The sequence below is a fragment of the Bufo gargarizans genome, chromosome 11 (genome assembly GCF_014858855.1).
Source record: "Bufo gargarizans isolate SCDJY-AF-19 chromosome 11, ASM1485885v1, whole genome shotgun sequence".
Classification (NCBI taxonomy): domain Eukaryota; kingdom Metazoa; phylum Chordata; class Amphibia; order Anura; family Bufonidae; genus Bufo; species Bufo gargarizans.
Genome location: NC_058090.1, coordinates 25012887 through 25084975, shown reverse-complemented (window position 1 = coordinate 25084975; position 72089 = coordinate 25012887). Strand labels below are relative to the sequence as shown.

General features: G+C 45.9%; 1 protein-coding gene across 1 annotated transcript; it reads right to left on the bottom strand.

Moving 5' to 3' along the window:
- Window positions 1–17024: 17024 nt before the first annotated feature.
- PTGDR (prostaglandin D2 receptor) lies at window positions 17025–38580 on the bottom strand. Its single transcript, XM_044272512.1, is given in 4 exon segments — window positions 17025–19413; window positions 37653–38077; window positions 38080–38297; window positions 38299–38580. Coding segments are annotated over 4 exon segments (1011 nt in total). The 5' UTR covers window positions 38445–38580; the 3' UTR covers window positions 17025–19191.
- Between the last annotated feature and the right edge of the window lie 33509 nt (window positions 38581–72089).

Here is a 72089-nt window from a genome sequence, read left to right as displayed (position 1 = left end):
TTTGCACATTTTATTGAGTATTGGGTCTACTCACCACCGGCAGCCTCCCGCTCTATCCACTCCCTGTATCACCTCTCCCTCCTTCCCCCCCCCCCCCCCCCCCCCGATGCCCCCTTTGGCGCCCTGCCTGGTATTCTGAGATTCCTTTTGGTATTTTCTCCAAAAGATTCTTCTGGTTAACACTTTTTTCTTTCTTCATCTTCTCACATAGGGCAGGGATGCCCAGTATGCCTGTACAGCCTACAGCTATTAGCGCATGCTGGGAGTTGTAGTTTTGCAACAGCTGGGATAATTCTCTCAGTTGAGTTGTTCTCAGACGGCTTCTATCTCAGGAATGGTGTTTCCTTGATGAGGCTTCACTTCGGGCCTACGTGGTTTGTAGCACACACACCTCTTGCCTCTAGCTCTGAAGACGAGACACTCCCCAAGAGGCAAAACTAGCCCATCTCCTAAGCAAATTAGCCATTGTTAACTATATTGCCCATACATTGCTATTTGGTGTACATAGTGCATAGAGACATAAGTGTTTTTACATTGAATTATAGCATTTAACTTGGTAACATTAAATGAACCCTTTGCATTGGTCCATTGGGGCACTGGGCTTTAGGGCCTGACTGCTGGGATTTGTAGTCTTGTAGCTGCTGGGGCACCATAGGTTGAAGAAGGATGTTACCTCCTAGTATGGAGTACTACATTTAAATATGACAGTTTCCACTCAACTTCCCTTACTGGGGACCGTGACGCTCAGTATGAACAGTGCTTAGATAGTTAAATGAATATCCACACTCTCTAATGGGTTTTCAATCTTCTGGGGCCTCCTGGAACAGCAGTTACACATTTCACAAGGTTACACTGACCTCCAGTGGTCAGCCAGCTATGTGACTATGCATCGGTACAGTCCATTCTCTGGTAGAGTTTATGTAGGATATGAATGAAAATAAAGGTCATTTTAATATAGAAAATATTAATAATCCTATATGCTGAAGGCTGCACCATATTCCTTTGCACCAATTCTTTTAAATCTTCTTCATTCCCTTCATTATACGGCCAAAAGGGTTGACTGGGTTAAAGGCTCAATAATCAAATATCCTGTTAGGGAAATCTAGATAATATAGCAAACTAAATCCTGCTATCTTCTCCACCTAGTGGTAATGCTTGGTGCTGCAGTCTCTTGTACAGTAAGGTTGTCAGGCAGGCATATTTTGCCTGTAAAACACCCATGAAAGCAGCTAACTAAAAATGTTTTGGATGGTGCAGAAATTGAAACATTTACAAACATTCCCTGTTGAAGAGTAGACACAAAGATATCCTTACTTAGCATCATTTAGCTCATGATCTAATCGTAAATCGTGCAATTTGGAGAGGTGGCCGTGTGTCCCATGGGTGTTCAGATGGAATGACCTCTTTAATGCTATTTACTTAATCCTCTCTTTCCTACAATCGGCTTCTCCACGCACGGTAAACTGCATTTTTGTTTGCTGAGGAAATTATACTTTATACCTCCAAATGTTTCTCAGAGCTGGAAATGATCTTTTAGATCTGTTCACGATCGCAGTCATAAAGTCCACCCACAATAAACCTAATCTACCTTGTCATCTGTTCTTTTACTTAATTAAAGATTAATCAGAAACTTCTTTAAAAAGAAATAACTGTATGATGAGGTCAGGCGGCACTGCGTGCTGGTCGGTGGGTGCTCGGTTTATGCGGATGTAATCCCGGGATCAACAAAATAGAAAAGAACCGCCACTCCAGTAATCTTTGCTTTTAAGACATTTATTGGTCACTCATATTTAGAGTCACTCACAGGTGCCTTTTTCAAACAGAGAGTGAGCAGCTGGTGTGAGTTTCTTTTCTAAAAAGAAATAACTGTCTAAATCCAGGCTTTGGGTCAGATTTACATATTAAAGTCACAAGACAGGGACTTCATAGAACCCCATGGTGATTTAAGTTTTGGTTCAATAACTCCATGGGGGTCTTAGTTGAAGATCTGTCATCTCTCCTGTGTGGTGTAGTATAGAGGATCTGTCAGCTCTGCTGTGGTGTAGTATAGAGGATCTGTCATCTCTCCTGTGTGGTGTAGGATAGAGGATCTGTCAGCTCTGCTGTGTGGTGTAGTATAGAGGATCTGTCATCTCTCCTGTGTGGTGTAGTATAGAGGATCTGTCTGCTCTGCTGTGCGGTGTAGTATAGAGGATCTGTCATCTCTCCTGTGTGGTGTAGTATAGAGGATCTGTCAGCTCTCCTGTGCGGTGTAGTATAGAGGATCTGTCAGCGCTCCTGTGTGGTGTAGTATAGAGGATCTGTCGGCTCTCCTGTGTGGTGTAGTACAGAGGATCTGTCGGCGCTCCTGTGCGGTGTAGTATAGAGGATCTGTCAGCTCTGCTGTGCGGTGTAGTATAGAGGATCTGTCAGCTCTCCTGTGCGGTGTAGTATAGAGGATCTCTCAGCTCTCCTGTGTGGTGTAGTATAGAGGATCTGTCGGCTCTCCTGTGTGGTGTAGTATAGAGGATCTGTCAGCTCTCCTGTGCGGTGTAGTATAGAGGATCTTCAGTCAGCTCTCCTGTGTGGTGTCGTATAGAGGATCTGTCGGCTCTCCTGTGTGGTGTAGTATAGAGGATCTGTCAGCTCTCCTGTGTGGTGTAGTATAGAGGATCTGTCAGCTCTCCTGTGCGGTGTAGTATAGAGGATCTGTCAGCTCTCCTGTGCTGGTGTAGTATAGAGGATCTGTCAGGCCTCTCCTGTGTGGTGTAGTATAGAGGATCTGTCGGCTCTCCTGTGTGGTGTAGTATAGAGGATCTGTCAGCTCTGCTGTGTGGTGTAGTATAGAGGATCTGTCGGCTCTGCTGTGTGGTGTAGTATAGAGGATCTATCAGCTCTGCTGTGTGGTAGTATAGAGGATCTATCCTTGTATAGGGTCTGTCAGCTTTCCTGTGTGGTGTAGTATAGAGGATCTGTTACCTCTCCTGTGTGGTGTAGTATAGAGGATCTGTCAGCTCTCCTGTGTGGTGTAGTATAGAGGATCTGTCAGCTCTCCTGTGTGGTGTAGTATAGAGGATCTGTCAGCTCTCCTGTGCGGTGTAGTATAGAGGATCTGTCAGCTCTGCTGTGTGGTGTAGTATAGAGGATCTGTCAGCTCTGCTGTGTGGTGTAGTATAGAGGATCTGTCAGCTCTGCTGTGTGGTGTAGGATAGAGGGTCTGTCAGCTTTCCTGTGTGGTGTAGTATAGAGGATCTGTTACCTCTCCTGTGTGGTGTAGTATAGAGGATCTGTCAGCTCTCCTGTGTGGTGTAGTATAGAGGATCTGTCAGCTCTGCTGTGTGGTGTAGTATAGAGGATCTGTCAGCTCTCCTGTGCGGTGTAGTATAGAGGATCTCTCAGCTCTCCTGTGTGGTGTAGTATAGAGGATCTGTCGGCTCTCCTGTGTGGTGTAGTATAGAGGATCTGTCGGCTCTCCTGTGTGGTGTAGTATAGAGGATCTGTCGGCTCTGCTGTGCGGTGTAGTATAGAGGATCTGTCGGCTCTCCTGTGTGGTGTAGTATAGAGGATCTGTCAGCTCTGCTGTGTGGTGTAGTATAGAGGATCTGTCGGCTCTCCTGTGCGGTATAGTAGTGACTCCACCAGCAGAACAGTGAGTGCAGCTCTTGAGTATAGTACAAGATATAACAGAATGTGATTATTGAAATGACATTTTATTACATCAGAGAATCTACAGTCTAGAGATTTTTTTGTACATCTCCAAGCAGTTACAGGAATATATTTGAGGCCTGTGTTCTCTGACGTATGTTTTTGAGTATAATAGGAACTTATCCCATTGATGAGGAAGAAGGAAATTCATTGATGTGGAGAATATGCTTCCTTCTACTTTCCTATGAGAATGGGCTTCTGAATATGAAACTATGCACACAGCCATATTTCTACATTTCTAAACATTAAATTTGCATGTATTTCTCTAGGTCCCAGTCGTGCTGCGCTACATTGAATGTTTTATGACGGCACAGAATCAATGCAGCTTATATTTTACTTCCTTATGACAGAGGGATCTGCGATGCTGTTAGTTCCAGTAGAACCACAGGGGTTTGTCAGCATTTAGTTCTGTATGAAGTGTGAATGAAGCCTTTGTAGCACTTGAAGAGGTTGTAAACTGATCCTAAATTCTTAAAGGGGTATTCCAATGTTAGACAAGTATTACATAGTGTTCATTTCTAAAGGGGGTGGGCTCAATTGAGACCCTCACCAGCTTGGAAAATGGGCTCCTGTTGCTGGTTATAACTTGTCAGCAAAGGGACAGAGAAGTGGGGAGGAGCTGGCCATGCATGGATCTGGTGTTCACCATTATAGTCTATGGTGAATTATGGAATGTGTGGGGCGGCTATGGGGGGGGGGGGGTGCAAAAGGTCCCATGCCAGATGTGACCCAATGGTCCACTCTGCCATATAAGAAGGACCCAGTGTAATAAATGCCACTTGATAGGTGAGGGAGCTTGTTACAGATTTTGCATTGGGACACAGCAGCCTTATATAGGACTTGGCCCCCACCCATTGTCTCAGTCACTGAGGGTCCCAGTAGTGCTCCTTATTGTACAATTGCCCATTGATAAAATACCCCTGTATACCACCTGCAGTGTTCATACGTCCATACTTTGTAATATACATACAGCTAAAATCATGCTGCTACCTGTAGCCTTGGGATATTAGTAATTGACAGAAGGCGTGTTCACACGCACAATTTTACCCGTTCAGTCACTGCAGGTTTTTTCACCGCTGTGACCAGATGATACTTCTTGGTCAGCAAGATTTACAAGGGTTTTCCGAGACTTATATACTCATGACCTTAGGTATAGAGGATCTGTCAGCTCTGCTGTGTGGTGTAGTATAAAGGATCTGTTACCTCTCCTGTGTGGTGTAGTATAGAGGATCTGTCAGCTCTCCTGTGCGGTGTAGTATAGAGGATCTGTCAGCTCTGCTGTGTGGTGTAGTATAGAGGATCTGTCGGCTCTCCTGTGCGGTATAGTATAGAGGATCTGTCAGCTCTCCTGTGTGGTGTAGTATAGAGGATCTGTTAGCTCTCCTGTGCGGTGTAGTATAGAGGATCTGTTAGCTCTCCTGTGCGGTGTAGTATAGAGGATCTGTCAGCTCTGCTGTGTGGTGTAGTATAGAGGATCTGTCAGCTCTGCTGTGTGGTGTAGTATAGAGGATCTGTCAGCTCTCCTGTGTGGTGTAGTATAGAGGATCTGTCAGCTCTCCTGTGCGGTGTAGTATAGAGGATCTGTCAGCTCTGCTGTGTGGTGTAGTATAGAGGATCTGTCAGCTCTGCTGTGTGGTTTAGTATAGAGGATCTGTCAGCTCTGCTGTGTGGTGTAGTATAGAGGATCTGTCGGCTCTGCTGTGTGGTGTAGTATAGAGGATCTGTCAGCTCTCCTGTGTGGTGTAGTATAGAGGATCTGTCAGCTCTCCTGTGTGGTGTAGTATAGAGGATCTGTCAGCTCTCCTGTGCGGTGTAGTATAGAGGATCTGTCATCTCTCCTGTGCGGTGTAGTATAGAGGATCTGTCAGCTCTCCTGTGCGGTGTAGTATAGAGGATCTGTCAGCTCTCCTGTGCGGTGTAGTATAGAGGATCTGTCAGCTCTGCTGTGTGGTGTAGTATAGAGGATCTGTCAGCTCTCCTGTGTGGTGTAGTATAGAGGATCTGTCAGCTCTCCTGTGTGGTGTAGTATAGAGGATCTGTCAGCTCTCCTGTGTGGTGTAGTATAGAGGATCTGTCAGCTCTCCTGTGTGGTGTAGTATAGAGGATCTGTCAGCTCTCCTGTGCGGTGTAGTATAGAGGATCTGTCAGCTCTCCTGTGTGGTGTAGTATAGAGGATCTGTCGGCTCTGCTGTGTAGTGTAGTATAGAGGATCTGTCAGCTCTCCTGTGCGGTGTAGTATAGAGGATCTGTTAGCTCTCCTGTGCGGTGTAGTATAGAGCAGTGTTTCCCAACCAGTGTGCCTCCAGCTGTTGCAAAACTACAACTCCCAGCATGCCCGGACAGCATTTGGCTGTGCAGGCATGCTGGGAGTTGTAGTTTTGTAACAGCTGGAGGCACACTGGTTGGGAAACACTGGTATAGAGGATCTGTCGGCTCTCCTGTGCGGTATAGTAGTGACTCCACCAGCAGAACAGTAAGTGCAGCTCTTGAGTATAGTACAAGATATAACAGAATGTGATTATTGAAATGACATTTTATTGCATCAGAGAATCTACAGTCTAGAGATTTTTTGGTACATCTCCAAGCAGTTACAGGAATATATTTGAGGCCTGTGTTCTCTGACGTATGTTTTTGAGTATAATAGGAACTTATCCCTTTGATGAGGAAGAAGGAAATTCATTGATGTGGAGAATATGCTTCCTTCTACTTTCCAATGAGAATGGGCTTCTGAATATGAAACTATGCACACAGCCATATTTCTACATTTCTAAACATAAAATTTGCATGTATTTCTCTAGGTCCCAGTCGTGCTGCGCTGCATTGAATGTTTTATGATGGCACAGAATCAATGCAGCTTATATTTTACTTCCTTATGACAGAGGGATCTGCGATGAATTCAACACCAGCAAGAAACAAACCAGCTGCTGTTACCACACGTGATGGCTTTACAGACGGCAGGAGCGTCCCAGAGTGTCCATGATGTCCGGAAAGCGGTCCGTGCGGCGATCCCCAAGATTACACCATCAGATGACGTCAAAACTTATCTGGCGATGTATGAGAAGGTAGCATCTACTCCGAGATCAGTGGGCTGAGGTCATCGCTCCGTTCCTGACATCCAATTCCCAGCGGGTGCACACTCATCTAGAGAATTATTAGGAACACCTGTTCTATTTCTCATTCATGCGATTATCTAGTCAACCAATCACATGGCAGTTGCTTCAATGCATGTAGGGTTGTGGTCCTGGTCAAGACAATCTCCTGAACTCCAAACTGAATGTCAGAATGGGAAAGAAAGGTGGGCTACAACAGCAGAAGACCCCACCGGGTACCACTCATCTCCACTACAAATAGGAAAAAGAGGCTACAATTTGCACGAGCTCATCAAAATTGGACTGTTGAAGACTGGAAAAATGTTGCCTGGTCTGATGAGTCTCGATTTCTGTTGAGTAGAGTAGAGTCCGAATTTGTCCGAATTTGGCGTAAACAGAATGAGAACATGTATCCATCATGCCTTGTTACCACTGTGCAGGCTGGTGGTGGTGGTGGTGGTGTGGGGGATGTTTTCTGGGCACACTTTAGGCCCCTTAGTGCCAATTGGCCATCGTTTAAATGCCACAGGCTACCTGAGCATTGTTTCTGACCATGTCCATCCCTTTATGACCACCATGTACCCATCCTCTGATGGCTACTTCCAGCAGGATAATGCACCATGTCACAAAGCTCGAATCATTTCAAATTGGTTTCTTGAACATGACAATGAGTTCACTAAAATGGCCCCACAGTCACCAGATCTCAACCGAATAGAGCATCTTTGGGATGTAGTGGAAAGGGAGCTTCGTGCCCTGGATGTGCATCCCTCAAATCTCCATCAACTGCAAGATGCTATCCTATCAATATGGGCCAACATTTCTAAAGAATGCTATCAGCACCTTGTTGAATCAATGCCACGTAGAATTAAGGCAGTTCTGAAGGCAAAAGGGGGTCCAACACCGTATTAGTATGGTGTTCCTAATAATTCTTTAGGTGAGTGTATTTCGACTTGCCGGATGACCAAGTGGCCGACTACCAGAGAGTCAAGGGTGAGATTCTGGCAAGACTGGGGGTGAATGTGTTGGTCCGGGCCCAGCGGGTGCATCAGTGGGGGTTTAAGCCGGCTGAACCCTTAAGACCCCAGTATTATAACTTGCTTAATCTCTCTGGTAATGCTCTTGAGATGGTAGACCTGGTGGAGCGCTATAAGGCTACCCGGAATCTCCGGGGGGGCTCTTTTGGGAGGGGGGTAGTCAAAACCCGTAACTCTCTACCCCAGACCCTGTGATTTGAACCCACCTGGGATGTGCCCCCTGTGGACCCAGCTCTGATAGTCTTCTGGCGGTGTCGTAAGCCTTGCCATGTACGAGCTGTCTGTCCACATCAGGTGGAACCTATGAACACGAACTATTGCTTCAGCCAGTTGTTATATGCTAGGAACCTGTGTGCAGGGGGTACCCCAGAAACTCTAAATCACCTGTGCCAGGTGGAGGTGGAAGACACTCCAGCAGAGGCTTTGTTGGACTCAGGGAGTCTGGTGACCCTGGTAAGGGCTCCCTTGGTACAGACCCCTGAGTATACTGGCCGAAAAGATGGGGTCATGTGTATTCATGGTGACTTAAAAGACTACCCCACTGCTATGGTGTCTCTATCCACGGTTGCCGGCAGGTGGACCAACGAGGTGGCTGCCAACGAATGGCGTTTTTTTGGGTCGTTGTCATGCTGAAAAATGAAGTTCCTCTTCATGTTCAGCTTTCTAGCAGCAGCCTGAAGGTTTTGTGCCAATATTGACTGGTATTTGGAACTGTTCATAATTCCCTCTCACTTAAGACCTCAGTTCCAGCTGAAATAAAACAGACCCTTAGCATGATGCTGCCACCACCATGCTTCACTGTGGGCAGTGGCGTACCTACCATATAGGCAGACCACGCAGCTGCTAGGGGGCCCGTGAGAAAGAGGGGCCCGAATTTGATGAGCGGCCCCTAATTGCTGCTGTCTATCTAAAGCTAAAGGACCTTTGATGATGTTATCACAGGTCCTGTAAGGGAATTTGCACAGTGTAAAGTGTAGTTCCCAGGCTAGAACAGAGCATCAGCCAGGACCTGTGATGACCTCATCTTCAACATCACAGTTCTTGCAGAATCTAGCAAAGGAACTACGCCAAAAATTGTGTAGTTCCTATGTTTGAAAGGTACATCTAGCAGGACCTGTGATTACATCATCACAGGTCCTTCAACCCCTAACAGCAAGTATTAGAAGTTCACAATCAGGCTTTTGGGAGACTTCAGATGTGTTTTTGCAAAATGTAGCCTGGCTTGGATGTTTTTCTTCGTAAGAAAAGGCTTTCGTCTTGCCACTCTACCCCATAGCCCAGACATATGAAGAATACGGGAGATTGTTGTCACATGTACCACACAGCCAGGACTTGACAGATATTCCTGCAGCTCCTTTAATGTTGCTGTAGGCCTCTTGGTCGCCTCCCAGACCAGTTTTCTTCTCGTCTTTTCATCAGTTTTGGTGGACGTCCAGTTCTTGGTAATATCACTGTTGTGCCATATTTTCTCCACTTGATGATGACGTTCTACACTGTGTTCCATGGTATATCTAATGCCTTGGAAATTATTTTGTCCCCTTCTCCTGACTGATACCTTCTAACAATGAGATCCCTCTGATGCTTTGGAAGCTCTCTGTGGACCATGGCTTTTGCTGTGGGATGCGACTAAGGAAATTTCAGGAAAGACCAACTAGAGCATCTGAACTTTATTTGGGGTTAATCAGAGGCATTTTAAATGATGGCCAGGGTATGCTGACCCCTATTTAACATGATTGTGAATGTGATTGCTTAATAATTCTAAACACAGCTACACCCCCAGTTATAAGAGGGTGTGCACACCTATGCAACCACATTATTTTTTATTTTTTTTTTTCTTCCCTCCACCTAAAAGATTTCAGTTTGTTTTTCAATTGAGTGGTACAGTTTACAGGTGACATTAAAGGTGGAAAAAGTTCTGAAATTATTTATCTTTGTCTCATCTTTTTACAGCACAGAAACCTGACATTTTAACAGGGGTGTGTAGAGTTTTTGTATCCACTGTACATCGGTCAAACTCATAGGAAAAGAGTTAATGGAGATGTTTCCCGAGTGGGGATACCCAAAGAGGTTCTGACTGACCAGGGGACCCCTTTTATGTCCAAGGTCAAACAGATACGTACATCCGTCTATCACATGCAAACTGACGGCCTAGTTGAAAGGTTTAATCAAACCTTAAAAACCATGTAAAAACGAGTAGTTGCTAAGGATGGGAAGGACTGGGACCTCCTTTGCCCTATCTTATGTTCGCAGTGCGAGAAGTGCCCCAGGCCAAAGAGGCGTGGGAGCAACAACCCACACCATATAAAAGTGTTGTTGAATACGTCACCCAGATGCAAGTACTTTTGGAAACTGTGTTGCCGCTGGTAAAGGAACATATGGAGGCAGCTCAGCGAGCTCAAAGTCGGGTGTATAATCGGCAGGCTCGGGTCTGGATCTCTAACCCTGGAGATCGGGTTTTGGTTCTAGTACCGACAGTGGACAGTAAGTTACTGGCTAGGTTGCAGGGACCCTACGAGCTGCTCGAAAAGATTGGAGAAGTAATCTACAAGGTACACCAGCCAGGGTGGCGGAAGCCAGAGCAGGTGTACCATGTGAATTTAATCAAACCATGGAAGGATAGGGAGACCAGTACTGACGATGGCCCTCGGCCGTGTTTTATAGGGGGAGAGGTTCCGACCCCTAAGTCTGATGTAAGGGAAGCGGTTGCCAGAGTGAATATTGCTGACAGCCTCTCCTCTAAACAAACTCAGGAGGCCAGGGAGTTCATCAGCAGGAACACGGATGTGTTCTCAGATCTCCCTGGACACACTTCCATAATCCAGCTCGACATTGTCACTGAGTCTCAGGCCAAAATCCGGTTGAAACCATACTGGGTACCCAAGGCTCGGCAACAGGCCATTTCTGAGGAATTGCAGATGATGCTGAGACTAGATGTCATCGGGGAGTCTAGAAGTGAGTGGGCCTGCCTTATAGTACTGATACCCAAACCGGACGGGATGTTGCGGTTTTGTAACGATTTTCGAAAATTAAATGAGGTATCTAAGTTCGACGCGTATCCCATGCCCCGGGTAGATGAGTTGATTGAGAAGTTAGGACAAGCGCGGTATTTCTCTGTTTTGGACCTCACCAAAGGGTACTGGCAGGTACCCTTAACGGAGGCTGCCAAAGAGAAAACTGCCTTCATCACACCGGAGGGGCTGTACCAGTATAAGGTGTTACCCTTTGGTCTGCATGGCGCTCCGCCACTTTCCAAAGGCTAATGGACATTGTGCTGCGACCACATCATCGGTACTGTGGATATTGTCATCCACAGTACCGACTGGGAAAGTTACCTGCCCAAAGTTCAGGCTGTAGTAGACTCCCTTCGAAAAGCTGGACTAACCGCTAACCCAAAAAAATGCGCGATAAGGTTGGAAGAGACAAAATACCTGGAGTTTGTCATTGGGCGCGGAGTGATCAAACCCCAAGTAAACAAAATAGAGGCGATAATGAATTGGCCCATGACCTGTCACCACTAAACAGGTAAAGTCATTCCTAGGAATGATAGGCTATTACATGAGATTTGTTCCCCATTTTGCTACTGTAGCCATGCCATTGAGAGGGTTATTGAAGGTTCACTGGAATGACCGGGCGGAAGAGGCTTTCTCCGCTTTGAAGTCGGCCCTGTGTGTGTCCCCAGTTTGGTGACGCCCGACTTCAAGCGGGAATTCATAGTACAGACAGACGCCTCTGAAGTAGGCCTCGGTGCTGTACTGTCTCAGGAAGTCTCCCTAAGCTGCAAGCTCACCCCAGCCGAGACCAGGTACAGTATAGTGGAGAGAGAGTGCCTGGTGGGCACTCCAGTCTCTCCGCTATTATTTCTTGGGGAGAACATTCCGCCTGGTGACTGACCACTTCCCTCTCAAGTGGATGAGCCAGGCCAAAGAGAAAAATGCCTGAGTTACCAGGTGGTTCCTGTCCTTACAAAACTTTAAGTTCTCCGTAGAAGACAGGGCAGGCTGTTTGCAGGGAAACAGGGATGCCCTGTGCCGAGTATACTGTATGGCATGTGTTCACCCCCTCAGGGTTGAACAATTGAACAAAGGGGGGAGGTATGTAAGAAGGTACAAGGAATCATTGTGGATAATAGGTACGTATCACTGAGGTTCCTGGCCTCGGTGGAGTAAGAGCCGGTTTTTATGTGTCAGCAGCAGTTGCTGTTTGACACCTTGATACTTAGTATGGCTGTACTAGGTGATCTGGGACGGCTCTTACTGGGAGTAGTCTAAGTGCTGGGTGGGTGACTACTCCCCATGTTCCAGGCTGGGTTTTGCCAGGCATAAAAACCAGCCAGCACTGCCATGTGGGAAGGATTACCCCTGTCAGACAGTCGAGCTCAGGAGGTCTGTGTGCTGTGATCTAAGGGCTGTGTTGGGATCCGAGGCTTGAGCCGGGCGGGAGGTCTCAGACCCCTGTGAGGGCGAACAATGCCTGCCTGTGGACTTGACAGGGCAGAACTTCCAACAGGGTGTGAAGTAACACCCTGGAGAAAAGGTGACTGTTTTGTATATGAACTTTTCATGTGTTGTGAACGATCACCAAGCAAGTTACGTTTTTGTTTTGCTTTCACGTGTGAATAAACACTGATGTTTTGAACCAAGAACTTGTACTTTGCCTCTGTGCTGCACCTGCAAACTACCAGAGCGAATCCCCACTATATATATATAAATAATTGGTAGTGAACTGTATACTTGTTTTAATACGTATATTTTATTAATAAAATCCAAGTACATAGTCTTTTGTCGCCATAGCAGTCCAGTATAGTTCAGTGCACGCAGTTCAGGGAAAGTAGAAATAGGAAATAGTCGGAGTTATTAATATTCCCTTTAACAACAGGTTATTAAATTCAAGGGTTCACTTTGCCCGCCTAAACTTTGGATGCTTCCTCAGTGTGCTCAGCACAACCGGTTGTGTTATTAGTTTAGTTACATTGTGTTTGTCTATCGTTGTGACTTTGGACCACAATTTATTAGTCATCATCAATGCAGAAATCTAGGTCCGCCCAAAGGGTTCACTTACTTTTTCTTGCAACTGTGTACTACTTTGATAAGATTTATTTTTACTCTTTGTAGTACATCAAGCTTTTGTCCTACTGCCTGTTTCCTGTGAATTCGACTGGGATATCTGCCATGATTACCATGTCTTGATCACTAGTAGCCAGTACTTTTTATTATAATTTAACTATTTATGGTTTTATTATGAGAGAGGGTGGAGCTATGTATACCGAGGGACCGTGAACACGGAGCTACAAGAATCAACAGGGTTTATCGCTATTGATAAGGAAGGTTTTAAAGGATACACCTTTTTATTTGCCTTGCAGCGTCTGGGTGTAGGTTATAAACACATGCACCAACTGCACAAATAGAATTTACGGTCGACTACTTCTCATCATCCACTTCATCTATAACTGTTATCATTCTTCTCATTTTTTACCATTCTGTGAATGCTACCCGTTACGCTCCTATAAAATTACCTACCCTACCTCTCCATATTATTCAGCTTCTTCTGTATTATTAACTTCCCCCTCTTACTCCTCACTATTTTACTTTCCTTCTGTGCCATCATCAGCTGAAATCATTAAACAAAATCCACTACAATCGTAAGTTACATAGCAAAACTCAGAATGCACCCCACTTCTCCACCAAATGTACTATACCTTAGTTTTTAGGTACGAAATTCAATGCCCATCAAAGTCATAGTATATGTGTATATGAGAACTCTGGTTTTCGGACTCCGTAAATGAGAGAATTGTGGTTGTATGCAGCCACCACTAGGGGGAGCTCACTGAATATGAATTTATACAGCGAGCATTAAACTCAATAGTAGTGTAAAAAATCTTTGTGGTAAGCTCCCCTTACTGTCATCACCTTTTGAATGTAGATTAGAAGCCAGTAATGAGCCAAAATGCAACACAGAAGGTTAGAAAATGTATTTTTAAGTAGGAACTGGGTGACTGGATGTGGCATAAGAAAAAGCTGTTTCTCAAAAACACTTTTATCATCTCTTCCCAGTAGGTTAATGTGAAGAAAGAAAATAAAAAATTGACTTTGGGATGGGGGGGGGGGGGTCTGACCAATGGAACCCCCAGAGATGGCTAAAACAGATCACCCCGCCCCTACTCCATAGGACCGCCGCTGTGGTGAGGAGTTGTATTGAGTGGTGGACGTCTGTGCTGCAATTCTGTGGTAGGTATGAAAACTTCTCAGTATGCTCACTTTTCTAGTGAATGTGTGGATGGATGGGGGGAGTATGGCTCTGCCGGTGTGGATGGATGGGGGGAGTTTGGAGCCAATAGTCTAACATCTATCACCTATCCCATTGCCCCTTCTGATCGTGACAATCCCCAGAGTTGAGACCAGCCACTGATCACACAACGATGGTCTATTCTAAAGTTCCTTTTACACACGTGTTGATAACTGGGATTGAGCATTTGTAGGAACATTAGTTTGGCTCATCTGAACGCCCCGCCAATCAAGGGGACAGCCAAGCAAATGCTCATTTGTTGGCTGATCCAGTCTTTTATGCAACTGGAAACAGTACATTGTCCGCAGCACATCTCCAAACCAGATTGGGGGGGGGGGCGGGGGGGACCGTGTAAGGGCCTAATAAATGAGCGCCAGTTAACTGTTTGTTTATCATGGCCCCACATCAGGCTGTGCAAAAGGACCCTTAGAAAAAGTTATTTATATGAGCTCTTGGATAACCCCTTTGTTTTTACTGCTTGGCCACAAGTTTATCTTTTTCCCAATGTGATCTCTGTTTTCTTTCTCAGAACATAGCTGAAAGTTTCCAGGCCCTGAAAAAAATTACGCCTTTGGAAATTCAGAACAGATCTTTATAAATTAAATTCCAAAGAAACAATAAGAAAAATCTAATCTGGAGTTAATTTTCTGCTGGAGGAAATGGTGCAGATCTTGAGAAAACCTTTGGTCGATGATACTATTTATGTATTAGAATAACACTTGCATTTCGCATGAAATGTTCTCGATGGTTGGTCTACTTTCAGGCCGGCTTTACACGCTTCAGCTGCCAAATGTGGTCTAAACCCTGCTCACCCGTAGCAGCCAATGATGACACGATGATGTGGGTGAAACCAAGGTATTGCCTGCAAAATTGCGCTCTCCTGTTGGTTTGGTTTACATGTGGAACCCAGAGCGTGTAAACCCAACCTTTCAGAAGAGGATATCCATGGTGTTCATTCAGCCAGGAATACCACCAGATCCACGATAGTGCACTCTCTCCTGGACAATGCCACAAAGAGATTTCCTTCAGTGGAAGTCTCTGAAGCAGTACTTGTGATAGAGTAGACGTCAAGAGATGCATTAAGGTAATAATCCTCCCTTAGAGTAGCAAATCTGACAAGTATTTACCTACAAGAACCACGGCACAAATCCAAGGCTTGCTCTAGTGCTTCAGTGGGGTTAATTCTCAGCGCTTTCACCTAAAAATATGTTGCATGCTTAGATCTGCCCACAAAATGTATGTAGCATGTGAATGTGGTTGTAGAGACCCCATTCACACACAGCATGCAGATTGTTGTTGGATCTAGTATGTCAAAGGAGACGTGACCGTAGAATTCAAGGCCTCCACTGGAGCGTTAACATAGGACATAGTGACCTGTAAGGCTACAAACCTGTTGACTTTTGGAGTCAGTTATGATGCAACCCAGAATGGACTCGAAGCTTCTGGACATCTGGATCCTAACAATCAGCAGTTGGGTTATTAGGACATCTTTGGATTTCTTGGTGGATTTTACTAGAAGTCACAGAGCACCTCCACCTTGTCAGGACCACACAGTGTGATTAGAAGGTTCCTGACACGAGATCGCCCCTATCGGGGCGGCTATTCCGTTTTTGTAGGCAGGGTTATAGAGCAAGCTGGAGGGTCAGATATTTTTCCTTTCCCCAAAAATAGTCCATATACACCCAGTGGATAGAGATTTTAGGCACAAATTGGGGTATTTTTAACAAATACCATTAAAGGTTATGTTTTATACTGGTGAAGGTGCTCTGTGACTTCTTTGAATAAAACGACACCAGTAAAAAATGTAGACTTCTGATGTCCGTATTGATCAGAACTGTGATTTATTGTGGATTTTACTAGAAGACAGCTTCAGACACAGAAATATGAAACTAAAATACAGAACCCAGTCTTCTCTTCCCAGCAGCACCACAGTGTAGGGGACATAATTCAGGGTTACACCAGAAAGGAAGGACATCACAGTGGCTTATCTTTGCTGTAGTGCCTAGGGAGAAGGAAGACGTCAGGTGACTTATACTGGTCCCTCATTGGTCTGTGAGAGAGTATGGCCACTTGTTTTCGCCAGCTTGTCTTGGAGACCTCTACTTTTTCCAGGAGTCATTTGGACTTTCAGGGAGAATGACAAGTATGGGTTACAATGGCCATTAAGTATACCCATGGCGGCTGCTGTGGGGCTTGGTGCTTGATGAGGCCTGCTCAGATGCAATACCCTTAGGTGGCTTTCTACTGTCTAATATATGTTATTACTCTCCATCCCAAACTGACAGTTGCTGTTGTCCAGACTCGTTCTTCATGGTAAGGGACGGTCCTTGTCTTAGGTATGGGGCCCTAATCTCACCTCTAGAAGTCATCCAACCCTTCTAATATCCATGGTGTCGTAGACTGGATGAAGGGCACCATCTTTGTAGAAAAATGTGTGGCGATTGATGCACACTTAGCAACATTGTAGTTAGTAAATTTTAAGGGCATGCAAGCCCCGCTCTGTAAATGCCAAACACAACAAGACCACCTACTTATAGTTGGGGCTTAAATAAACCCCATCCAGTTTCATCCCTGGACAGCCTGAATTTCTTTGAACTGTCGTTGAAAATTAGGTTCAATCCTTGCAAAATCAGGACTTTCGGCCATAATGTGGAAGTGGTGGGATTTGTTAATATTCTTTAGTTCTCATACGTATTATTAGTCTTTGCTTCCAACGTGAGTACGACCTAAAATAATATAGGTTTATAGGTGGATGAACTGAATACTTGGATACTGCCTACGATCAATAGGTCTGGCCTTGGTGGATCTGACTTGCTCCTTGCCAATCTTGAGGGTCTCGATTGGTCATGTAGATATCTCTTTATATAATAATTACCTGTTTGGCGTCATCTTTGGTGAGTGCTTATATAGAAAATAAAGCTGCCACACAACACGATAGAGATTTATATGGTTTCTATATTGTGCATGGACACACATGCAATGTAGTTGGGCGGCATAGTCATACAGTATGTAGCCGTGTGCATGCATGTTACCTGTCATATAGTGACATAATATAGGTTCCCTGTATTACCTCACAAGGTCTAGGCTTTCTAAGGGCCTGTTTACATGGCTCTGAAGCTTGTCTTCTATTCGAAGATGGCATCTTGGCAGAGAGAAGAAAACAAACCACTCCCATGGGCATATGCTACAAGAAGAAATAAAGTGCAACTGAGTTATTTCAAGTGCTGGAACTATTTTCTTCTACACTCCCCATGGGATCTTTTCCTATTTTTGGCAAAACAAGTCTGTATGGAAAGCAATAGAGACATTGGCTATGGCTATGTAAACAGACCCTTACTAACTACAGCACTGGCGTAAATTAACCGCAAACACAAGTCAAACCTCATTCATTCACTTCCATTGTTTGTCTTAAAGGGTCCTGCCATATCGCACATGGTGTCTTATCTGCAGCGTTCATGCTATATCGCAGGAGGGAAAAGATTTAGTATTACTTCTATTTTTGTTCCTTTACATTCCTGCTTTTTCTTTACTTAGGAGTCCAGTGGGCGGTCCTAACATTGACTGGTAGTTATCTATGTATGCACAGTTATATAGGGAAGTCAAGGAGAGTGCAGCCCACTGGACTCCTAAGCAGAACAAGCAGAGATGTAAATGAACAAAAATACAAATTTTATTGAAATTTTCATAGGAATAATTATGGGTTCCCTGGGTATCCCTGAGGTTGGAGGACTAGCAGCTGCAAGTATTAAATCTAATGAGTCCCCTGCTTCAGTACATCGCCTGGCAGGAATATGTGATCCTAGGACTGGATTTTTTTTTTGTTTGTTTGTTTTTTAGCTAGGGCATCTTTAGGCTCAGGTCCATCAGGTGCCCCCCAAGTAGCTAACATGACTTGTCCTATTGACAGGATGATATTGACAGTGGCAGATTTGGTATTTCTGGGGCCCCAAGCAAAGTTATATTTGGGGGACCCTAGAGCACTGAGAAGCACCACTCCATCAGAGAGCAAAACCTGCCTCATCGGTCACGAAGCTCTGCCCCCGTCAGCCCAATAAGCCCCACACTTATCTTGGCAGTGCAGTCTGGACATTTTTACTACTGCTCTACAGCTGGGAAGGGTCCCACTCCCACCTGGGCCCCTGTGTAGCTGAACCTGCTGCATAGGCGGTATGTCCGCCCCTCTAGTCATTTTTTTCAGCCAACGGCTTGAGGCCCCCTGCCAGGTCTCCTCTGGTCTGTACTTTTTGGTCCCACCTCTACACAAGGAAATGCCCACTCAGCCAATCACTGGCACCAGTGGTGACCCGCCTCCGTCAGTGATTGGCTGAACAGACATTTCCTGTGTGCTGAAGGGATCAGGAAATAGAGACTAGTGGGGATCGGTAAGGCCAGTATTGTTTCTTTTATTTTATAACCCACTCTGTCCAACAATTTATGTATAGGGTCCTTCCTTACCTTTCCTCTTGGTTTGAGATATCCTGAGATGTGTGAAGTGAGATGAGCAGATTTAAAAAAAAATTGCATGGTTTACAATGTCAAACAGATTAATGCAAATAATCTCATGCTGCACATCTCGGGATATCTCCATTAAAGGTTAGGAAGAACATCCCTGCCTGTACACGGCCATTTGTGATAAAAAAAAAAAAAAAAAAAGGGCAGCTGCCATCATCTTGTCTCAAGATCATATGAACAGTCTAAAGTAGTAGTTAACAGGGATGGTCCCACTGGATTCCAGGGACTAGATTACTAAACCAATGGCCACCAGGGCCATAGTTTATGAAAAATAAGAGGTCCTCTGTTGTCCCTCATTCACAGTTCACCTCCTTCCCTCTTATCTTTCCTGATATCATAGTATCGAGCATAGAGTTCCATGACGTCACCAGACGGAGTTTCCAGGACAAACATCCACATTGTTTCTCATGTGTCAAGAATGCATGCACCCTGCTTGGAATATCTCTGCGGCCCTCGTCGCCTCTCAGTAGAGTTATACATTGTAAATACATTGAGTGCATCTTCTGCATGAAAGAGCGTCGGCCCATATTTCCATAGTCAACTTTCCAAAATCTTGGCTACTTCCTAGAAATCCCAACCAGGTCTTCAGCTTACAATTCACTCTTAAAGCTCTCATCCAGCAGCTGGCTCGGGGGATTGCTTATAGAGTGAATCCTGCTGCAGAGTCTATGCAAATGGTGGTGAAACCTTGATGTCCTACAGATGATAAAAATCCAAGGGTCCACTATGGAGTTCATAGAGAGAAACCTCAAGACTATAAGGTCGGCGTATTCGTTATTCTCTTTCATGAAGGCTCCAATGTAGACTCTGAACTGGGGGAGAGAAGAAGAAGATTGATTAATGGGGTTTATCAGTCAATCATTGGAAACATTTTACTTTAGAAAGATTTTTGAAAGAAGAATTACAATTTCCTATATTTTGGCTGGAATTTACCTCAAAGTTGTCATTTAATTACACATAGAGAGGTCGAAGGTAAAATTTTTCATGTTTCATTTTCCATCTAGTTCCATGAAATTCTATTTTACAGTTTCTTAGGTTTTATGGCTCAAATAAGAAAAGTCCACTAGACTGGTCCTCCACTGGTCCAGCAGCCCATGTCTCCAAACTGCTGCTCAACTAGTGAGGCTGGGAAGCACTGGTGCCTACCCATGTGAGAGAGGTCACTGTGATTTTTACACATCGGTCAGAAATTCACGCGACTTAGGGTACTTTCACACTTGCGTTGCTGGATTCCGGCATGCAGTTCAGTCGCCGGAACAGCCTGCCGGATCTGACAATCTGTATGCAAACGGAAACCATTTGTATGCGGATCCGTCTCACAAATGCATTGCAAATACCGGATCCGTCTCTCCGGTGTCATCCAGAAAAACTGATCCGGTATATTATTTTTTTTAAACCTTTTTAAAGGTCTGCGCATGCGCAGACCGTCAATGCGGCAATTTGGAAAAAATGCCAGATCCGGCATTCCGACAAGTGTTCAGGATTTTTGGCCAGAGAGAAAAATGCAGCATGCTGCTGTTTTTTCTCCGTCCAAATACCGTAAAAGGACTGAACTGAAAACATCCTGATGCATCCTGAACGGATTGCTTTCCATTCAGAATGCATTAGGATAAAACTGATCCGTTTTTTGCAGCATTGAGCCCCTAGGATGGAACTTAATACCGGAAAACTTTGACGCAAGTGTGAAAGTGCCCTAAAGTTACCCATACGTTTTCTATAATGGACAGATTTTCATCCTAACTTCCCCGTACACTTGCATGCTCAGCTTGGCTGAGCATGCACATGTGTACTCAATAGGGAGATGAGAATAAGCTCTGGCCAGACACGTATGGTGATAACTTAACTTTCTTGAGATCAAATGGATTGGGCATGTTGAGAGCCGAAATGCCATAGGCCTCTTGCACACGAACGATACAGATTCGGTCCGGATGCGTTCAGGAAAACTCGCATTATTTTGCAAGCAAGTTCAGTCAGTTTTGTTTGCAATTGACCTGGAGGACATAACATGTCCATGCATTACATGATCAGCCTGTGTGTAGTGCTTTATTACACCTGCGGGGGCACTGTACATAAATTGCCCACTTGCTGTCGTGTTCCTCTGCAGAACACAACTGATTGCCTGGGTTTCCAGCAACATAAGCGACGACCATAAAAAAAATGGCTGACCCAAAGTGGGTGGGGATGCATGCAATACTTAGACACTAGTCTGTGTGTGGGTGGATAGAGACCTAATTGTAGGGCCATTTAGGGGAAACCTAAGATGCTGTTTACGGATACCCTTTTACAAGAATCTTGCAGTCAATCATGATCAGTAAAACCTTTTAACATGATCTGTGAGTTCTCTGCTGTCAGTTCATTAGGACAGATGGATGGATTATATCACCCAGCATTAAATTATATAGTTAATGGGTTGCTTCTAGGAGGAAAAATAGATGGACAGCTGCCAACAAGTGACAGTGCCACATTCCTCCAAGGAAAACAAAATGGAACATGAGAATAACTTTATTCATCAAAAATGTAAACGGCTCGGGAAAACATGTTTTTGCATGAAATTCTATTTTGCTGTCTCTTAAGTTTTACGACTCCCACAAGAGAAGTCCCCTAGATTGGTCCTCCACTTGTTCGTCTGCCTCGTTATAGCCCATTCTCCAAACTGCTGGTGAGACTGGGAAGCAATGGTGAGAGCAGTCATCATGGTGTTCACACATCGGTCATAGAAATACATGCCATTAAAGCCAGCCATACATTTTATATAACTGACAGCAATTCATCCTAACTTCTCAATACTCATGCATGCTCAGCTTGGCTGAGCATGCACATGTACTCAATAGGGAGAGGAGAATAAGCTCCGGCCAGACACCTCTGGTGATGACTCAACTTCCTTGAGATTAAAGGGATTGGACATGTTGAGAGCTGACATGCCTTATGCTTCGTTCCTCTGACAGCTGCCATCAAGGGAAAAGTTGTAATACTCCCAGCCCTGTGAAATATAACAGAAGACAAATCCACAGCTTGGCGAGAAGTTGCTCCTTGTTCTGTTGATCCCCCATTTTGAAAAGACTGTCCGATTTCGAAAGCTCATTCAGAAAGCGGAGTTTATAGAGCAGGACCTGGAGGACCTAACGTGTCCAACCATTACCTGATGTGTAGTGCTTTATTACACCTGCGGGGGCACTGTAGGAAAATTGCACACATGCTGTCATATTCATCTACGGAACACAACTGATCGTCTGGGTTGCCATAAAAAAATCTGGCTGTCCCAAACTGGGTGGGGATGCATGAGAACAATATTTAAAGACGCTAGCGTGCTTATGGGTGGAGGGACACCCAGTTTAGGGAAAGATGCTGTTGACAGATAATCTTGCAGTCAATCATGATCAGTAAAACCTTTTGACATGCTCTGTGAGTTCTCTGCTGTCAGTTCAGTAGGACAGATGGACGGATTATATTACCCAGCATTTAACCATATAATGTATTGTTTGCTACTAGGAGGAAGAATAGATGGACAGCTGCCAAGCGATTGTGCAGCTTTCTTCCAACGAAATCAGAATGAAACACGTATATGTATTAATGTATTAATCAGAATTGTTGGAACGGGTTCCGACAACTTGTTTTTGCCAAATTGGAATTTGTCAAGATAATTACTTGCAGGTAAGAGAAAGGTGAATAAGACGGTAACAGGAGGTAATAATGAACGTAGGGACAGGCGATCAGGACTGCTGATCGGTAATTGATAGGGTTAAGTCAGGAGGGTGTCCTGCCAATGTCAATAAATCTCTTTAAATAATCCTGCATATTTGTCACAGCCTTTAACTGGGTTTCCCATGAATTTCTAATGTAGTTCTTCCTTGTTTGTACTGGATGGACTTTCCTTATATTGACTTGGTAATCATATCTTAATCAGGTTTTGCATATATTTCCATTACGATTTTTCAAGCGGGCCATGTCGTATCAGTAGGCCATGGATTGTAATGCTTATCTGTCACTTTTCTTCTATAAAGGATAACCCCTGTAACTGAGAACCCATTGGCGATCAGCTGATTGCCTCAGGTCCAGCTGCTGAAACTCCCCGTGATGACAGCTGACAGTGGCCACTGCAGGAGAAATGTGGTATTACATGGTGTCCATTCAATTAAATGGGTAACTGATTAATATATGGTTGCACAGAGTCCTCCAGAGCGGGCAGCTGTGGCTTTCAGTGACTATTCACTTTAATGGCACCAAACTTCTAGACTATTTTGGGTGAGAAACATTTCATTGCACTAAAAGTGGGTCTTGCGTTTAGAGGGTTTAGCATGATTACACTACATATTACATGTCTTTATTTTACCTGGTATCATGTAATAATACGTTTTCCCTGCTTGCAGCAGATGGATCTCAGAAGGCTTTCTTTGAGGAGTGGATGCCCAGGTTACAATCTATGTTCCTTAACACTGTATTACACAGCCCGATTCTGCAGGCGATTGACGGGAAGGAAGCTTTCTGTTACATACTGCAGCAATCTCCTCCTCAGTATGGGAAGGAGCGATCGTTATTCCATTGCTCATCTGTCACCAGAATTTTAAGCATGCTGAAAGATTCTGATTGCCTGATGAACAAGTGTTTGGTAGTTTATTGGGTAATCGGTGGCAGTATTGGACTGCCAGATCATTGCTAACGAGTGTTCCTGCAAGCGCTCGTAAACGATAAACCGTCCGACAATTGGTCAATGGTGTGCCTATGGTATTTGGCAACCCCCCCCCCCCTCCCCATACTTTAGAACACCTTTCCCCCTCACAGAAGTTAAGCCCCACTGTGCCCTCACACAGCAGTAATGCTCTCATTGTGCCCCTTCACAGCAGTTATATCCACATTGTGCCCTCCTCACTGTAGTTATGCCCACACTGTGCCTCCTCACAGTAGTTATGCCCACATTGTGCCCCCTCATATTTATTATGCCAACACTTTGCCCCCTCACAGTAGTTATAGTAGTTATGCCCACATTGTGCTCCTTCATAGTTATGCCCACATTGTGCCTCCTCATAGTAGTTATTCCCACATTGTGCCCCCTCATAGTAGTTATGCCCACATTGTGCCCCCTCACAGTAGTTATGCCCTCTGCACCCCTTCACAGTAGTTATGCCCACATTGTGCCCCTCACAGTAGTTATCCCTTCATTGTGTCCCCTTCACAGTAGTTATCCCTTCATTGTGCCCCCTCATAGTAGTTATCCCTTAATTGTGCCCCCTCATAGTAGTTATCCCTTAATTGTGTCCCCTTCACAGTAGTTATCCCTTCATTGTGCCCCCTCACAGTAGTTATGCCCTCATTGTGCCCCCTCATAGTAGTTATCCCTTAATTGTGTCCCCTTCACAGTAGTTATCCCTTCGTTGTGCCCCCTCACAGTAGTTATGCCCCCTCACAGTAGTTATGCCCTAATTGTGCCTCCCTCACAGTAGTTATGCCCTCTCTGCTCCCTTCAAAATAGTTATACCCACACTGTGCCCTCTCACGGTAGTTTTCACCTCATTGCCCCACCTTCACAGTAGTTATGCCCCCTCACCGTAGTTATGCCCTGTCTGTGCACCCTTTAGGGTAGTTATGTCCTCATTGTGCCCCCCCCCACAGCAGTAATGCCCTCTCTATGCCCCCTTCACAATAGTAATGCCCTCTCTGTTCCCCCTTCACAGCAGTAATGCCCTCTTTGTGCTCCCTTCACAATAGTAATGCCCCCTTCAAAATAGTAATGTCCTCTCTGTGCCGCCTTCACGGTAGTAATGCCCTCTCTGTGCCTCCTACACAGTAGTAATACCATCTCTATGCCCTTTTCACAGCAGTAATGCCCTTTCTGTGACCTCGACAGTAGTAATGTGCAGTGTTAATTAAAAAAAATATATAGTACCTACTCCCATTGTCCCTGATGATCACGTCCAGCGTTCCCCCACAGCCCGGCAGCACAACCTGTGTCTGCAAGAGGGAAGGAGCGCAGGGAGCTGAGCGGTCAGTAAGTGAAATGACCGCCAGCAGCCCGCCGCTCTAGCAATGAGCCCCTCCGTCTGTATTGATGCAATCGCTCATTGCTTCTGTGGCACCCCCCTGACAGCTAGCACCCGGGGTGAACTGGACCCCCTGCATCCCCCCTTGACATGCCACTGATACAGGCGTTAGTACTGAAAACAGAGACGTAACTTGAAGATCCTTGTCCAAGTGCAAAATCTTTTTGCTCGTTTGACCTCCGGCATATTTACCGTTTGGCCTAACGTTTGTTCCTAAGTCTTTAGTCCTTGTAAAGAGGCTCTTAAAAGGGTTATCCAAACCTGGAAAACCCACCCACAATGCCCGGCCCCTCATACAGAGAATACTTACCTGAGCCTGAGGAGGCGCACAAAGTATTATAGAAAGTGCATTCTGGTCAAGGTATACCTCTGGCTGGAGGGAAGGGGTTAGGTCAAGAGCATGGGGGAAAGTGCTGTTTCAATTTTAACCTCCGGCAGCACGAAGGCTTCCCTGCCCCTGGCCACAACGCAAGGGAAGGGGGGCCCAAGCCAAACTCTTCCACCAGGGTCCGTGAGGCTTTAGCTACACCCCTGCCTGCTCCCCTTGAGTCAAGTATGATGTCACACATCATGCAAGGGGGCAGGTCACCGTCTGCTATTGGCTGCACCCCCGTTGATGGATGTTGTGATCTACGCGCCAGGGAGATGCAGTGACGGCTGTGGATGGATCCGGAAGGACACAGGCTTTTTTTGTATGATTGGCCCGGGCATTGTGGCCGAGTTTTCCAGGTTTAGATTACCTCATTAAGGTCCCTGTGCACATTAGTGAATTGGTGGCCAAACCCACAAAGAATGGTGGGTTCAGCCGACAGTCTAATGTATGTGGGAAGGGGGCCTGAATCTCCTTGGGGGAGAGAAGGACCATGCAAAGCAAATATTTTTGACCGATTTTTTTATTTATTTATTTATTTATTTTTCTCATGGGAAATAAGTGGCCACCATAAGTGTCTGGCAGCGGCTTTCTCCCCTCTCCTCATCAGGGTTGCCAACCAGAATTTTTCATTTTTTCTCGACAACTAAAATCACAGGCAGCCAATATTCTTCACGGACAGTTTAGAAAACCATAACTAATGATAAAGATTATAAGTAATACATGTCTATAGCTCAGTATACTGATCGGAACTCATTACCAGCATTTACTGCGAGCTGTTTAATTATGATTTACAAAATAATCTAGTTAAGTACCGCCAATCTCAAAAAAATCACGGACATGTCTTTTTTTTTTTTTCACTGACACAGGAAAAAGTCACCTATTTCTGCAGACTGTCTAGAAATTTCTGGATGGTTGGCAACTCTTCTCCCAACTGAATACTTATACCGAACACTTATACTGGCCGAGCCGAATATGTATGTGCATGGGGGAGTCGGAAGAGATTTCAGCCAAACAATTGTTCGGTTGATACCTATTGGATGTGCATGGCTGCCCTTAGGCTCAAGCACTTTGGTTGATTCCTACTTCTGCGTCCTGTCTAGCTGCGCCCCTGGCTGGAGACCACAGAGCCATTTTTTTTCCCCTTTTAAGACGATGCAGAGTATCAGCAGGAAAAAACCAACAGAGTAGACCAAAATATTAGTCTCCCTCACGCGTTGGCATGGAGGATGGATGAGCCTTCCCAAAAAACAGCAGGCACCATCAGACTTATTCGATCAGTCTCATATATAGAACACAGTGTTCAGTCCCATACATCGTAATTGGTAGCGACCTATAATCTTTTCCATCTTGGGAACTGTGATGAATACCACCCCTCGTGTCCGCTGACGTCAACCACGTCGAGCTCACGAGACCTGGTATGATCACGGGGTTTACCAAAAACGTGAAGTTACGCCCTCCAGAGGAGCACGTAAGGTCAGGCTGGTATAGTTTACACACACACCTCCTGTCCACGCGGGCACAGAGAGGCAACAAGCTGGAAGGGCCTTTTCACTGCCGCAGTGAAAACAGCCCACACTCAGCCCGGGTAACTGCCACCAGTTTCTCGTTTGATATAAGCCCGGTCCGCTAACGGGATTATATAGGGTCATAAACCAACCCGCGGTAGCTTATAACTAGGCCAAAACACGGATGTGGGGATTCGTGATCGAGATACAAGATAGCACAAGATTAAATTATAGATTTAATCGCTATAAGAGCACACTAGATATAACACACTATACACAGACAATATATACAGTGGTCTGAGGTTACAGATTACAGGGTATATGGTTACAATAGGATTAAGCAGTGTGAAAGTAAGTTACCAAGTATGATGAAAGTTCCTTGGCGATGTCCTGAGCTGGAGGCCACACGAGGGGCTGTGATCTCCTGCTATTTCCTGGGTCCCTCTAAACACATGTGTAGGATGTGACCCCTCTTCAGAGAAAAGACGCCGCCTACTTGCTGGCACCAGGCTTTTAACCTGTAGCTGGCCCATCCCCTCCCTGCCTCAGGGAGGGGTCAACTCCCCCTCTTCTGGGCTGACCGCAAATGACCCACAAAACCCTTTAGGGGTCATAGCTCCAGACCAGAGGGTCACAGGGAGATGGTTCTGGGACTAATGGACCTGCCTGGGTTCCGGCTACAAGTAGAGCCCAAACCTGGTACCGGTAGGTGGTTTCTATGGGGAGATATGGGTATCTCCCTACCCCGACTGGGTACGAGTAAACCAAGACCATGGGACCGTACCTCGTGGCCACCGTGACACAAATATGTATCCGGTTTGCGCCTGCGATGGCCAGGTGATTCATAATTCCTTATGAGAGGTAGGTGCCAATATGTCTAGGAAATCTCATTGATCCAGGCAAAAGCAGATACCCACAGCAGGGGTTTTTCCTGCAGATTCAGGTGGCTCCCAACTGCTGCACAGAGGTGTGAACTTCTCCTTGAAGCTTGGACCCCCTGAGGGGTGTCTTCCTGGCCAACTGACACTCAGTTGGCTGGGGGGGCTTTGAAGCAGGGAAATCCCTACCTCTGCTGTCTGTCAGCAAATGGGGGGTGTGAGGACATGGCTGACAGTAAATATTAATCCATATTCCTCACACCTCCCCCTTTTAGAGGGCGCCAGGTGGCAGCACATTCCTGTGCTCCCCCGTGCGCCCATCCGCCCCCTCTCCTTGTCGGGATAGCCCATCGGCGTTCCCGTGGTCACGGCCCCTTTTGTGGCGAATGGTCAAGTGATACTGCTGGAGAGCTAGGCTTCAGCGTAGCAGCCTCCCATTCGTCCCGGATACGGTGTTTAACCAACTGAGGGGGTTGTGGTCGGTCTCCACTGTGAAGCGGCGCCCGTATAAATACGGCTGCAACCGTTGCAGTGCCCAGACAATTGCCAGGCACTCCTTCTCCATTGTGGAGTACGCCACCTCCCTCGGCAGGAGCTTCCGACTTCCTTCAGCGCTCGGAAGGCCGTCTCGCAGTCGTTCGTCCAATCGACTGCGGAGGGCAGTTTCTTCTTGGTGAGATCCGTCAAGGGCTTCGCTAGGCTACTATAGTGGGGAACGAACCTCCTATAGTACCCGGCGGTGCCCAGGAAGGACATCACCTGTTTCTTGGTCCTGGGGGTGGGCCAGGATGCGATAGCATCCACTTTCCCGGGCTCTGGCTTAAGAGTCCCCCCGCCTACCCGGTGCCCCAGGTAGTGGACCTCGCTCATGCCCAGCTGGCACTTTTCCGGCTTGATGGTCAAGCCTGCCTGGTGGATCCGCCCCAGCACCTGCATCAGGTGCTGTAGGTGATCCTCCCAGGTGGGACTGAAGACGGCAATGTCATCCAGGTACGCGGCCGCGTACTTTTCAAGTCCCTTAAGCAGCGTGTTGACCATCCGCTGAAAAGTGGCAGGGGCATTCTTCATGCCGAACGGCATCACTGTGGATTCGTACAATCCAAAGGGGGTGATGAAGGCAGAGCGTTCCCGCGCCTCCGGGGTCAGGGGAATCTGCCAGTACCCCCGGCTCAGATCCATGATGGTCAGGTACCGAGCCCCGGCCAACTGATCGAGCAGGTCATCGATGCGTGGCATAGGGTACGCATCGGTGACCGAGACAGCGTTGAGTCCCCTGTAGTCCACGCAGAACCGGGTGGTCCGGTCCTTCTTTGGGACGAGGACCACAGGCGAGGCCCAAGCGCTGTTGGATGCCTGGATGACCCCCAGCTTCAGCATCTCGTCAATCTCCTGGCGCATGTGCTGCTGCACCTCCAAGGAAACCCGATATGCTGAACGCCGGATTGGGGGGTGATCCCTAGTGTCCACGTGATGGACAGCCAACTCCGTCCTTCCGGGCTTGTTGCTGAACAACTCCCGGAAGGGGTGAAGGGTGGCCCACAGCTGGGACCGTTGGTCCGTCAAGAGCTGTTGGCCCACCTCCACATCCTCGATGGACCCACCTGCCTTCAACTGGGTGAGCATGTCCAGGAGGGTTTCCTCCTCTCCCTCCTCGGGGAGGTTGCAGACAGGGAGGGCACATTCCCCCCTCTCATGATGGGCCTTCATCATGTTCACGTGGAAGGCCTTCCGCCTTCCTCGGGCGTGGTCCAGGGTGACCAGGTACGTCACGGCATTGAGGCGCTGATGCACGAGGTATGGGCCTTCCCAGGCCGCCTGAAGCTTGTCCTGAGGTACGGGGACCAGTACCCATACCTTCTGACCCACCTGGTAGGTCCTCTCACAAGCGTTCTGGTCATACCATCGCTTCTGGTCGGCCTGGGCCCGCTCCATATTATCGTGCACCAGCTGCGACAAGGCCTGCATCTTGTTCCGGAAGCGCGTGACATATTCGACGACCGACACTCCAGGGGTGACTACCTCTCCCTCCCAGGCCTCTTTCACCAGAGCCAGGGGCCCCCGCACACGTCGCCCGTACAGGAGCTCGAAGGGGGAGAACCCCGTGGAGGCCTGTGGGACCTCTCGGTAGGCAAACAGCAGATGTGGGAGGTACCGCTCCCAGTCACGCCTGTGGGAGTCGACCAACATCTTAAGCATCTGCTTTAAGGTGCCATTAAATCGTTCACACAGGCCGTTTGTCTGTGGGTGGTACGGGCTGGTCACCAGATGTTGCACCGGTGTTTGCCTACAGAGGGACTCCATCAATTGTGACATGAACTGGGTCCCCCGGTCGGTGAGCATTTCCTGGGGAAAGCCCACTCTGGAGAAAATCTCCAGCAAGGCAGTAGCCACCTTGTCGGCTCGAATGGATGACAAGGCTACCGCCTCCTGGTATCGGGTGGCATAGTCTACTACCGTCAATATGAAGCGTTTCCCGGAGCTGCTGGGAATGGACAGCGGTCCAATCAGATCCACAGCCACCCTCCTGAAAGGCTCTTCAATTATGGGCAGCGTTACCAGTGGGGCTTTGGGGCGCCGCCCCGCCTTCCCCACCCGCTGGCAGGTGTCACATGAACGGCAGTAGGCACCCACATCAGCCCCCATCTTGGGCCAGTAGAAATGCTGGGCTAATCTGGCCCTTGTCTTAGCGATCCCTAGGTGTCCCGCCATCGGAATCTCATGCGCAACCTGCAACAACTCCGTCCTGAACTGATAGGGTACCACTAGCTGTCGGTCCCTAGGCCACGCCTCCTGTGAGCCCGGCTGGACCGTGACCCGGTACAGCCGTCCTTGGTCCCAGACCATCCGCTCGAGGTCTGAGTCCGAGGGGGGCTGTTCCGCTTGCTCCTTGAGAGCGTTCAGGCTGGCGTCAGCCGCTAACGCTGCCTGAAACTCCTGACTGGACGTGGCCAGAATAGACGAGACTGCCACGTCCCCTGTCAGGTCCCTGGGACCTGTCTCCTGGCCTCCCTCTGACTCGGCAGCCACTTGGTCGGAAGGGGGAAAGCCATCAGACCCCTGAGGGGCCCCTAGGGCCCCAGCACTCACACTGCGCGTGACAGCAGCTATGGCCGCTGCCACTGCTGGTAGTGCCTGCTTTCCCTCGGCTCCTGACCAAGTCGCCAGTCCAGACGGACTAACCTGGCCTTCTGACATCCCAGTGGGGGAGGAACCCTGCACTGAGAGTTCACCTGGCAGTCCTACTTCTCCTGGGACAGCCCTGACCTCATTTGCATCCTCCCCCCCTGCAGCTGTCTGCCCCCTGCTTGTCCCCCCAGTCACCACACTGGAGGACAACAGGGTCCAGCAGGCTTGCTGGCTACACCCTGGGGCTTCAGCCCAGCTGGCAGGAATGACCCCCTCTCCACTGAGGGGAGAGGCACACATCACATCCCCCACCTCCCCATCAACAGGCATAATGGGTACATTCACAGTATTATCAGGGGGGGACATCACATCACATTCTGGGGAATCGGACCTTGGGGTGTCAGCGGCCACGTACTTAGACACAAGCCGCCCCAGGTCCGTCCCCAGCAAAACACTGGCAGGGATATTTGCGGATACCCCCACCTCCCTTACTCCTCGACCGGCGCCCCAGTCCAGATAGACCTTGGCGACGGGCAGCTCCGGTTCCACTCCTCCAATCCCGGAGACAGTGAGGGATCTCCCGGGCAGTAAATCATGGGGTGTCACCAGTTCAGGCCGTACCAGTGTCATTTCAGCGCCGGTGTCTCTAAGTCCCATGGCCACGGCCTGGCCCACGGTGACCGGTTGAACATTGTCAAGGGACCTCCCCCACCCACACACAACACAGTGGACGGTTTCCGGGTTGATGACTGGGACGGATCCCTTGGGCGCTGGGGACACATGGCTTGGAAGTGTCCTGGCTGCTTACACAGGTGACAAAGTCGGGGTTCCCCCACCGACGTGGAAAGTGCAGCAGGGGCCGGTACCCACTTGGGCCTAGGGGCAGGGGTAGCAGGGGCAGCGTGCCTCTTACCCCCTCTCCAGCCGACAGGTTTCCGGGCCTCTGAAGTCCTGTTGTTGGTGTATTCATCGGCCAGGGCTGCTGTTGCGGAGGCCCCCTTTGGCTATCGGTCACGGAGGTACTGCTGGAGATCCTCTGGGCAGTTTCACAAGAACTGTTCTGTGGCGATGAGCTCCTTCAGCTGCTGGACGGTGCTGAGCTCCAATCCTGTGGTCCATTGGTCAACCGCTCTCAGCAAGGCCCGCATGTGATCGGCCCAGCTTTGGGTAGAACCCCGGTGCAAACTCCTGAGCCTTTTCAGGTACGACTCAGGGGTTAAGGTGTACTGCCTGACCAGAGCCTGTTTGATGTCCTCATAGCTCAGGATGGTCTCGCTGGGCAGGTACCCGAAGATTTCAAGGGCTTTTCCCCTGAGCCGTGGCGTGAGGAATCTGACCCACTGGTCCTCTGGCAGCTAGTATTGATGGCAGGCTGTCTCAAATGCCAACAAAAAGGTGTCCAGGTCCCCATCTTTGTCCAGTAGGGGAAAGTCCTCCGCCCGCAGTTTCGGAATCCGGACCTCTGGAGACTCACATTGGGCTGGGGATGGCTGCTGGAATTGGAGCTTTAGCTGGAGCATCTGTAGCTGGTGCTCACGCTCGGCCCGCTCGCGACGCTCTGCAGCCTCTGCTCGCTCGCGGCGCTCTGCAGCCTCTGCTTGCTCGCGACGCTCTGCAGCCGCCAGGAGGAGCTCCGAGGCTACCTGGTCACCAGCCTGGAGACGGTCCATGGCAGCTTGTAGGAGAGCAGCTGAGCCAGCTTGGCTGGGGGGATGGGCAGGTGGATTGAGGCCCGCTGCGGACCTCACCTCTGGCGACTGGCTCCTTGGGGAGCTTTGGCTGTGCTCCCCCTCGCCTTCCACCTCCTCTCCGCCCCCATTTAAAGCATCGGCCATCTCCTTCAATTTGCTCCTTGTGATACTGGCCGTCATTGCAACGGATGGTCACTGACACCACTGCAACCTGATGCACACACACCTTATTGTATCTGCACTCAGACGGTCTAGTGTTGAACTGATCTTAAGACTCCAGCAGCAAGAGCTACTGCTGGTCGTCTTTAGTGTCTGGAAGTATGGGTCTCACACTCACACACACTAGTATCTCGATCCCACTTTGCTGCCACCAATATGTGATGAATACCACCCCTCGTGCCCGCTGACGTCAACCACGTCGAGCTCACGAGACCTGGTATGATCACGGGGTTTACCAAAAACGTGAAGTTACGCCCTCCAGAGGAGCACGTAAGGTCAGGCTGGTATAGTTTACACACACACCTCCTGTCCACGCGGGCACAGAGAGGCAACAAGCTGGAAGGGCCTTTTCACTGCCGCAGTGAAAACAGCCCACACTCAGCCCGGGTAACTGCCACCAGTTTCTCGTTTGATATAAGCCCGGTCCGCTAACGGGATTATATAGGGTCAGAAACCAACCCGCGGTAGCTTATAACTAGGCCAAAACACGGACGTGGGGATTCGTGATCGAGATACAAGATCGCACAAGATTAAATTATAGATTTAATCGCTATAAGAGCACACTAGATATGACACAATATACACAGACAATATATATATACAGTGGTCTGAGGTTACAGATTACAGGGTATATGGTTACAATAGGATTAAGCAGTGTGAAAGTAAGTTACCAAGTATGATGAAAGTTCCTTGGCGATGTCCTGAGCTGGAGGCCACACGAGGGGCTGTGATCTCCTGCTATTTCCTGGGTCCCTCTAAACACATGTGTAGCATGTGACCCCTCTTCAGAGAAAAGACGCCACCTACTTGCTGGCACCAGGCTTTTAACCTGTAGCTGGCCCATCCCCTCCCTGCCTCAGGGAGGGTCAACTCCCCCTCTTCTGGGCTGACGGTGAATGACCCACAAAACCCTTTAGGGGTCATAGCTCCAGACCAGAGGGTCACAGGGAGATGGTTCTGGGACTAATGGACCTGCCTGGGTTCCGGCTACAAGTAGAGCCCAAACCTGGTACCGGTAGGTGGTTTCTATGGGGAGATATGGGTATCTCCCTACCCCGACTGGGTACGAGTAAACCAAGACCATGGGACCGCACCTCGTGGCCACCGTGACACAAATATGTATCCGGTTCGCGCCTGCGATGGCCAGGTGATTCATAATTCCTTATGAGAGGTAGGTGCCAATATGTCTAGGAAATCTCATTGATCCAGGCAAAAGCAGATACCCACAGCAGGGGTTTTTCCTGCAGATTCAGGTGGCTCCCAACTGCTGCACAGAGGTGTGAACTTCTCCTTGAAGCTTGGACCCCCTGAGGGGTGTCTTCCTGGCCAACTGACACTCAGTTGGCTGGGGGGGCTTTGAAGCAGGGAAATCCCTACCTCTGCTGTCTGTCAGCAAATGGGGGGTGTGAGGACATGGCTGACAGTAAATATTAATCCATATTCCTCACAGGAACCAAACGTTGTGAGTCTTCTCTGGGGCCACAATTCAGTTTTATATTAATAAAGAAAGAATTTGGATTTGAGCCTCTCAAACATTCAGTAGAAAAAAAAACTGATCTCGCCATGGGTTAAGAGTATTTTTATTTTGTATTTTTGTTCCTTTTTTTATGCGGGCACAGACCACATTCTCGGGTGAAGTCACTTTGTGCTTTCCAAAGTAGGCGTTTCTGTGGTTAGAGCCGCTTTCACAACGTATTTACAGTCAGAGGCATTCCATGTGGTTAGCATTTCTCTGTGCTGGCGCTGAGGGGGTTAATAACGTGACCAAAGAGACATTCTGAAAATTGTTATTTTTAGGGAAACGTAATTATTAAAATAAATGTCACTGTGCGACGGCATTAGTAAAAGCGACCTAGCCGGGGGTCTCGTGATATTGGGAAATGGTGCTGCTTGGAAATTGCATTAGAGAGTTTTATTAAAAAGAAATAAAAATTATGGAGTTAAGGGAAACATTGCTCCTAATATGCAAATGACTATGAAGTTGTCAGAGCTTCACCCCTATTTTTTTTTTAAAGGGGTAGTGTATTTGATTTGCAGCACTAGAAACTCCATATTTGGTGCACCGAAATCGGAGCAGGTTTGTATTAGAAACTCCAATTCTTTCTAATTCTCACTCTCAGCGGCCATTTATCTTCAGGGTAATTGATGGCCATTCATGTAGATGACTGGTAAATACTGTAGTCCATTAAGAAGCCTGTGGGCCGGTGAGACTGTCCCGTGGCTCCTCACTAACAGCATGGCTTCCCAAGCAGACTCCTCCCTATGAACCAATCATCCCAATTACAAGAATAAACTTGGTAAGATGCATTAGCAGAATTAATGGCTGCAGATCTAATATACTGGAAGCCATGAAGCAGTTACTTTCATAATGTCTGAGGCAATTTACAGTGGCATTAAGTTTCCAGAGATACTTTATCTGAAGGCTTTTGTGGGTTTCTGATTTACAGGCAGCTATGCAAATAGTCTCAAAATACATTCAGCTACTTAGTTTACTTACTTTAGCTTCTATTTCCTGCACTGATACCACATTGTACGTAAACTTTATGCATATAAGAGGCAGTACAACTCCCAACATGACCCAAATACTGAACGTGTCCTAATACAATTCTATCATCCTCTATACAAAGCACACTACAAGCCATGACTTTACTTGACCACTGGACATGACCATAATACAGTTCTACTATCCTCTATACATGGAACACTACAACTCCCATTGCATTAAACATCACATTTTTAGGGCTTTCCTCATTAAAGGGCTTATCTGCTTTAGGAAATGCATTGTCTTATTAGGAAACTTCTGTTAAATTGTATCAATTATTATTACCTCCAGTAAGGACCTTCATTTATTAGTCAGAGCGGCTACAAAGAGTGTTTCTTGTACTGGAGGACCCAGGATGTCCTCACTTTATGTGGACAACCCATTGAATTCTATGATCACAGTGTAATGCTTCATTCCGCCTGTGGAGGCACTGCAGGGAAACTGAACTTTGATACTTTTGGTTGATCTTACTGAAAAAGTTATGTGGCCAGGTAACTCAGCTTATTAAAATGACTGTCCCAATAGTCTTGAAAGGGTGGTCGACAGGATAGAGAATAAGTGTCTGATAGGTTGGGATCTTACTGCTTGGGCCCCCTCCGATCATAAAAACGAGGTCCTGTGGCCAAAGCCCCTTGCCTTGTATGAACAGAGGAGCAGTGGTTAGGCATGTGTGCCATTACTCCATTCATCTCTAAGGGACTGCTGGTGATAGCCAAGCGCTGTACAGTAGAGATTCATATGGGGAGACACAGGACCCCCCTTCTAGTGATCAGTGGGGTTCCCAGCAGTCAGACCCCCATCAATCAGACAGTTTAAATCTTGGCACCTCCCATTTATCTGATTATTGGTGTCACCTTTGGGTTACACACACCCTTCAACCCATGCCAAGGGGATCATTTCCATGCAGCCCAATGCAGCCACGTCCATTGACAGGGGATGCCCTACTTCCATACACAAGCCCACAGAGATTTGCAACCTGCATCTGCCCGGCTGTTGCAAAACTACAATTCCCAGCATGCCCTGACAGTGGCATGCTGAGAGTTGTAGTTTTGCAACAGCCATAGATCCGCAGGATGGGGATCACTGTCATAGAGGCTGCCAAATAGGTAAAATGCATATCCAAATCAAAGGATAAATCATGCCCATAGAGTACACCATATTAATTCTGAGCAGATGATTCTCCATACTTGAGACCAGCACTCGGGGTTCATCCTAGAGGTGGAGCTGCAATACCAGACACAACCATTAACAAGAGGGGCGCTGTTTTAGGTAAACTTGAACTGTGCTTTTTAAATGCCTGATCCCAGAGGGGGCTGATTTTGCAGATGCACCCTCCCCTTGTGCCAGAGTGGACCCAGGTACACCCTAGAGGACACCACTGTAGTAAATGCCTGCCTCCTCTGTCTTACCCCTACACTTAGCTGTGAACAATCTGCTGTGTTTCTCCCATCAGGAACCTCCTAAAAAAACCTCACGGATACATCTTAGAAACACCTCTGTGCTGGCCGTGTGGTATTAGGATTGTCTATAAAGATTGTTTTGGTCGGTCCTTTGCCTCAAATTTAGGCATATGATATGAAGAGTATGGGTAGAGACCAGGTATCCCGAGGTAGGAGAGCTCGGTAAATTGCATTCAGATTGAACGATCATCTTGCAGTGGTTCTTCTGAAATATCTAACTTCTGGTTGGTATCTTTGAGACCATGATTGGAGGATTGCGGTATGGATGAGCCACCTATACAGACACTTTACGCTATGTCCTGTATAACCTGTCCCCTCCCTACATCTCTGAGCTACTTTCCCGATACATCCCCACACGCAATCTCCGATCCTCACAAGACCTCCTTCTCTCATCTCCTCTTATCGCCTGTTCCCACAATCGCCTCCAAGATTTCTCCCGTGCATCCCCCATACTCTGGAACTCGCTGCCCCAACATTTCAGACTCTCACCTATAGTGGAATCCTTCAAAAGAAACCTAAAAACCCACCTCTTCAGACAAGCCTACAACCAGTGACCCTGCTGCCTCTATACCGCCAGGACCAGCTCCACCCGCACCTACTGTGTCCTTCTTCTCTCCATACCATTGTAGATGGTAGGACCTCATGGGCAGGGCGCTCTCTCCTTCTGTACCAGTCTGTAACTCGTCCTGTTTATGATAAGTGCAATTGTCTGTATTATGTATGTAAACCTCTTCTCATATGTACAGCGCTATGGTAGTGAATGGCGCTTTAATAATAAATAATAATAATGTCCGTCTAGAGTACAGACACAGACCCCAGAGGTATAACTATAAGGACATTGCATTTAGAGCCTAAAAAAGACCCAATGGTCAGTCTGCAAAACTAGAGGCCCCCAGTGCTATAAATGGTGCAGGATAGTTGGGGGACCCTGTTACAGAATATACATCCTGAACCCCAGAACCACATGTTCCCCCTCTAGTGTCCCTCAAGATCTCTGTTAGAAGACAGAATATCAGTCAATATCAACTACAAAGCAATTTGCTATTCCTAGAGAGCTCCTTAAAAGAATGATATTCGGCTATGCCATGCTGTGGCATAACATCTAAACTTCACTCAGGGTCAGGAAGCTACGTAGATGTCACAATCAGTATTTTGCAGTGTTACTGCAGTAGCACTTTGCACAACAGTTTGCACAAACATTTTAGCAGGTGTGAATACGTACAGTTAAAGGAAGAGAGCAAATCGAAAAAACAACTGTCATGACTACCAAGAGGATTAGATGATCGAGCGCCTCCATGCCGGACTGCTGCTTAACAAATTCTACCTTGGGTCCAACTTTGAGGGAACTCTGGTTCTGGTACATCTGGTAAAGGAGTCTCATGGTAGCCACGTTGCAGATGATGATGGCTACAACTAGTAGTCCCATAACTGTTCCATAAAGTAAAGAATAAGCCAAAACTTTAGGCTGCGAGTCCTCCACGGTCATTTGTATAAAGCACCAGGTCCCTGGACAATACTGTTCAAACTTCCCAATGCCGAAGAACGGCATTGAACAGAATCCAGCGCTGAAAGCGTATACCACCACCGGGACCAGCATGGCAAATTTTTTGGTGATGTGCGTATGATAAAAGAATGGATTTGCCAAGCAATCCAACAGTCCAGAGCCATGGCCAGAAGAATAAGCATTGGGGCCAAGCCAAAGAAAATCATGAAGAAGCTGAAGACATCACACATCTTCCGGTCTTTTGCCATCTCCACCAGGGTTTGGTTTTTGGAGTAAGCAGCAGACACCATGGGGCTCACCAAACATTTTCCCAACAGGTTAGTTACAGTCAGACCAGTAACCAAGATATAAAAGACGGAGGTTTTTTCTCCTTGCGCTTAACTTGTGTTGCCATAGGATGAAAATGGCGATGATATTTCCTAGTAGACCGGCAGAAAACAGCAAGGAGCTTGGGATCACCGAATAATCCCCTTGGATGGCAGTCCTGTTAGAACATGGGTAAAGCTCCATGTGAAGACTAGTATGTAGACGAGACTTGTCCAGAAGTCAAGATGAGGCAGAAGCCGATGTCCGTAAGGTCTGGTCTACTCATCTGTCTGAAACCAGCTCTTCTATAAGTGTGCTTCAGCTCCCAGGAAATCTGAAGGAGGTGGGGAGCAATTGACAAGTAAAATAAAGAAGGCATGAGCAAGGCGTATCCTATTCTGCTGCCACTGGACTGGAGCCAACGAAGTGGAGTTTTCAAAGAGGAAGTGTTGTAAATCTAGCCAGACGTGTTTTTGAAAACCGTAATATTGTATTATGATACTGCCGATCCTACCAAGAGGATGTGATTGTTCTGCCCGTGGTTTCTGAAGGATGATGATGTATTTGAGGATCCAGTTTCTTAGTACAAAACAAGGTTTCTGTAGTTTCTGAGATAGATATTGGTCATTAGCTGAATGATCTCCTTGCACTGACTGCAATGCTGTGCTAGCTGAAACAGCTTCAGATACTCCATGCACTACGTGACGGTGTATTACCAGTCCTATATAAACCTCTAACGAATCATTAAGCTTGGGCTTTGATATGCGTCTTTACTTTCCATAGCCTGCATAAACAGGGGTGCTCCAGCGTATCGGGGGCCCACCTGTTAACACTTGCAGTCCTGGGTTCAGATGTGAACCCACATGTAGTATGACATCATCTTCATGCAATTTTCATGTTTTGATTGAGTTTCTGCAGGTTTTTCTGGTTTCCTCCCACACTCCAAAACCATAACGATATGCTCATTGACTTCCTATGAATTGCCCCTTATGTGTGTGTTTAAGATAAGGAATTTAGATTGAGAGGGAAGAGTGATGACAATGTCTGTACTGCGCTGTGAGATATGTTGGAGCTCTGTAAGGACTAGGAAGGAATATATGCTGGGAAGTTATGGGAATGGTGTCTCTGACCAGCAGGATTGATCTGATAAAAACCCAGTCCTCAAGTTTCTTGCTGGTGTCAATTGAAATATACTGCAGCAGCTTCTAGTCTGTCTACCGAGCAGCCAGACATGTACATAGGGCTCATCATGAGGGCTCATGCAGACAGCCGTTGCCCGGCAGTGGCCATATTGCGGCCTGCATACACAGGGTCTGCAATACACGGGCACCTGCCATGTGCACCCCACATCACGGATGCGGACCCATTCACTTGAATGGGTCCGCAATGCGGGAGATGCGGTGCGGAGTGGAGGCACGGACCGGAAGCCCACAGAAGCACTACAGAGTGCCTCCGTGGGTTTTCTGTCCGTGCCTCCTTACAGCAAAAAAGTAGTGCATGCACTACTTTTTTGCAGTATGGACAGTCGTATGCGGATCACGGACACCATTCAAGTGAATGGGACCGCGATCCGCATGCGGCTGGCCCCACGATCGTTGCCTGTGCATTGTGGACCGCAATTTGGGGTCCGCAGCACGGGTCCGACCAGCACACGGTCATGTGCATGAGCCCTGAAAGTATTAAACCTAGGACCTGTCTGCTCTACTGACATCATCATTAATAAATATTGTATGCCCCTTAAAATAACAAGCCTGGAGGCTATTTTCCTATAACTCTGCCTTGTACCGTTCCTCTGTTATTCTCTCTAGAAATGTACGAATGAATAGACAACTGGGTGTTTCCAATCCCCTTCTCAAGTCTGACACTGATTGGCTAGCCTCAGAGTGTATAAGGAAACACCCCCAACTGGTAACACCTAGTTTTTAATTCGTTTATTTCTAAGAGGAATAACAGAGAAACAGCCAAATGCAGAGTTAAAAGGAAAGCGGTTCCAGAATTGCTATTTCATGTAGAATGCAAGTATCTAATAAAACACGTCAGGTGGGTAACAGGTCCTCATTAATGTCCTCCATCCTGTTTAATTGCACAATTATCTGTATAGGAGAACTCAGTTTTTTTTTTACTTAGTAATTGATGGAATTCTGGCTGCCTGCAACCTCCACTAGGGGGAGCTAAGAGCATGTGATTGTAAGGATGCAACCCACCGGCGGCATTCACAAGCGATGTTAGAAGTGGAGGGATTCCCATTTCAGCAATGTACCGAACTGGGCAAATAGATGTGATACTTCATTTGCTCTGTGGGGTAATTGGGCACTCATTGCCCCTGTTTTCTGTAGTGTCCATGAGAGTTCAACATGTTTTTATGGGACTTTTCTAACAAAAAGGGAGATACCCTTTACTTCCCAGGTTATGCATGTTATCTTTATACATGGGGGTTTCTCTCCTGCCTACGTGTGTTGATTATACTGAGTGTTTGATTATTTGCACTGCACACGCTCTGCTATTATGTTACATTAGTACAACCTGCCTTGTTGTATCAAGCCAGTCTCCTCATTATCTTGTGGTCACATACCGTATGTTGCTGTTTTGCTACCGCCGATCTCAACCCCACCCCGTATGTTCTTTCCTTCTAATCTCCTGCACCCAGTTAGTAGCTCCATGCTGTCCTCAGACACTTGCTCGCTATGTATGGCAGGTTTTAGGACAGTAGTGGATGATTAGAGCAGAGCGGACAGTCTACGCTTGTTAAAAATTGTTTACAATATGCAAAATTGAGTTATCCCTGTTTTATTGAACCCAATTGCTACAATTTGCTTTTTCTTGCTTATTGAATTTTGAGCCAGTATGAAGTTGACGTAGTTAGGGACTTGAGCATCAGACAATGCAGTATGGGCGGCACGGTGGCTCAGTGGTAAGCACTGGGGTCCTGGGTTCAACTCCGAGCAGAGGCAACATCTGCATGGAGTTTGTATGTTCTCCCCATGTTTGTGTGGGCTTCCTCCGGTTTTTCAGTTTTTTTCTCACTCTCTAAAAATACAAAAAGAAAAATTGACTTCCCATGAAAGTGACCCTAGTGTGTGTTGGGGGTGAGCGCCTATATGGCAGCCTCTGACTTCTCAGGGAGTCGCCCCAGCCACACAACTATACATGGCTCAAGCAGTACAATAGACAGCCAAGGACCAGCCAACAATTTAATGTATGTGGGGAGCACAGGACTCTTTCTGGTGTTGAATTTCTGGTCCCCAAGTTCCCATCCTTTTGTTCTCCCAGGAGATAAGTCCCTGTCAGTGGTTTTATCCTTTTTTTTTTTCCCTACTGAAAACAAATGTACACTTTGCAAAGCCAAGTGTGTATGGAGAACTCAGGTGACAGAGTTGTTGACCAAGTGAGGGTATGGCCAACAGCTATTGAAGGTACATGGGAACCTCAACCCTAATGATATTTAGTTTCGCAGCAGGCTGTAAACAAGGTTTGTCTGGCGTGTAATAAGTTGTTCTGACATCTAGTGGTTAATATAAAAACTGCAGTATGATCATAAAAGGGGTTATCCCATGAATTAAAGGGGTTCTTTGTGATTCCTCTAGTAAATAGCACTCCTAGATGCAAAGCGTCCGCCCCGGTTTTCTTTTCCACGGTCTAGATCCCTGATGGTGAACCTTTTAGAGACCAAGTTCCCAAACTGCAACCCAAAACCCACTTATTTATCGCAAAGTGACAACACGGCAATTTAACCTGAATACTGAGGTTTTAGCTTAGAAAAAAACAACCTGGCACACAAACATAAAATGGCTACACAGTGGTTTGGGCCACGACGTTGAGCTATGTATTATACTGCCCTGTATATAGATTCCATGTACAGGGCAGTATAATACATAGGTCATTGTCTTCTCCTTACATACATCCTCCATAATACATATCTTCTATTATATATAAATATATTGTATATATACTGTGACACAGTGAGAGGTTTTGTCTGGGAAAACAGGTATTTTCCTCCCAGCATGTGCTGCTGGGCTGGTTTCCAGCCAGGTGAGGTCAAATACCGGACTGGATTTTAAGTGCTGGTCCGGGTTTGGGCAGCACCTGGCTGTCCTTAAATAGGCAACTGGGCTCAGAAGCCGTGTCTCTGTGTTGGGATCTGGGAGCCTTGTGTCTGGATGAAGGCTTGCTACCTGTTTGGCGTGAAAACGGGTTGGTGCTGCTATGGTCAAGGACTCTTTGAGGCAGAATAGGAAGTCAGAATAGTAGTCTGGGCTTGTCACTGGACCATTCACACAGTGTAGGGCAGTTCTGTATTGACTAGACACACCTGCCCACACTGTAACACCACCACCAAAGGCTGGTCTGGTGACAACAATGGCTGAAGCACAGCGCTCTCCTTGACGTCTACAACATCGTTGGCGGCCATCATTTCTGCTCAGCGTGAATCGACTTTCATCAGTGAACAGCACTGAGGCCCACCGGTCCCTCATCCAGCGTAGATGCTCCCTGACGCCTGTGCCTGGTGGTGTGGTCAGGTACCCTTGCAGGTCCGTCTAGCACACAGGCCACTGCTGATGTAAACAGTTTCGAATGGTCTGACGTGACACTTAGGGTGCCTCTCACCTCCCTTGAATGTGCCTAGGAGTTGCGCAGCATTCATCATCCGGTTTCAGCAGGGCATTGTTCACAGTGAAGTGGTCATCAGTATGGGATGTGGCCAAAGGACGTCCACTTCTGTGCACTCCTTCCTGCGGCCCACACAGTGCTAGTGGAGGACGGGCATTACTCCAGCCAGAACCGGTCACCAGTGCCTCACATTTAAAGAGTGGACTGGCCGCCAGAGCTGAGAAGAGGAAGACGGCAGGAAAGTTATTGAGCATGTGGGTCCACCGCTAAATGCAGGAGAAGGTGAACAAGAATTTTAGCCACAGGATAAACATCAGGGGGCGTCGCGTAGATAATAAAAACATAGCATTATATAATTGTATGTGGATTGCAATAATACGAAATAGCTCTACTCATCGCATAGTAATACTATCTCACACATTGGTGACCTATCTGACATTGATGGCATATCCTAACAACAATATGCCACCAATGTGTGAAATGCGCCAGCCCCTTTAAGGGCCATATGTTTACTGCAGTGTCGGCAGTAGAAGATGTAGAATTACTTGTTGAATGGGTAACTGCTTGTAAAGGCTGGTAAAACGGATTAACTATTTTAATGCTTCTGCAGAGGACACATTGCCCAGTGTCTTCTGGCTTATCTGAAGCTAGTAATGAATAGGAAACTAATTAGAGGAAGAGAGGTAAATGAACGGTAGTCTCCGCACACAGAGTGCTGACCCAGCTGGGGACCCAGAGCAGGAAGGAGCTGACATGAAATCTAAATGTTTTCACGTTCAACAGAGCATCTTCTGGCTAAAGGAAACCGAAATCTGTCACACCAGTGGCTGAAACTGACACAGAGCCAGATATTACACAAATCCCTATACAGCGCAGAGCAGCGGTCCTGGGAATCGGCTTACAGTTTGACTCCAACTATGAAAATGCAGGACATGACCGCTCTCTCAAGGCACTAAATGAGTATATAAATCAGTATATAAACTAATACACATTTCATATGATCAATAAACATGAGGTTCTTAGCAAATTTATTTTGATGAAAAAGTATCTGTGGCCACCCACCACGGCAAGGTGACCTCAGTCCAGGTGGTAACCTACAGTGTAAACGTGATCATGCCTGCCTATCCCTGTCAATCAAAGTAGAGAGGGTGCAGCAGTTGCAGAGAGAGCTGAGCCTCCAGGTGTAACGGCAATGCCCCCATTGCTCCTAGAGGCTCATTTGCATGTATTAAAGGGGATGTCTCACTTCAGCAAATAGCATTTATTATATAGAGGAAGTTAATACAAAGCACTTACTAATGTACTGTGATCGTCCATATTGCTTCCTTTGCTGGATTCATTTTTCCATCACATTATACACAGCTTGTTTCCATGGTTACAACCTGCTTGCAATCCATCAGTGGTGGTCGAGTTTTTGCACTTTAGGAAAAAGTGCCGGCCTCTCTGGTGACCGTGGGAGCGCACATAGGCTAGTGCTTTTCCTTATAGTGTGCAAGCACGACCACCACTATTGGATTGTAGGGTGGTCGTAAACCATAAATATGAGCGGTGTATAATGTGATGGAAAGATGAATCCAGCCAGCAAAGGAAGCAATATGGACAATACATTAGTAAGTGGCTTGTATTAACTTTCTTTACATGCTAAATATTAATTACTGAAGTGAGAGAACCCCTTTAAAATATTATATTTCTCAGCAATGCGGCCACATATAAACATAGGACCAACACAGATGCCTTCAGCTGCCAAGCGCACATGTAACAGGTCAGCCGGTGTCAGAGGGACAAATCTGCTGACAGATGCCACTGTACTTTCAGTAAACATTTGATATGTCATAAGGTCTGAGTGCTGAGACCCCCCACGATCTCTAGAACAAGGAGAGAGAAGCACTCGCTTGACGCGCTCTCTCTCCTCTAGCTTTTCTCTCCCCCTTTCTAGAGATGAGTGGGGGATCCCAGCGCTCAGACCCCCACCGATCTAAACTTTTGATATGTCCCTATGATTTTATGAGTTTACCATAAGTACAATGACCCTTTAAAGTTAAACATTTCCAAGACCCTCAAGGTTTTGCAATGGTGAGAATTCACCGAAGCTTAGATTCCCATAGAAAAGCATTGAGGTTGCATCATAGCAATCCCACAATTTCCCGCAACTTGTACTCAGATATTGCCATTTCGCCCCCGTCCAAAGGAGGTTTTCAGGATTTACTATAGATAAAGCTGAATCACTGCGCAACAGTCTAATATACTTGGGGGCCAAATTTATCAAAACTGGTGTAAGGGAAATGTGGTACTTAGGGCAACCAGTCGGATGTCACATCTCATCTTTTAGATGCCCTTTTAAAAATTAGTGGGTGCCACTCAGCTCTGCCCTTGCCCTAGTTATAAATCTACACCTTTGTTTTTTAAATTCCCACTATTTCAAGATCTCTGCTAGCTGCCACAGAATGGGAGCATTATTGTTTACATGCAAGAGGATGCAGACCTGTGCTTTCCATTGATGGAGGGTTGTTACAGTGTATCACGTCTAGCCAGTACTCTGTGAACTAAACACATCTCGCCTGTCTGATAGTTTGCTACAATGTACCAGAGCAGATAAGATGCAGCAAGCTTGGGTGCAGGACACCTACTTTGCAGTGGATTATGTACACTGGATACAATTGTGGCAAACCCTCATCCGTGAGCAATCTATAGTCTGTACAGGCTTTAAGTAACCCATGCACACGACCGTAACAGGTCCATGCCCGTATTGCAGCCCGCAAACAGCGGGTTGACATGGACTTGAATGGGTCCGCAATCCGGGAGATACAGTGCAGTGCGGAACGGAGGCACGGATCGGAAGCACTACGGAGAACTTCTGTGGGTTTTCTGTCTGTGCCTCCACACCGCAAAAATATAGTGCAGGCGCTACTTTTTTGCAGTGGGGAGCGTCGGATGCAGATCGCGGACCCCATTCAACTGAATGGGTCCACACTCGCAGACGGCGGCCACACGGCCGGTGCCTGTGCATTGTGGACCGCAGCATGGACACCACACGTTCATGTGCATGAAGCCTTAAAGAGATCCTCCATGGACCCGTTCTTATAAGAATATAGGTCAGAAGGGGTTAAAAATAACGAAGAGGCGATCCCTCACCACTGCCATTCCGATGTCGCTGCGGTCTCTGCTGATCTTCACTTCCTGGTCTTGAGATGACGCTTTGGAAATTGTAGGTAAGACCCACTTAGCCATAGCCATGACCAAACCCCAGCCAGTGAGTGGCTAAGCTGGCCTTTCCTGGTATTTTCAGTCTGTCAAATCGAAGTGGAGAGCAGCGGGGACTGGACCGGACCAACGTTGGAATAGCAGGGGTGGGGGATCACTGGAGGAGAATAATGATTTATTAATTTTTTTATTCAGAATTTTTTTTCCCCCTTGGACAATTCCTTTAACGTCCATTCACTCATGGCAAGCAGAGATATTGAAAATAGTGAAAAATGCAAGCACCATGCATACATATGAAAAATCCAGATGGCGTCTGATGGTTTCCATAGACATAACGGAGATAAATGGAGGTCAGGTAACTACTTTCAATAGTGCTGCGTTATAATGCCGACACAGTCTAACGAAATATTCTACTACTGTCAGTATCACGGGGCCCCTTTCATCTCTAGCTTTGTGCTGGCACTGCTGAGGAAATTCTGCCTCCCGTTAAGGGCTCATGCACACAACCGTCTATATTTTGCAGTCTGCAAAAAACGGATCCGCAAAAAAAATACTTATGACGTCTGTGTGCTTTCAGAATTTTGCAGAACGGAACAGCCGGCCCCTAATAGAACAGTCCTGTCTTAGTCCGTAATGCGACACAATAATAGTACATGCTGTATTTTTTTGCGGAACAGAAATACGGGCATATGGAAATGGAATCCTACAGTCATGTGTTACACTGGTCGTACATATTAGATAAACCTCAACCAAACCTGCCGATTTTGGAAGGACTGGTGGACTGTTTAATGTGTAGGGGGTCTCCCGACTGTCCCCTGATGATGTTTAGGAAGATAAGGATCGGGCAGTTGGATTTCAACATGTCCAATCCTTTGGTACTCCGGGAAATAGGACACCACCAAAGGTGTCTGGAAGCAGCTTTCTTCCCTCTCCCCTTATCAGCCGAGCATGCATGTGTGGGATCAGGAGAAGCGGTCAGCTGAATGAGCATTCAACCTACAGCTATCTACTGTGAATGGCCGGGATTAGGTTCTGTTCACATTTATGTGCCACAAATCTCAGCTGGATCCATTTACATACAGTAGGTTCATGGGGTATCACCGTATGCGCTACCTTAACTAAGCCTCCAACATAGATTCGAATAGAGGACAGAGAACCTTAAATCACTGCAGGACCTGACTACAGGGAACTTATTTGTGGTCTGTAACCATGGGCACAAGTAGATCTGCATAGGAGCTGTATGCATAAAATGCAAAATTATTTGCAAAGCTGCTCCATGTTTTATTGTAAATGCATAGGCAAGAAAACTGTCTGCAAAAGTAACACACACCCTAAAATTCTCAGCTGCCACATGGTGTAATCACAGCACACACCCGCTATCTGTTTACGATAATAGACTTTTAGGTCTTGTCAATAGTGGACTTTTCCCAGAGATAATTTTTTTTATGAAATATGGTTGCTCATATGAAGCCAGTTCCCAGGAAGCTATGGTTACCTATGAAAACAGTCCAAAGGTATATGCACACTACTGTATTCAGTGCTGTGGTTAGCGTTGTGCATTCTCCTGGCCATAATAGACTGAAAAATCACAGAAAATAATGCACTAGATATATGCAAATAGATGCAAACATTATACTATATATATTTACATTTTTTTCAGTGATTTTTGTTTAGTCTTAGTATACACTTGAAGGTGTGACAACTTCAAGTGTGAATGTGCTTCTATTATCTTGGGAGCAGCATTCCTGTGAACTTTTGCCCCGCCTGGCCCACTGACCTTGATAAGGTGGTACATATAGCTGTGCGGGCTCCCGCAGGCAACCTTGATTAGGTGGTACATATAGCTGTGCAGGCTCCCGCAGGCGCCCTTGATTAGGTAGTACATATAGCTGTGTGGGCTCCCGCAGGCGACCTTGATTAGGTAGTACATATAGCTGTGCGGGCTCCCGCAGGCGCCCTTGATTAGGTGGTACATACAGCTGTGTGGGCTCCCGCAGGCGACCTTGATTAGGTAGTACATATAGCTGTGTGGGCTCCCACAGGCGACCTTGATTAGGTAGTACATATAGCTGTGCAGGCTCCCGCAGGCGCCCTTGATTAGGTGGTACATATAGCTGTGCAGGCTCCCGCAGGCGCCCTTGATTAGGTAGTACATATAGCTGTGCGGGCTCCCACAGGCGACCTTGATAAGGTAGTACATATAGCTGTGCAGGCTCCCGCAGGCGACCTTGATTAGGTAGTACATATAGCTGTGCGGGCTCCCGCAGGCGACCTTGATTAGGTAGTACATATAGCTGTGCGGGCTCCCGCAGGCGACCTTGATTAGGTAGTACATATAGCTGTGCAGGCAACCTTGATTAGGTGGTACATATAGCTGTGCGGGCAACCTTGATTAGGTGGTACATATAGCTGTGCGGGCTCCCGCAGGCGACCTTGATTAGGTGGTACATATAGCTGTGCGGGCTCCCACAGGCGACCTTGATTAGGTGGTACATATAGCTGTGCGGGCTCCCGCAGGCGACCTTGATTAGGTGGTACATACAGCTGTGCGGGCTCCCGCAGGCGCCCTTGATTAGGTGGTACATACAGCTGTGCGGGCTCCCGCAAGCGACCTTGATTAGGTGGTACATATAGCTGTGCGGGCTCCCGCAAGCGACCTTGATTAGGTGGTACATATAGCTGTGCAGACTCCCGCAAGCGACCTTGATTAGGTGGTACATATAGCTGTGCGGGCTCCCGCAAGCGACCTTGATTAGGTGGTACATATAGCTGTGCAGACTCCTGCAAGCGACCTTGATTAGGTGGTACATATAGCTGTGCGGGCTCCCGCAGGCGACCTTGATTAGGTGGTACATATAGCTGTGCAGACTCCCGCAGGCGACCTTGATTAGGTGGTGCATATAGCTGTGCAGACTCCCGCAGGCGACCTTGATTAGGTGGTACATATAGCTGTGCGGGCTCCCGCAGGCGACCTTGATTAGGTGGTACATATAGCTGTGCGGGCTCCCGCAGGCGACCTTGATTAGGTGGTACATATAGCTGTGCGGGCTCCCGCAGGCGACCTTGATTAGGTGGTACATATAGCTGTGCGGGCTCCTCCTCTCATCAGTTGCTGGATGCACATAGAGGTGACTAGAAGCAACACACTATATGTGCAGGGTTTGAATGTAAATGCCCAAGGGCATAGGTAGGTTTAGAGTAGAGCCTGCCTGACTGAGACCACCGTGGCGCGGGTAGGTGGGCACAGATGTGTTTTGATCAAAATATATTGGCTGAGAGTCTCAGATTTTATCAAGGCTTAGCCTATATATAATGTTTGCATCTATTGTTTTAGTGCATTACTATCTGTGATTTTTCTTTTATAAACGTAGCCATGCACATCCGCATATTAATTTATTACATTGCGCAGGAAGTTATCTTTTTCTCTGATTTTTGTTTAGTCCATAATAGACTGAGCAACCAGAGCTTGCGCCCTGATCTTCCACTTGGTGCCCAAAACTATAGAATGGCGGCTGCACTGGATGCAATTACTTACACTAGTTTATTTATAGGACATTATTATTTAGACACCTTACAGCAGTGGTATTTGGGCACTGTATGCGGTATTATTTGGGTACTGTATTGGTACACAATATGACTGAGAGTCCATAGAGGGTACTGCGCAAGGCACTAACTAGCCAAAGGCCAGCCCTGACTTAATTATGGCTCTTAGTAATCTGCATGCTGGGGAGAACATCCCTGTAAAGTGTTGCCATACAGAGGCACCATATGGCAGCACATCGCTTACCTATGGCTCCTTAATACATAACCATAGGGACAAACCATGTGCTGCGATATACAGTCTTTGTCATGTGAATAAGACCTAACATCTCACACAATTTTTTCCCCTCATCTTGTGATGGATCCTGTGATTTATCCTGTGATAAGCTACCACCCCTGCCCCACTTTTATATCAATATAGCAATTGCTTTTTGCTTGTTTGCATCTCCTTCTGCCTCATTGGAAGACAATACATGGATTAACTTTCAGGATTTAGTAAATCTATTTGTGGATTTTCTTTGTGGTGATTGCTCTGGTTTGGGTTGGTTTTATTCATAGGAAGCCACATCTTTATACTCTGTGTTTGCGATGTGTCATTCATTACCGACTGTTAATTTCCTGGTGATTTGTGTACTTTGTTGCTATGATTTTTCATTGATCTATTTCATGACGTTCATTTGTAGTTAATGTTTCTTTTAATTAGGTTCTGTGTAGCTTCAAGGATGCAAATTAGAAAAATGTAAGTCTCATTTGTAGTCCAGGTAAAGATGTGTCCATCCTGTTTATGGAATGATGATAACTGATATGATGACAGTAATAGGATGTTATTGGTGGAGGGGATGATAGCATGAAGAAAAGTTCCTGTAACTCCTGGGCTCACTGGAGGCTTTGTAGAAAGATTGCAGTAACTTATGAGTAGTTATAGGGGTGATAACCTAAGAAAAAGTTCCTCTATCGCCTCCTGAGGTCAGTGACACATACTACAGATGACAGTAAAATGGGATTGGTAAGAGGGATGATAACTGGAAGAAAAGTTCTCACATATCTCTAGGTGTCGCTGGAGGAGAAATTACAGGTACACATACATCTTCCCAACTCCTCCATACACATGTATGCTCGGCCAAACATGCGTGTCTTCTGAATGAAGACAGAAGAATAAGTAGCTGTTCATCTGTGAACAAAAGAATTGGACACTAAACTTCAACATGCCCAATCCTTTTCCCTGAGTACATGTTTGATAGCTGGTTGGTCCCTCCCAAATCACTGGGTTCAGTCAGCTGTATTCTTGTATGTATGATCAACTTAGGCTACTTTCACACTAGGGATTTGGCTTTCAGTTTGTGAGATCCGTTCGGGGCTCTCATAAGCGGTCTAAAACTGATTCGTTTTGCCCTAATGCATTTTGAATGGAAAAAGATCCGCTCAGAATGCATCAGTTTGCCTCCGTTCCGTCTCCATTCCGCTCTGGAGGCTGCCTGCAGCGTTTTGCTGTCCGCTTGACGAAACTGAGCCAAACGGATCCGTCCTGGCACACAATGTACAGTCATGTGAAAAAATTAGGACACCCTTTGAAAGCATGTGGTTTTTTGTAACATTTTTAATAAAAGGTTATTTCATCTCCGTTTCAACAATACAGAGAGATTAAAGTAATCCAACTAAACAAAGAAAACTGAAGAAAAGTCTTTTCAAGATCTTCTGTAAATGTCATTCTACAAAAATGCCTATTCTAACTGAGGAAAAAGATAGGACACCCTCACATGTATTCCCTCTTAAATTGGCTCAGATCTCACACAGGTATATCACACCAGGTGCACATAATTAGTAGATCGTTACTCTGCATGTTGAATGAGGCTTGCCCTATTTAAACCTCAGACATTTAGTTTGGTGTGCTCCTGACTGTTGAAGTGAGAGTGAGCACCATGGTGAGAGCAAAAGAGCTGTCAGAGGACTTCAGAAAAAAGATTGTAGCAGCCTATGAGTCTGGGAAGGGATTTAAAAAGATCTCAAAAGATTTTGAAATCAGCCATTCCACTGTCCGGAAGATAGTCTACAAGTGGAGGGCTTTCAAAACAACTGCCAACATGCCCAGGACTGGTCGCCCCAGCAAGTTCACCCCAAGAGCAGACCGCAAGATGCTAAAAGAGGTCTCCAAAAACCCTAAAGTGTCATCTCGAGAACTACAGCAGGCTCTGGCTACTGTTGATGTAGAAGTACATGCCTCTACAATCAGAAAGAGACTGTACAAGTTTAACTTGCATGGGAGGTGTGCAAGGAGGAAACCTTTGCTTTCCAAGAGAAACATCGAGGCCAGACTGACATTTGCCAGAGATAAAGTTGACAAAGACCAGGACTTCTGGAATAATGTTCTTTGGACAGATGAGTCCAAAATTGAATTATTTGGACACAACAGCAGAGGACATGTTTGGCGTAAACCAAACACAGCATTCCAAGAAAAGAACCTCATACCAACTGTGAAGCATGGAGGTGGAAGTGTCATGGTTTGGGGCTGCTTTGCTGCAGCAGGACCTGGTCAGCTCACCATCATAGAATCCACGATGAATTCTACTGTGTATCAGAAGGTGCTTGAAGAACATGTGAGACCATCAGTTAGAAAATTAAAGCTGAAGCGGAACTGGACCATGCAACATGACAATGACCCAAAACATACTAGTAAATCAACCAAAGATTGGCTGAAAAAGAAGAAATGGAGAGTCCTGGAATGGCCAAGTCAAAGTCCAGATTTGAATCCCATTGAGATGCTGTGGGGTGACTTGAAAAGGGCTGTACGTGCAAGAAACCCCTCAAACATCTCACAGCTGAAAAAGTTCTGCATTGAGGAGTGGGGTAAAATTTCCTCAGACCGATGTCGAAGACTGGTAGATGGCTACAAGAACCGTCTCACTGCAGTTATTTCAGCCAAAGGAGGTAACACTCGCTATTAGGGGCAAGGGTGTCCTATCTTTTTCCTCAGTTAGAATAGGCATTTTTGTAGAATGACATTTACAGAAGATCTTGAAAAGACTTTTCTTCAGTTTTCTTTGTTTAGTCGGATTACTTTAATCTCTCTGTATTGTTGAAACGGAGATGAAATAACCTTTTATTAAAAATGTTACAAAAAACCACATGCTTTCAAAGGGTGTCCTAATTTTTTCACATGACTGTAAGTCAATGGGGACGGATCCGTTTTCTGACACAATCTGACACAATAGAAAACTGATCTGTCCCCTATTGACTTTCAATGGTGTTCAAGACGGATCCATCATGGCAATAGAAGACATAATACAACCGGATCCGTTCATGACGGATACATGCAGTTGTATTATTGTAACGGAAGCGGTTTTGCAGATCCATGACGGATCCGCAAAAAAAACGCTAGTTTGAAAGTAGCCTTAGGCCTCTTTCACACTTGCGTTGTCCGGATCTGGCGTGTACTCCACTTGCCGGAATTACACGCTGGATCCGGAAAAACGCAAGTGTACTGAAAGCATTTGAAGACGGATCCATCTTCAAAATGCGTTCAGTGTTACTATGGCACCCAGGACGCTATTAAAGTCCTGGTTGCCATAGTAGTAGTGGGGAGCGAGGGAGCAGTATACTTACCGTCCGTGCGGCTCCCGGGGCGCTTCAGAGTGACGTCAGGGCGCCCCATGCGCATGGATGACGTGTCCATGCGATCACGTCATCCATGCGCGTGAGGAGCCCTGACGTCACTCTGGAGCGCCCCGGGAGCCGCGCGGACGGTAAGTATGCTGCTCCCCCGCTACACTTTACCATGGCTGCCAGGACTTTTGCATCCCGGCAGCCATGGTAACCATTCAGAAAAAGCTAAACGTCGGACCCGGCAATGCGCCGAAACGACGTTTAGCTTAAGGCCGGATCCGTATCAATGCCTTTCAATGGGCATTAATTCCGGATCCGGCCTTGCGGCAAGTCTTCAGGATTTTTGGCCGGAGCAAAAAGCGCAGCATGCTGCGGTATTTTCTCCGGCCAAAAAACGTTCCGTTCCGGAACTGAAGACATCCTGATGCATCCTGAACGGATTTAACTCCATTCAGAATGCATTAGGATAAAACTGATCAGTATTCTTCCGGCATAGAGCCCCGACGACGGAACTCTATGCCGGAAGAAAAGAACGCAAGTGTGAAAGAGCCCTTAGCGAGCTGATTGGTAAGCTCCTTTATTTTTTATATTTGTACACACATTTTTTTTTTTTATCTAAATAATGTAACTTTTTTAAATGTGAAACATGTTCCTGATTGCACTCTGGGCTCAATGATTACGGGAAATGGTGAATCAGGTGTTTGGTGAACTTATAGGGCCAGATTTATCATGACTCTGACAGTTCACTCCACTTTAACATATGGCTAAAGTCAGATTTATGATCGGCCCTTTAAGACTGTAATAAATGTGGTTTGACGGTAGCAGTTTATCCGTCAGTAAGCAGCTTTACAAAAGTCGCACATCTTTACGAAAAAGTCGCACGTTTTTATGAAAAAGTCGCATATTCTATTAAAAAGTCTCATAAGATAAGCATGGTCCTCACTGGAGTGAAATTGCGACTTTTTTGCGACTTTTTAAATAGTCCCAATAGTAAATCTGTCTAGAGATTAATTTACATAAGAAAACACGCCCACTTTCAGAAAACTGGCGAGCATAGCGCAGAGCAGAAAAAAGTCGCAAATTTATGCGCAGTTTTAGCGTTTGGGACTTTTTTGGGGACTTTTTCACTCCATTATTCTGACCTGAGCTAATGATAAATCTGGCCCATAGTGTGCAGTCATTTGAGGGTCTCCTTTGTAAGGAACAGAAAACCTAAGGTCTGAAACGCGTAGACGAGACTGTCCTGTATTGGAAGTTTTTATCGCTTCAATAAAGTATTCCTCTTTGCTACAAGATTGAGCTGGATCTTACGTTTTTGTTTTGCAGTTTACAAGTCAGCCGTGTCCAGGAGCTGATTCCGTGCTCACGGCAAAGAGAAGCAGGTGAGAGCTGCTTTTTCCTTTCTATGTGACTGTGATAAATTTGGCGCGTCTCTAAACGCGTCCAGTCTAAGTTTATGCTCTCTAGAGGACTAGTGAATCTGCGCAAGTTTTTCACAACTTGTTTTACTTCCTCTATTTACAATGATAGCCATAGAATGCCTTGGAGTACATCACACTGACCACAAGGTGGCAGCATTGCCTTTTACCCAATTAGAGCTCAGTGACTCCTGATCCTTCTCTTCTGTAAGGATTCTCCAAAATACAAATCACTTTATTTGGGAGACGGAATAAAGTTCTTTTTACGCTGCGAGCTCAGAGGTATATGTCGGTGTGACCTGTATACCTCCAATGGATCCACAGTAGGGACACCTTCATAAAAGTGTAAACACAATGGAGGGAATTCAGCTATACCCTGGTTTATGGCACATTTGGGAATATTTTTGTTGTTGCTGTTTTGCATTCAGAAAAGTGGACGTGGTTCAACGGGAAGGGGCGTGGCCTCTGCAGCAAACAGAACAGGACCTATCCTGAGGATACTACTTGTAAAAATCATGGAATACCGTTTAAAGGGAACCTGTCACCGGGATTTTGTGTATAGAGCTGAGGACATGGGCTGCTAGATGGCCGCTAGCACATGCGCAATACCCAGTCCCCATAGCTCTGTGTGCTTTTATTGTGTAAAAAAAACGATTTTATACATATGCAAATTAACCTGAGATGAGTCCTGTACATGCGATGAGTCAGTATGTCCGCCATACTGAACGTCATCAGTTTTTTTTTGCGGATCCGCAATTTGCGGACAGCAAAACACATATGGTCGTGTGCATGTAGCCTAAGGCCTCTTTCACACTACCCTATGGCTTTCAGTGTTTTGCAGTCCGTTTTTCACGGATTCGTCGTTTTGTTTTTTGTTTCCGTTGTGTTTCCGTTCCATTTTTCCATATGGCATATACAGTATACAGTAATTACATAGAAAAAATTGGACTGGGCATAAAATTTTCAATAGATGGTTCCGCAAAAACGTAACAGATACGGAAGACATACGGATGCATTTCCGTATGTGTTAGTTTTTTTTTTTTGCGGACCCATTGACTTGAATGGAGCCACGGAACGTGATTTGCGGGCAATAATAGGACATGTTCTATCCTTCAACGGAACGGAAAAACGGAAATACGGAAAAGGAATGCATACGAAGTACATTCCATTTTTTTTGCGGAACCATTGAAATGAATGGTTCCGTATACGGAACGCAAAAAAACGGCCCGCAAAACAGAAAAAAATAAAATAAAAAAACGGTAGTGTGAAAGAGGCCTAATACTGAGATATATATGGCAGTGTTATCTGGACCTGGAACCATCTAAAACATAGGCAGCGTAAATTTAGGCCGGGTAGTCTGAAGAGGCACCAGATCCTCACCGTGGTTCACACATCTTGTCGGGCTTTAAAATCAAAACCAGCGAGCTATGCGCAGCGGATTATTCTTTTTGGTGCGTTTGTTGCATAAATGGGTCTAGAATATGATGCAACATTACACCAGAAATGCTCCAAATGTTGGCGCGTGTTACGACAAGGTCAAGGCGCAGTCACTGTAAATTTGCCTCATAGCCTTACATGGCCAGTGCTCCATACATAAACTCGGGTGCGGACCCATTCACTTCAATGGGGCTGTAAAGATGCGGACAGCACTCAGTGCTCTGTCCGCATCCGTTGCTCCCTTTCGTTGCCCCGCAAAAAAAATATAACATGTCCTATTCTTGTCCGTTTTGCGGAAAAGAATAGGCATTTCTACAATGGGCCGCCTGTTCCGTTCCGCAAATTGCGGAAGGCACACGGGCGGCTTCCGTTTTTTGCGGATCCGCGGTTTGCGGACTTAAAAAAAACGCAACGGTCGTGTGCATGAGGCCTTACACTGAAAGTCAGTGGGGGACGGATCTATTTTCAATTGCACCATATTGTGTCAGTGAAAAACAGATCCGTCCCCATTGACTTACATTGTAAGTCTAGACGGATTCATTTGGCTCCGCATAGTCAGACGGTCACCAAAACACTGCAAGCTGCGTTTTAGTGACCGTCTAAAAAACGCAACGGAGACTAAACGCAGCCAAATTGATGCATTTTGAACGGATCCATATCCATTCAGAATGCATTGGGGCTGAACTGATCCGTTTTGGGCCGCTTGTGAGAGCCCTGAAACGGATCTCACAAGCGGACCCAGAAATGCCAGTGTGAAAGTAGCCTTAGGCTCCTTTCACACGGGCGAGATTTCCGCGTGGGTGCAATGCGTGAGGTGAACGCATTGCACCCGCACTGAATCTGGACCCATTCATTTCTATGGGGCTGTGCACATGACCGGTGATTTTCACGCATTACTTGTGCGTTGCATGAAAATCGCAGCAAGCTCTATATTGTGCGTTTTTCACGCAACGCAGGCCCCATAGAAGTGAATGGGGCTGCGTGAAAATCCCAAGCATCTGCAAGCAAGTGCGGATGCGGTGCGAATTTCATGCATGGTTGCTAGGAGACGATTGGGATGGAGACCCGATCATTATTATTTTCCCTTATAACATGGTTATAAGGAAAAATAATAGCATTCTTAATACAGAATGCATAGTACAATAGCGCTGGAGGGGTTAAAAAAAATTAAAAATAATTTAACTCACCTCATCCGCTTGTTCGCGCAGCCGGCATCTCTTCTGTCTTCCTCTTTGCTGTCTAGGAGGAAAAGGACCTGTGGTGACGTCACTGCTCTCATCACATGGTCCATCGCCATGGTGATGGATCATGTGATGGACCATGTGATTAGCGTAGTGACGTCACCACAGGTCCTTTTCGTCAAAAAAGAAAAAAGAAGAGAAGCCGGGCTGCGCGAACAAGTGGATTAAGGTGAGTTACATTTTTTATTTTTATTTTTTAACCCCTCCATCACTATTTTACTAAGCATTCTGTATGAAGAATGCTATTATTTTCCCTTATAACCATGTTATAAGAGAAAATAATCAAATCTACAGAACACCGATCCCAAGCCTGAACTTCTGTGAAGAAGTCCGGGTTCGGGTCTGGGTACCAAACATGCCGATTTTTGCCATGCGCGTGCAAAACGCATTAAAACGCTTTGCACTTGCGGGGAAAAATCGCGCATGTTCCCGCAACGCCCCCGCATCTTTTCCTGCAACCCAGTGTGAACCCAGCCTTACTGTCTGCAGTGTGGGGCAAATATTGTAGAAATGAACTTTAACTTTTAAAGATTTGTGCCCCAAAACCCCTTAAAAGCTATAGCATAAACACAAAAAATTTGCATATTTGTAGTGACCACTAGAGGGAGCGCAGAAGCTCACTGCGTACAGTGTTATTATTGAATTCAATGTATGAACAGTCTGCAGTAAGCTCCTGGGCTCCCCCTCGTGGTGGCTGTTCAGTAAGCTCCTGGGCTCACCCTAATGGTGGCTGTTCAGTAAGCTCCTGGGCTCCCCCTCGTGGTGACTGTAAGCTCCTGGGCTCCCCCTCATAGTGGCTGTTCAGTAAGCTCCTGGGCTCCCCCTAATTGTTGCTGTTCAGTAAGCTCCTGGGCTCCCCCTCGTGGTGACTGTAAGCTCCTGGGCTCCCCCTAATGGTGGCTGTTCAGTAAGCTCCTGGGCTCCCCCTCATAGTGGCTGTTCAGTAAGCTCCTGGGCTCCCCCTAATTGTTGCTGTTCAGTAAGCTCCTGGGCTCCCCCTCGTGGTGACTGTAAGCTCCTGGGCTCCCCCTAATGGTGGCTGTTCAGTAAGCTCCTGGGCTCCCCCTAATGGTGGCTGTTCAGTAAGCTCCTGGGCTTCCCCTCGTGGTGACTGTAAGCTCCTGTGCTCCCCCTAGTGGTGGCTTTTCAGTAAGCTCCTGGGCTCCCCCTAATGGTGGCTGTTCAGTAAGCTCCTGAGCTCCCCCTAATGGGGGCTGTTCAGTAAGCTCCTGGGCTCCCCCTCGTGGTGGCTGTTCAGTAAGCTCCTGGGCTCCCCCTAATTGTTGCTGTTCAGTAAGCTCCTGGGCTCCCCCTCGTGGTGACTGTAAGCTCCTGGGCTCCCCCTAATGGTGGCTGTTCAGTAAGCTCCTGGGCTCCCCCTAATGGTGGCTGTTCAGTAAGCTCCTGGGCTCCCCCTCGTGGTGACTGTAAGCTCCTGTGCTCCCCCTAGTGGTGGCTTTTCAGTAAGCTCCTGGGCTCCCCCTAATGGTGGCTGTTCAGTAAGCTCCTGAGCTCCCCCTAATGGGGGCTGTTCAGTAAGCTCCTGGGCTCCCCCTCGTGGTGGCTGTTCAGTAAGCTCCTGGGCTCCCCCTAATGGTGGCTTTTCAGTAAGCTCCTGGGCTCCCCCTAATGGTGGATGTTCAGTAAGCTCCTGAGCTCCCCCTAATGGTGGCTGTTCAGTAAGCTCCTGGGCTCCCCCTAATGGTGGCTGTTCAGTAAGCTCCTGAGCTCCCCCTAATGGTGGCTGTTCAGTAAGCTCCTGGGCTCAGTGGGGTCAGCATAAAGTTGATGACAGGTTCCCTTTAACTATCTATGTAGCAGTTTTGGATCTCTGTATCGGGAAAACTTAATTCCAATCACTATAAAGACATAAAATTAATAAAGTGACCAAAACATAAAATCCTTTTCACTTTAGTTAGGAATCATTTTCTTGTTCCCATTTTTGGCAAAAAATCGCAGTGAGTGTACATTCTGTGACTATAATCCATTGTACATGACTATGCAGTTTATTGCTTTACAGCGGTATATCCTTCTATACTGTATAGGATTTTTATTACCGTGGCCCCTCTTTTTAGAGCCCCCACCATGACCTGCATACACTGTACATGGCTCTGCCGGTGATTTATGATCCTGCCTCCCTCTCGCTCTGCTGAGTCCTTACAAGGCATTTCCAGTAGAAAACTTTCCATCTGTCCCTGCAGGATAGTCTGTCACATACACCATCATCTACAGGAAGATTTCCAGAATGCCGAAGATTTTATTCTTTGCCCTCGCCGCCGTCCATGAAAGCCGGGGGAAGGCCGCATCGTGCAAATTAGAGATACACCAGCACCTTCCCCAGTCCAGGTTATAGCAGATCTTCCCACACCCCCATTACTGATGCTGCCAATCTTCTTTCCATCACTGGAGGTTTTACTTAATGTTTTTGCCCCTGCTCTTACGAAAACTGGCTGCAGATGCACGGAGTTTCTTCCAAGCTGAAGCTGCAGTAAAAAGCATGGTGGAAAAGAGTAGCAGCCTGAATCTGCAGCAGGAGGTAGACATCAGACAGAGATCTGGTGCATCTTGTTGGACATGTTACAATCTTGCCTGACCTTACAGCGCCAATTGTGCCAATAATTTGCACCAAAATGTTGGCTCATGTTGTAGCATTTTATCTAAAATACGCCCCTTTTCTACTGAGGAGCAAGTGTCTAAAGCCCCCAAAATATGGTGCAAGAATAGTACAACTGACAGAAAATGATTGTGATGTCACAGCAGCTTAGCTGTTATATGCATATTGTGATGTCACAGCAGCTTAGCTGTTATATACATATTGTGAGGTCACAGCAGCTTAGCTGTTATATACATATTGTGAGGTCACAGCAGCTTAGCTGTTATATACATATTGTGAGGTCACAGCAGCTTAGCTGTTATATATACATATTGTGAGGTCACAGCAGCTTAGCTGTTATATACATATTGTGAGGTCACAGCAGCTTAGCTGTTATATACATATTGTGAGGTCACAGCAGCTTAGCTGTTATATACATATTGTGATGTCACAGCAGCTTAGCTGTTATATACATATTGTGAGGTCACAGCAGCTTAGCTGTTATATGCATATTGTGATGTCACAGCAGATTAGCTGTTATATACATATTGTGATGTCACAGCAGCTTAGCTGTTATATACATATTGTGATGTCACAGCAGCTTAGCTGTTATATACATATTGTGATGTCACAGCAGCTTAGCTGTTATATACATATTGTGAGGTCACAGCAGCTTAGCTGTTATATACATATTGTGAGGTCACAGCAGATTAGCTGTTATATACATATTGTGATGTCACAGCAGCTTAGCTGTTATATACATATTGTGATGTCACAGCAGCTTAGCTGTTATATACATATTGTGATGTCACAGCAGCTTTGCTGTTATACGCATATTGTGATGTCACAGCAGCTTAGCTGTTATATACATATTGTGATGTCACAGCAGCTTAGCTGTTATACACATATTGTGATGTCACAGCAGCTTAGCTGTTATATACATATTGTGATGTCACAGCAGCTTAGCTGTTATATACATATTGTGAGGTCACAGCAGCTTAGCTGTTATATACATATTGTGATGTCACAGCAGCTTAGCTGTTATATACATATTGTGATGTCACAGCAGCTTAGCTGTTATATACATATTGTGATGTCACAGCAGCTTAGCTGTTATATACATATTGTGATGTCACAGCAGCTTAGCTGTTATATACATATTGTGAGGTCACAGCAGCTTAGCTGTTATATACATATTGTGAGGTCACAGCAGCTTAGCTGTTATATGCATATTGTGAGGTCACAGCAGCTTAGCTGTTATATGCATATTGTGAGGTCACAGCAGCTTAGCTGTTATATGCATATTGTGATGTCACAGCAGATTAGCTGTTATATGCATATTGTGATGTCACAGCAGCTTAGCTGTTATATGCATATTGTGATGTCACAGCAGCTTAGCTGTTATATACAGTACATATTGTGAGGTCACAGCAGCTTAGCTGTTATATACATATTGTGAGGTCACAGCAGCTTAGCTGTTATATACAGTACATATTGTGAGGTCACAGCAGCTTAGCTGTTATATACATATTGTGATGTCACAGCAGCTTAGCTGTTATATACATATTGTGAGGTCACAGCAGCTTAGCTGTTATATACATATTGTGAGGTCACAGCAGCTTAGCTGTTATATACATATTGTGAGGTCACAGCAGCTTAGCTGTTATATGCATATTGTGATGTCACAGCAGCTTAGCTGTTATATACATATTGTGATGTCACAGCAGCTTAGCTGTTATATACATATTGTGAGGTCACAGCAGCTTAGCTGTTATATGCATATTGTGATGTCACAGCAGATTAGCTGTTATATACATATTGTGATGTCACAGCAGCTTAGCTGTTATATGCATATTGTGAGGTCACAGCAGCTTAGCTGTTATATACATATTGTGAGGTCACAGCAGCTTAGCTGTTATATGCATATTGTGAGGTCACAGCAGCTTAGCTGTTATATACATATTGTGATGTCACAGCAGCTTAGCTGTTATATATATTGTGATGGTCACAGCAGCTTAGCTGTTATACATATTGTGATGTCACAGCAGATTAGCTGTTATATACATATTGTGAGGTCACAGCAGCTTAGCTGTTATATACATATTGTGAGGTCACAGCAGCTTAGCTGTTATATACATATTGTGATGTCACAGCAGCTTAGCTGTTATACATATGTGATGTCACAGAGCTTAGCTGTTATACATTGTGATGTCACAGCAGCTTAGCTGTTATATACATATTGTGATGTCACAGCAGCTTAGCTGTTATATACATATTGTGATGTCACAGCAGCTTAGCTGTTATACACATATTGTGATGTCACAGCAGCTTAGCTGTTATACATATTGTGATGTCACAGCAGCTTAGCTGTTATACACATATTGTGATGTCACAGCAGCTTAGCTGTTATACACATATTGTGATGTCACAGCAGCTTAGCTGTTATATACATATTGTGATGTCACAGCAGCTTAGCTGTTATATACATATTGTGATGTCACAGCAGCTTAGCTGTTATATACATATTGTGATGTCACAGCAGCTTAGCTGTTATATGCATATTGTGAGGTCACAGCAGCTTAGCTGTTATATACATATTGTGATGTCACAGCAGCTTAGCTGTATATACATATTGTGATGTCACAGGCAGCTTAGCTGTTATATACATATTGTGATGTCACAGCAGCTTAGCTGTTATATACATATTGTGATGTCACAGCAGCTTAGCTGTTATATACATATTGTGATGTCACAGCAGCTTAGCTGTTATATACATATTGTGATGTCACAGCAGCTTAGCTGTTATATACATATTGTGATGTCACAGCAGCTTAGCTGTTATATACATATTGTGATGTCACAGCAGCTTAGCTGTTATATACATATTGTGATGTCACAGCAGCTTAGCTGTTATATACATATTGTGATGTCACAGCAGCTTAGCTGTTATATACATATTGTGAGGTTCACAGCAGCTTAGCTGTTATATACATATTGTGATGTCACAGCAGCTTAGCTGTTATATACATATTGTGATGTCACAGCAGCTTAGCTGTTATATACATATTGTGATGTCACGCAGCTTAGCTGTATATGCATATTGTGAGGTCACAGCAGCTTAGCTGTTATATACATATTGTGATGTCACAGCAGATTAGCTGTTATATACATATTGTGATGTCACAGCAGCTTAGCTGTTATATACATATTGTGATGTCACAGCAGCTTAGCTGTTATACACATATTGTGATGTCACAGCAGCTTAGCTGTTATATACATATTGTGATGTCACAGCAGCTTAGCTGTTATACACATATTGTGATGTCACAGCAGCTTAGCTGTTATACACATATTGTGATGTCACAGCAGATTAGCTGTTATATACATATTGTGATGTCACAGCAGCTTAGCTGTTATATACATATTGTGATGTCACAGCAGCTTAGCTGTTATATGCATATTGTGAGGTCACAGCAGCTTAGCTGTTATATACATATTGTGATGTCACAGCAGATTAGCTGTATTATACATATTGTGATGTCACAGCAGCTTAGCTGTTATATACATATTGTGATGTCACAGCAGCTTAGCTGTTATATACATATTGTGATGTCACAGCAGCTTAGCTGTTATATACATATTGTGAGGTCACAGCAGCTTAGCTGTTATATACATATTGTGATGTCACAGCAGCTTAGCTGTTATATACATATTGTGAGGTCACAGCAGCTTAGCTGTTATATGCATATTGTGAGGTCACAGCAGCTTAGCTGTTATACGCATATTGTGATGTCACAGCAGCTTAGCTGTTATATGCATATTGTGATGTCACAGCAGCTTAGCTGTTATATGCATATTGTGATGTCACAGCAGCTTAGCTGTTATATGCATATTGTGATGTCACAGCAGCTTAGCTGTTATATACATATTGTGATGTCACAGCAGCTTAGCTGTTATATACATATTGTGATGTCACAGCAGCTTAGCTGTTATATACATATTGTGATGTCACAGCAGCTTAGCTGTTATACACATATTGTGATGTCACAGCAGCTTAGCTGTTATACGCATATTGTGATGTCACAGCAGCTTAGCTGTTATACACATATTGTGATGTCACAGCAGCTTAGCTGTTATATACATATTGTGAGGTTACAGCAGCTTAGCTGTTATATACATATTGTGATGTCACAGCAGCTTAGCTGTTATATACATATTGTGATGTCACAGCAGCTTAGCTGTTATACACATATTGTGATGTCACAGCAGCTTAGCTGTTATATGCATATTGTGAGGTCACAGCAGCTTAGCTGTTATATACATATTGTGAGGTCACAGCAGCTTAGCTGTTATATACATATTGTGATGTCACAGCAGATTAGCTGTTATATACATATTGTGATGTCACAGCAGCTTAGCTGTTATATACATATTGTGATGTCACAGCAGCTTAGCTGTTATATACATATTGTGATGTCACAGCAGCTTAGCTGTTATACACATATTGTGAGGTCACAGCAGCTTAGCTGTTATACGCATATTGTGATGTCACAGCAGCTTAGCTGTTATACGCATATTGTGATGTCACAGCAGCTTAGCTGTTATACACATATTGTGATGTCACAGCAGCTTAGCTGTTATACGCATATTGTGATGTCACAGCAGCTTAGCTGTTATATACATATTGTGATGTCACAGCAGCTTAGCTGTTATATACATATTGTGATGTCACAGCAGCTTAGCTGTTATATACATATTGTGATGTCACAGCAGCTTAGCTGTTATATACATATTGTGATGTCACAGCAGCTTATCATCTTAGCCCTGTCATCAGATAGATTGACTGTATCATAAATCACTATGATATGAAGAATGGTCCTGATATAAGTCTTGTAGAAGTGAAAACAGCGCCACTCTTGGCCATAGGCCATAGATACCATTCTGTGCAGCCCCCAACCATCTGGAAACAGACATGTATGCCTATGTCTTGTGGCTGCTTACATGTAATTTTCATGTATTTCTCCCATTAGATGGGAGTCCTGGAAGTGTAACTAGACATTAATGGTATATAATGTGTGTTCAATATGCCATAAGTGCAAAATTTCAGTTGTTAATACACCTTTAAATTTTAATTTCGGCCCTCGTCATTGGTTTAGTCTGGCAATGTGGCCCCCAACCAGGAAACGTTGTGCACCCCCTCACCCTGCGGCATACAGAGTTGGAATATCCTCGGCGTGGATTCTGGCCGTGTTAGGCCTCTGACGCTCTTAGGGCTGTTTGTTGTGGGATCTCCTATTAATGTGCCATAAATACGACGACAGGAAGCCCGACTCCCACCCTCTTCCTCCTCACACAAGCCGGGGCTGTCGCTCACACATTGACTCTTTCTTCTGCTCCTCTGCAGGTGACGATCAGCTTCAGAGGGAGCAACCCTCGGATTAGGCTTTTATTCAGTGCAAGACAGAGGGAAGATGCAAAATCGGTATCAGCCCCTCCCCCACCTACCATGCGCCATTTATAATATTAGTGCCTTGTGTATGGCAGAGGGATCTGTGCACCCCATCAGGTGCCATGGCATGGGTGCGCCAGCTGCCTCTGCCCCTTGATCAGCTGTAGGAATAGCGGGGCATATAATATACGTTGTGTTTCAATTCTTCACCATTCTCAAGATCTTTGGTTGCTGTCAGTGAATGGGGACAGTCTTGAGACTAAAAATCTGCACAGACCTGATACGTCTCACAGCTGAGGATTTGTTCCAATTATAGCCAGTCCCACACCGTCTATATGCATTAATGCGGCCTACGGGCATCCTTCAAGATTCAGATACTGTATGAAAGATGCACCGTTCCTAGTATATTGGGGCTATATTATGTACTGGGCAAATGAAACCCCCTCAGGATGGACATGGCTGATGTTCTCCTCCCCCCCTTAGTATCATGTTGGGTCTTGGTTACAGTAGAAATTTGCACCAGGACTTTAGTGGATACATATGGTGTGTTCTGGGAAAACATGTGCAAACGGTTTCATCCCTTAAAATAGTCCAGATTGTGACAGGTATAGAAAACACGTGTCTGGTTCACAGGGCAGGGAGAAGCGTTTGAAGAGTGGACATCAAATGGATGCTCGCTTCTTCTGGAAGTGATTCACAACCATTAGAACATCTGCTGAACCATCAAACTATGGAGGCACCGGGTCAACATTACCTCCACTCCATCCCAAGTCTTAGGGGTCTGCATCGGATGTTTTATGTAGGGCGTTCAACAGACTCATGTCTCTGGACAAACAGGGGAACAAGATTTAAAGGGCTTGTCCATAATTAGAAAGATATGACTGCTTTTTTTCAGAAACAGGGCGGTAGCTGGCCAGCTAAGACCTGTCCTAGGTTGCTAACATAGCTTATATATGTTTATACAGCTAGACCCGCTAATAACCGTTCCTATGTTTGTGTGTTAAAGACAAAAGCAGAGTTATTTATAGTGACTTCATGTTTGGATGTCATATAACTGTTATATTTTGTGTTTGTGAAGCAGAAAAGATAATATGCCTTTAAGATTCATTATATAATGTAAGGTAAGCTTAATGACACAGCGGAAAGAACAGAAAGCATAGAGTTAAACTGTTGTTGCTAAGCAGGAGTCTTGACCAATCCTAGCCAGCCTCACACAGCCCAGGAGTTTTGACCAATTACAGCCAGCCTCGCACACAGCTTGTGTGGGAAATTCCCCTAGCAGGAGCTGCTGGAATTATTATTCATCAGAGACAGGAGCTGAACAAACATTCACTCCACTAAGAGCTGTGTTTTATGGAAGCAGAGAGGCCAAAATAGGTATTTAAAACAGTTATATAATGTTCCTACTGTTAATATAGTGATTAGAACTGTACACTGAACTGGTTATATGTATGTTTACTTACAGTTCCACCATACAAATGAACTATTGAGCCATACAATCATAGAATCCAAACAAATTGCATACAAATGCTAACTGCTCATATCAGATCATAAGCAATTGTATAGAGCAAACTGCAAACCAAGTAGAGCAAGTGAACCATTGGTTAACCTCAGATATACCTCAGAGTACAGATACTGAAGAGAGAAATATATCCACCAGTTTATGTTGAATGACAAGATTGAACAGTTGAACGACCATCTTAATCATACCGCCATTTTATAATACTTTATTCAACACGTGTTTTGTACATGGACTATCTGCTGCGGAGGCGGCAGTGTTATATATGAAGAAAAGTTCAAGTTAATAAAGAAGTTATTTCAAGCATTTGGTGTTCCCTTTACGCTACTGGTGTTTTGGCTTTCCGATTGTGAGATCCGTTCAGGGCTCTCACAGGCGGTCCAAAACGGATCAGTTTTGCCCTAATGCATTCTGAATGGAAAAGGATCTGCTCAGAATGCATCAGTTTGCCTCTGTTCTGTCTCCATTCCGCTTTGGAGGCCGCCTGCAGCGTTTTGGTGTTTGTCTGACGAAACTGAGCCAAACAGATCCGTCCTGACACACAATGTAAGTCAATGAGGACGGATCCGTTTTCACTGGCACAATCTGACGCAATAGAAAACAGATCCGTCCCCCATTGACTTTCAATGGTGTTCATGACGGATCCGTCTTGGCTGTGTTAAAGATAATACAAACTGATCCGTTCTGAACGGATGCAGACGTTTGTATTATCTGAACGGCCCCGTCTGTACAGATCCATGACGGATCCGCACCAAACGCTAGTGTAAAGTAGCCTTAAACCTACTGTTTCCATATAACGGCGCTAGAGGAATTACACAGTAATAGACAGTCTGGTTAGACTAAAAAGTCAGAGATATCAGAATTCTTCTAATGCCACAGCGCAAAAGGCACTTCATAGTGCTGCGCCTGCCACAAGGGCCCCACCTATTCACATGGTAGGTGATAAATGTATGATGGGTGGGGGGGGGGTGTCGCTGATCACTATGAGTTTGAATGGGCGATTGGTGTACTGCAGCGCCATTTAATGTCTATGTCAACATCACCATGGACCATGAATGAAGCAAAGCATGACCACTACTGATCCATTCAAACGCCTCCTTGCAGCGAGGAAGAATAGGGGGGCTCAGAACCCCTATTCTAGTGATCACTGAGGCCCCCACCCCAGCGACCATATAATCACTTAACCATTTTTTTTTTAAAGAGATGACCCCTTTCAGGTTAGTGGCCGCATTGAGCACCAGGTGTGAGCAGCAGTGAATGGAGCGTTCATGTGGCTGTTTAGTAGGTGCTGATCGTCCTCAGGGCCTTGTCTGATGAATGTGGCCCATTAAAGCCTCCATTACTAATGACAGGGCGTAGCATTGTCGTCATGAGTGTCTGGCTTCTCGCCGCTCAGGATGATGGGAGTTGTTCCCCTTGACTATGAGCCTGGTCACACCCATTGTCTATGATTTTGGGACTCAGAAACGAGAAGAAATGGCGGTGATGATGGTTTGGTGTCATTGATTTCAATAGGATTTTGTTTGCCACTTCAAGATCCATCGTGGCTGTTTTTTCACTCCATTTCTCGATTCGTTACCATGCGTTATATTTTACCAAAGGACTATAAGGGGCCATGGGCCTGGATCTGTGATCCATGGATGCCTGATACTGGGCCTGCACGTGGAGGATGTGCCTCACAGATCCCTACTGAATCCCTAACCAAAAATGGTGGCTTGCCCCCATGCATGCTGTATGAAGCTATGCCACTTGGAAGCTGGCACAATAGGGACCCATTTAGTGCACCCAGCAATGCTGCCTTGCTTTCTGTCCGCAGGGTGGCAGCTGCTGTGGGGCCCTCCTCAACTATTAACGGGCCTTCAGAAGTTCAGGATCATATTGGAATGGTGGAGGGAAGATGGGTATATTGTGCCCATAGCTGGGTTTTCCTTTACCCCAAGATATTTTTTGCTGTCCTACCCCCGTATCATAGTACCCTGGCCAAGATAGTGTGGACCCCCGGACCCCCGGACCCAGTAGCTGACCGTCACTAGACTTTCAGTTTCCTGATCTCATTTGCTAATAGGAAAGCTCATTGCAGAATGCGCCATTACTGCGTCCTTACACCCCCAGCCAGGGGCGTATCTATAGGTGAAGCGGCTGCTTTGGAGCCCTGACCCAAAAGGGGCCCATCCAGGAGGAGGACTAAAATATTTTGCCCCCTCAACAGTATGACACAATGAAATTATATATAGTGACAGTATAGACAGCGTAGAAAACGGATGGAACAGCTGCCGGGCCTGGTCTGAGAGAGCGATCTCTACTAGCCACAGGAATGGGGGCGGCATGAAAGGAAGTGGTTGCGAAAAAATTACTGAGGGAGGGGGGTCCCATTCAAAAATTTGCAATGGGGCCCAGTCATTTCTAGCTACGCCACTGCCCCCGGCCCACACATGCAGATGGGACCACTCCCCATTAATTAGTGCAATGTGTCCTCGAGGGTCGGAGCAGCCGCTTCGCGTGTGATGTGACCGCAGATTCTAAATTGCTTGTTTATGTAACTCGTGCTCTCGTGTCAGACGCACTGGAAGGATCTGAATAAACGATAACCTCCCAGCGAGGTCTCAAGCTCCACAAATATGAACTGTGTTTTTTTTATCCCGCAGCACGAGAGTTCAATGGAGATTAATCGCGATGCCCTGTAAGTTGGGTTTAGCCAAAGTTTAAGTGAGATCTTGGCTTTGGAGAGAAGAGGAAGTGCAAGCTTCAGCTTGTCGAGCGAAATGCTTCTCATGACGTTTCTGTGGCCCGGCAGTGACCGCTTGTGTCGCTGGGAAAGTGCCGCTGATGTGTGCCAGTAGGGGGCTAGGGTACATGGCGACGTGCACAGTGACATGTGTCACAGAAAAGCCACCCCAAATTTTTTGTAATGATAGTCAATGGGGACATGAAAGAGGAAAGCACAGCTTCGGTTAAGCTAGGACTACACGGCGATATGTGTTGCGCGACTTCTTGTCGCAGAAAAGTGGCGTAACATTTTTTGTAATGATAGTCAATGTGGTCGCACTGCGACATGTGACATGCCGTGGCTGCAATGCGACAGTCGCACAAAGATCCAACTTGGTTGTAGTTGCAGTATGTCGCATTTTGCAGTGCGACACCATTGACTATCATGACAAAAAATGTTGCGTGATATTTCTGCGACAAGAAGTCACGCAACACATATCGCCGTGTAGTCCTAGCCTAACTGAAGCTGTGGTTCCTTCTCTAATTATGTAAATTTAATTTATAGGAAATTATCCCTTTAAGGGTCCATTGACACGGCTGTAGGCCATCCGTGCCCGTGTTGCGGACCGTAAATGGCAGTTCCGCAACATACTGGCACCGGCCGTGTATATCCTGTATCATGCATGCAGACCCATTAACTTGAAGGGGTCAGCAATCCTCAAGATACAGCGTGGTGCAGAGCGGAGGCACGTATCCGAAACACTCGCTTCCGCTGGTTTTTTTTGGTCCGTGCCCCCACACCGCAAAAGATAGGACACGTCCTATATTTTGCTGTATATTGCAGATCGCAGACCCATTCAAGTAAATGGGTCCGCGCAGCAATACAGGATTCCACCGGCCGGTGCCCGTGCATTGCAGACCGCAACTTGGACGGCTTACGTTCGTGTGAATGTAACCTAAACTTAGCTGATACAGTAATAACACTGCAGGGTGGGGGTTATATTGGCGGCCGTTGCCCTGCAGGCATCAGTAGAATGCGGGCTCCATTTACCACAGCCTATAAACCTACGGTGCACAACCTTTTCTGGTCTGAGGGCCACAATGTGACACTGCGCCGTTCCCAAGGGCCACCATAAAACTTGAAGTATTCCTATCTGAGACAGTTGATCCTTAAAATAGATTACAGCCATTAACCTGTTAGTGTAGGACGTCTCCTAAACCAAACAAGTCTCCCCCCTTCCCCACACCGCTGCTGGGTCCCGCATAAACAGGAATATGTCCGTCAGTCCCTGCGGTTTGGGATGACACCCCTGCTGCATGAAAAGCTATTATCTGTTGACTTTGAAGTTCTGTGAGCAGCATGAAAGCCCCAGCGCTGGGATGTCTCAGGCCAATTAAAGGTGCCCTACAATTTTGGAGAGTCCCTTTGTCCTTTAGAGTAGTGCACAATAGACCCTCACAAGGACATATTACTTACTAGTGGTGGACTACATATTATGGACTAAGGTTATCGAAAATTTGACTTAAGGTCTCCTTAACCTGGCTGGACAGTGTTTTTTTTTTTCTTTTCTTTTTCTTGCATGTTTTTAAGATTCAAATTAAACTCCAAAAGATTTTCACTTAAAGGGAGTCTATCAGCAGTTTTGACCATGCTATACTGCTGAAAGTAGGTAGGGACTGGAGAGAGCAGGACAAACATATATTGTGTGGCACTTTTATTATGCAAGGTAGTGAGAATATGAAGTTTCATTCTGCCAGATTAAGTGCCCAGGAGGCGACGCTTCACTGTGAAGTGCTCTCTGCATTAAGTGGCTTCATAGACCTTCCCCTCTTCTGAGTGACAGCTGTAGTAGTCTACCGGTTGGATGCTACAGCATTTGGAGCAGAGGAGAGGGGCTATGAAGCAGCTCTGTGCACAGAGCACTCTATGGTAAAGCTCTGCCTCCAGGGCACTTAAGGAGCAGAATAAAACTTCATATTCTCACTACTCCTGATATATTTTTTAAAAAAATATAGAAAATTCTAAAAAAAATATAATAAAATATAAATAAAAGGAAAAAATAAAAATAGAAAAAAGTGCAAAATAAAAAATAATCTCCCACACCAACCAAAACCGTCGCCATTATTGCCCCATTCATGTGAAACTATACATATGTAACAAAACGGCCAACAGAAAATAGGGAAATAATTATAATAATGTATTTTGGTGTCACTTTGCATTTTTAAAGATTAAGGATAGAGATGAGCGAATTTCAGGTTATGAAATTCGTTCACGCTTCGTTTACTGGTAAAAGGTGAATTTCGTTATGGATTCCGTTACTATGGACCATAACGCAATTCTATGATGGAATGCCTTTAGAGGCGTTCCGTTATTCATTCCGTCATAATAGAAGTCTATGGGCTGCATAACGCATCCGTCCCGTTTCCGTTATATAGGAGAGGACTCCCTGCATAACCGAAACGGAAAGGACTTCTATTATGACGGAATGATCAACGGAATGCCTCTAAAGGCATTCCGTTATGCATTCCGTCATATA